This window comes from Perca fluviatilis, chromosome 1 (genome assembly GCF_010015445.1).
Source record: "Perca fluviatilis chromosome 1, GENO_Pfluv_1.0, whole genome shotgun sequence".
In the NCBI taxonomy this organism is placed as follows: domain Eukaryota; kingdom Metazoa; phylum Chordata; class Actinopteri; order Perciformes; family Percidae; genus Perca; species Perca fluviatilis.
In genome coordinates this window covers 26,834,920-26,906,820 of record NC_053112.1, presented here as the reverse complement: position 1 = coordinate 26,906,820, position 71,901 = coordinate 26,834,920, and the positions used below count along the sequence as shown (strand labels likewise).

Below are 71,901 nucleotides of genomic sequence, written 5' to 3'. Positions count from 1 at the left end.
CAGTCTTTTTCCAGCAAAAATGCCAAATATTAGCTTTTTCCAGCTTCTTAAATTTGAGGATTTGCTGCTTTACTTCGTCATATATGACAGTAAACTGAATATCAGTTGGTTTTGGGCTGTTGGTCGGTCAAAACCAGCATTTCAATGACATCATTTATGTCTTTGAAATGCTATAATGGGTATATTTTTCAGAAACAAATGATTAATTAAGAAAACCAATCGATGCTGCAGTCTACAACTAACCAACAAAAGTAACTTCTAAATAAGTGTCTTTCAATGCTAATCTGAACTAGTTTTAGACCTCAGGTTCACCGCTAACATCTCTATCTCTCTTTTTCAGAAATTCAAGAAAGTTATAAACAACACACTAAACAGCAATTCAGTCTGATTATGAAGCTACAATTAGATGCTTTTGATAGAGAAAATCAGCATGCCTGGAGGTACGGAGAACAAGAATCATGGATGGTTACAAGTAGTTTGTGAAGTAGACTCACCTGTGACTGCAACTCGCTCAGTTGACTCTGCAGTTCAGATATCTGGGTCTGCATCTCCTGCTCTCTGTTCTGCCATCTCTGTTCGCTCTCAGCAACGGCGGCATTCATCTCTATCCTGAACTCTGCTCTGAGACGATCCTCACACTCTGCCCTGGAGGCATGCGCCAGAACAAGAAGTGAGGTGGTGAGTTAACCTACATGCAAATGTACTATTCATTTCTTCTTGCTAAACTGTATACTCGTTATACAGTGTAGTGTCTTGTGCTTTTAAGGATTACTTTAAGAGGACGATTATTTTAAGTTTCAGGTATTGTAGATGTGGTAGTAACCTAATTATTTCTCACTTTTCTTAATAACTTTATTTCATAAATGTCCATATAAGTGCAAATGTGTTTTTTTGTGTCATATTATGAGATTTGGAATGCCCTGGTTGTATTTCTGGAGCAGAAACCTGCATATCTCCAGCTAACAGGTGTTATAAATGTGTGCCTTTGCACAGAAAAGACCCCATAACAGGAAAGTCATGTTGAGGGGTACTATTGTTAGAAGAACGCATTATTGTTGTCTATTCAACAATAATAATGTCTTAATTATAGGAGCAGAAACCTGCATGTAAAGTGGTGTTTTAGCGTAGCACTTTAAATAAAATTAATGGCTGTTTTCAGCGATGAAAAAGAAGATATGTACAATCACGATATGAGACAGGACAGGATTAATTGGTTTTTTGAAAACCATTATGGCTAATGATTATTTGGATTGTGATATTGATTTGATTTTCACTGATGTACTGACACTGTTGTTTGTATCACTTTGTATCATTTTTATTGCTGCAGCTAAGTTCTTGTCATGTTCTGTTCTGGTAAAACACATTACCCGTCTATAAAGCTCTTTCAAATTTAACGGATGATTAGAATGTAAGAGAGGAAAAGATGCTGCAGGTTGTTCTGAGCCACAATTTGAATGATCTGCGTTTCAGCTTTGATCTTCTCTAGTGATCTTTTAACAGGATAGCAGGGGGCGATCACAAGCAGAGTGGAGGCTTTGTAATGTAAGCCTAAGCAGTTCTGGCAGGTTGGGTTTTTGTTCTGCTACCTGATCCGGTCCTCAGTGTGCCGCTGGCTCTGGTCTAGAAGACTCCTCTCCGTGTTCAGTCGGCTCTGTTCCAGGACTTTCTCCTCCAGCCGGTGTTTATCAGCTCGCAAGGACGCTATCTCTCTCTGCTGCCTGTCCCGCTGCCTCTCTGCCTCCTCCTGTGTCCGAGCCAGTCGACTCCGAGTCTGATGGAGCTCTTTCTCCAGACGAGAGCCCTGCGGTTCACATGAGGCCGCAGCTTCAGGGGCTACCTTTTCTTTCTTGTCTTGCTGTTGGATTGCCGCCTGCAGCCTACAGATCTGAGAGCACAGGAACTTCTCAATTTCCCTTCACATATTACGATATATTTCATCTGGCGTCTCAAGTGGAGTTTGACCTCTGACCTCATTGGTGGCATCTTTCAGTTGTGTCCTCAGCTCCTCTCTTTCCCTCTCCAGCTGGCTGCGTAGCTCCTCAGCAGTCCTCCTCTCTTCATCCAAACGCGCACACACCTTCCAAGAAAATTCATCCTCGTCAACACCATTATTACATTAACAACTGATCTTCTTTTTAGCACTTTAACCCAACCATACTATTATCTCCTTATTCCTAAGACTAATTAATAATTAGTCACGATGAAGTGCACATTATAAAAAGGCTCAAAGGGCAGGTAATTATGTGATTAAAATCTTATTATGTGTTTTTACATTTAGTAGTTTAAAAATTATTCATGAAACAAGCTCTTTAAGACCAGCACTTCCCAACCAGGGGGTGGGGACCCCGAAAGGAGTCGCGAGATGATTAACGGGAGAGTAGATCAGACAAAAAACATTTATGCTACACAAATTGCTTAGATTTTTTCAGAAATTTTTCTGATCTTCGATTTTTTTAAATTATAAATTACTTCATAATTATACATCTTTAGCCCCTCTAACAAACAAAAACAAAAATCACTTTTTTTTATGCGGTTTTAAGCCTATGACCAGTGACGGAATGTAACTAAGTACATTTACTCAAGTACTGTACTTGTACAAATTAGAGGTACTTGTACTTTACTTGAGTCTTTTCTTTTCTTCTACTCCGCTACATTTCAGAGAGAAATATTGTCCTTTTTACTCCACTACATGAATCTGACAGCTTACGTTACTAGTTACTTTACAAATTAAGATTTTTGCACACAAAACACATGTAGTTAATAACATCTGAAGTTTTATTATAAATTGAACTACCCAACAATATAACTGTCTACAAATCCAGCTGAAAGGATTAGCTGATTAAACATTTAGTTGATTGACAGAACGCTTTTGATCATTTCAAGTTTCTAAAATGGCATTGAGTGATTTTATTTTTAATACTTTAAGTACATTTTCCTGATGTAACTTACATGCTTTTACTGAAGTTATATTTTCAATACAGGACTTACTTTTAATCACTAACGGAGTATTTTTACAGTGTTGTATTAGTACTTTTATTTAAGTAAAGAATCTGAAAACTTCTTTCACCACTGTGGCCGTGCCTATGACATATATATACAAAATATTGGGCTAAGTGACTCCGGAAAAACTATTTCTCACAGTGTTTCGTCCTTGTATCTGAAATAATTAAACCCAAGTCTGACTGATAATATAATTACTAAGCCTATAGGAGCTGGCTGCCACAGCTGAACAGCAGGCTATTTTTTTATTTTTTATTCTGATATAAGTACTGTCAGTCCAAACGCCCTCGTGGTGTGCTGACCTCTTGGTTGGTCTTCCTCTCTGAACTCAGAGCTTCTTGGACGCTGTGAAGTTCGGCCGCATGCCTCCTCATCACCTCCTCTATCGCCTTACGCACCTGCTCCTTCAACCGTTTCCTGTCCTCCTCAGCCTTCTCCACCAATCTTTTCTTCTCCTCTTCCAGCTTGTGCTCCACACTGGCTCTCTCCGCCTCAACCTGTTCAATGTTCTTGTCCAACTGCGAGTGAACGCGAACCCTTTCGACCTCCAGTTCTTTCCTCTGCCGGTCGAGCTCTTCCTCCTTTTCTCTCCTCAGACGTTCTTTCATCCCTTCCACTTCTTCCCTCTCCTCCTCTCTCTCTCTGCGCAGTCTGTTTCTGTCCTTCTCAAACCTTTCCTTTTCTTGTTCTCTTTCCTTCTGTAGGTTTTCTCTCTCTTTTTCTATCTCCTTCTGCAGTTTGTCCCTCTCATCATCTGCATGTTTTTGGATGCGACGCAGCTCCTCTGTCTGGGCTCTTACCATCTCAGAACGCAGACTGGACAGCGCCTCAGCATGCTATGAACACACACAATATATGTTCAATGGCCACTTTATTTGGTACACCTGTACAATCTAATGAAATTTAATAGCTCTTTTTTACCTGGCGTATCTGCCGGGCGTGGTCGCTGTTTCTGCCACTGCTCTGCAGCTCCAGCTCTCTGTTCTTGCTCTGCAGGCGGCTCACCTGGCTCCTCAGTTCCTCCACTTCAGCACAGACACACACCTCGCAGCCTCCGCGGTTCAGCAGCTCCTCTGATACACGCACACACACAGAGAACACATACAGGTTCAAGTAAACACCAACAAACACCCAAGTGAACACAAGCACACACGTGCACGAGCATGTATTGATTGATTATGCATTATAGAAGCAGAATGGATTTGCAATACTAAATGAGGAAGCCCCTGAAACAGAAATCATTCTCGTGCAATGAATAAAATTCAGGGCATTTTTGCTGACTGGGTATGATGACACTTTGATGAAACTGTTTGCCTTTATGGAGGATGAATAATGTGCTTTTGTTGCATTTTCTGTATTATAATGGCGTGAGGTGATAACTTAATTAACGCTGAGTCAGAATGAATAATGGAAATGCACTGAGCTCAGCTGATTTTCGCCGATGTGAGCTTTCTCCGGCAGACAGGTAAGAAGACAGGTGGACACAGACTGCAGACTACCTGCTCTGCTCTGCAGCTCGTCTTCCTGCAGCAGTAGCCTCTCCTTAGCGACCGCAAGCTCCTCCTCTGCCCGTTTAGCCACGCCCTCTGCCTCGGACACACGCCTCCGATCCAGTTCCAGCTCCTCCTCCAGGTCCTGGAGGGAGGCATGAAGGTCCAGGGGAGGGGGGTGGCGATGCAGAGGAATATTTTGGGTTGAGAAAGAGCACATGAGAATAGACAAGAAAAAAAGAAGACAGATAAGGGAGAGAGAGAAGCCGACAGCAACTTTGACACAGATAAGAAGGAAGGGGAGAAAGAACGCAAGTCAGAGAGACGGGAATGGGGGGGGGATAGGGAAAAAAAATGGAGGATGAAATGTGGTGAGTCAGGGAGCTATCTTGCCCAGCTGAGCTTTTAATGGTCTGCTGTGGGGGCTTATGTCAGCTCTGTGCCAGCTCTTGCAGGGCTTCTTAATGCTCATCCATGAGGTGGTAATGGTGGTGGTGCTGCAGCGAATCTATCCTGCTCAAACTACTCATTAGCACATAGTTGGCAGTGGGAATAGCACTCAGGGAGAGCAGCCAGTGGTTAGACAAGCCTACCCCCACACACACACACACACACCTCCTCCCCTCTCTCTCGCTCTCTGCCTCCACCTTGCTCCCTTTCCCAACACAATCATTAGCTGGGTGCATCAGAGACAGGAAGCTGCAACATTTCAATTTCCTTTCACTTCCAATTTCACAACATTCTAGTTTGTGTGTGTGTGTGTGTGTGTGTGTGTGTGTGTGTGTGTGTGTACCTGTATTCGCTCTTGCAGTTTGACTGTGTTTCTCTTGCTCTCAGCCAACCTCTCCAGGTGACTTTCCACCTCCGCTTCAGCCCTCTTCACTCTCTCTCGTAGGGCGCTGTGCAGTCCCTTCTTCTCCTCTTCTTCCCTCTCTTCCCACCTCTGCCGCTCCTCCCTCCATTCTGCCTCCATCTTCTTCCTCGTTTCCTCTTGCTCCTCGTTTAGGCCATTCATCTTTTGCTCCCATTGCTCCCTCTCCTTTTTCACTGCTCGCCTCTTCTCGTCCTCTACTCGATCCACCTCCTCTTTCAGTGCCTTAACCTCCTCCAAGAGTGCTTTCACTCTTTCCGAGTCCTCCCGCTCCTCTGTTTGTCTCTCCTCCTCTTTCTTATTCTCCTCGTCTTCTCTCTGTCTCCGCTCCTCTTTCCTCTGTCTCTCCTCGTCAGCTGCTATCTGTAGCTCCTCACATTTGGCATCCAGCTCCTGGATCTGCTCCTCGGCCTTCTCCAGTTCTTTGCTCAACCGCAGGCTCTCCTCCTTGGCATCACTGATCTGGGCCTTGGCCGCCTGGAGCTCTTCTTCTGCAGCCTGGAGCCTCTCCTCGAACTCTTTTCTCAGCTCCGCCTCAGTTTCACGCTCCCTCTCCTCCGCCTGGATGCGGAAGCACTCAAAGTCTGCCTGCACCTGGAGGCAGGGAGGATAACGTGTTACACACTGCACTTGCATTTAAAGTCACTGACCACCCACTGAGAGGTGCATTCATAGAACTGCCCAAATTAATCAAAGCATTGATTCAAACAAATTATGTTTTTACTCCCAACAACACTCCGGAAACCTTTGAGACACATGATAACAGTTCAGTTATTTTTGTAGTGGCATTTTCACATTGCAAATATGCCGTACGAATACATCTCAAAGGTGCTCTAGGAACCTTTCAGAGCACTGAAGTGAACAGTGTATATACAAAACATTTGAAAAGGGCAAGACTGTGGCCATAAAGGCTAATTAGCTACAGTGTTGTGACATTCAAACAATAATCTCAGTGTGGGGGAAAACATCATTGCCAGCCTGCACTGTTGAGATTGGGCAGGTTAGATTCTAAACCTTTATTCAGGTTGTCACATAACCAGGATTCATTGGTAAATTATAATGTGCAGTTAGGAGTCCTGAAAATACATGATTGTTTAGTAGGAGATGCTTTATTTTGCAGTTCTGTAATCACCTAATAACTTTGTAGGAACTATGTATTAGGTAATTATATGGAAAACATATTACTAACATTTTCTCCAACAAGTCTATTACTTTCTTTATCTGCAGGACTTTGAGTTTATTACTGTGGTTAAACCATGGCCACTTGCTGCAGAATAAAGACTGTATTTAAATGTAATAGTTGCATGTTATGTAATAATATTAATCCAGACAGAATGGTGGTGAAACGGTTCACTGTGTCACGTCATAATCGTTTCTGATGAGCGCGCTGGTCCAAAGAGAAGACTGGAACGGTGCCGGCTACAACAAAGATTGGCCTCTCATCCTTACCTTCAGTCTGACGGACTAGCTTTAGTTTCTGTAATTTCAAATGCATGTCTAAAGCCAAACCCTCTTAAAGCTTCCTAGACATAACATTTACCCAGGGTTGTGGATATGCCATGACAACTGTAACTGTGTTTGATGTTTGTTGATTTATGATTTTAACAGATCTGCTATGAAGAAGCAATACTTTCGGTGAACTCAGCATAAGTCTAATTCCACAGTCTAGTTTTCTTTGGTTATAACATTTGCATCAGTGGCACTATGGCACTTGTCGGCTCCAACTGCATTCCTCCTACTAACAGTGTATAATCTTGTTCACAGCCATTTTCAAGACTGCCCTACACTAGGATTGTGTGTGTACCTCTGGTCATCAAATTCACAAAAACAGAGCCTATAGGATAAAGTTGTGAAATGGTTTTCATGTAGTGCTGATTTGCTGGCAGATGTTTACACTTGTGCAATAACATGCTCCTGAATTGGCAGCAAAAATGTCCAACTAAAACTGGAAAGCAAAAGGAAAGATGACAAATAAACTGTGGCTACACATTTAAAAATAAAGGTTTATGGTCGATGTAGATTTTCTCGCTTAAGCTGCTTACTGTTTCCAAAGAGCTCATAAGAAAATCATGTGCGTATTTATGATTCATGTTGATGTTTTATTGTGGTGCAGAGCATGGGTTCAGCATGTGTTCACAGTAGGAAGTCTTGTGGCTGGGTCAGGTCACAGGTTATCTGAACTTGGTTGATTGTTGTAGGTCACGTAAGAGGCGGGCGGGTTTGATTTGTTGCTCCTGAGAGTTTACAAATTAAATTACAGCAATTCAACGTGCCCTTGAATGAGCTCAGTTTATTTCATGATCAGGAGGGTAAGAGTACACGCACGCACACACACCTGGGCTCCAACTCTCTGCTGCATATCCAGGGAGTCCTGCAGCTCGAGGAGGCGTGTTCTCAGTGGCGCCCCCTCCCCTTCGTGACACGTCTCCACCAGGATGCGGTGCAGCTCTTCGTGGTGGGCGTGGCTCAAGGCCTGCAGGGCCGCCTCCTGCTCCTCATTCTTCATGTTCAGAGAATAAATCACCTGGAAAACGTCAACAACAGGCAAGGAAAGATTTAACGATTGTTGCACATTTCTGCCTTAAATTTTTGTTTTGAACTGTATCTGTTCATCATCTCTTTTAGAGATAGGTCGTGCTTTTTCTTCGCACTGATCACCACCACTCCGCTCCTAGTCTATATCCACGACGTTCCACTTCGGGGATTGTTCAGGTGCCGCCGGAAATTCCGCTGGATTTCGGCCGGATGTCCTTACCTTCTGCTTTCTTTGTGTTGGCATTTTAAACTCCGGTCGACTTATAAGGACTATGGTTAACTGCTTCTCAGATCTCTGCAGGGTAAAACGAGACAGCTAGCTAGATTGTCCAATCTGAGTTTTCTGTGCACAACTAAAACAAACTTTGAACGTACACATGCTCCACCCAACCCAAACACATTATTTTGCAGAGGCGCCGTTGGTCTGTGTGGTGCTTAGCTCCACCCAAGACGGTTGTGATTGGTTTAAATAAATGCTAATAAACCAGAGCATGTTTTTCTCCCATCCCGGAATGCTGTGTGGACTCGCCAGAACCTCCTCCGCAACGCTGTGGAGGAAGGCCTGGCAATGTGAGACTACTCCGCTACTGATGTGCCTTCTACAGTCTATGTAATCTCTATAAACAGATTTCTGCATATGAATGCATAATCTGTAGGCAACAGGACAAGATTTTGGTATCAGAAGCATTCTGGTTGCCATTTGACGTGCATTTGTAGTTGGAGTAGTTTTGACCAATCACGTTTGAGCGGGCTTTGGTTTTATGCAGGTAAACAGTCTGTGTGGAGAGCAAAAGAGGCGGAACGCCATGGCATCTGTGTGGAGATATCCACTGGCCAGACAGGAACCCCAGAAATATTGGCCGTTGCCCCTAGAGGCTAACCCCTCTTCTCATTTCTCAGTTTGTACAACCTTGATTCCTTTCCTCACCTCCTCTCCTTGTGTCTTAGTCCCTCCCACCTGAGATACGAGCGGAGGAGGCGACGAAGAGACACAGCAACAGAGGATTCAAGGCAGGTATTTAACTATAAGGGACATCCGTGTGTCACAGGTGCAAAGGATACACTTGTGCATCCTCGCTCATAGCTCCTCCTGTAAGCCTCCTCTTTCCTCGGGATGCATTTTAAAATATTTCGACATTCCTTCCAAGATGCCACGCAGAGATCGATTTCCGGGTCACAGGCATGAGGACGGAGGAGAGAGGAAACGAGGAGGCACAAAATAGAGAAATGAGAAGATACCGATATCCCATGATTTCCAAGATTGCAGTCTACTGTATGTGTCCCAGAAATTGCAGATCAGATTTTCTATGCTTATTTATTACTCTAGTTTATCATTGTGTTTTGAATTCTTGGTTAATTAGTATAATTTTATAAAGCCATTCTTCATTTTAGGGTTTTCTGTCCCTTAGGTCAAGAAATTGAGGAAAAAGTGCTTTTGTGTAGCATATACTTTCTTTTTGGACTGCAGAATAATTTAAAGCTGAAACAGTTAGTCATTGTTAAGTTAAGGCTGACATTGGAAAATTTATTTGCAGACTGAGTAATATGTTTCCTCTTTGATAGGAAAAGAATCAAATTGGCCTCCTTATTTGATTTGTAAGCACATATTGAGTTCTTTCTTATGGACTAGATTTTAGATTGTATTCGCAGTTTTACTCTCCTTTTTTGTTTTTATGTGACAGGCAGGATTAAATGTATATATTATAATTTGGTGATCATTTTTTAATGTTGCTTTCTTGACCAAATCTTCTTCGGAAAACAATCCACAGTTTAATTTGATCTGGTTAGGGTTTACATCCTCATGGATTTAGATGATTCACTCTGCGGGGTTGTTTCCTCTGTATTCATTTAACGCGAGTGCATTGCAAACAGCAGGAAAACTGACACCAACACTAGTCCACAAACAGACATTATGGAGCCAATATTTTCAGCTGCCAGCTTTATGATAAGAAATATTAAACTGACACGGACTGACATGGAAACACAAAAATCACCAAACACAAATAACAGAAGTTAAATAGCAACACTGACAAACAGTGTGCACTACTGTAACCAAAGTCCTGTGAGTTAAAATAGTCCCAGCACTGCAGCTTCATGCAGTGATTTCCCTGCCTGCCAACATGTGAGGAGTCTCTCCCCCTCCTCCCAATATAGTCTGTGACTAACACCTGAAATATGGCCTGTTTCTCCCCACTATTCACTTTACCCTCTACGCCATGTCTACAGTGTCATCATATGCTCCTGCTGAACCTGATGGCTCACTTACCCACCCACAGAGATGTGTGTGTTTGTGTGTGTGCATGTGCATGTGCATGTGCATGGGTGTGTGCTGGGGACACATAGGCTCATATTTTATCCAGACGCCTCACTGTCTGCAGTACACAGCTGGCACAGCACTGCCGGACATTCCCTGTGTGTTTTGTGTGTGTGTGTGTGTGTGTGTGTGTGTGTGTGTGTGTGTGTGTGTGTGTGTGTGTGTGTGTGTGTGTGTGTGTGTGTGTGTGTGTGTACACACACACTTGTCAATCTCCATTGATCTATGATGTATTTCTAATAATTAAACGACAGATATTGATGATGGATGTGACATCTGCCCAAATCCTAATCACAAACCCGCCTCTCTCTGTCCTGCCAGTCAAACACTGAATTGAGGGCAAGCTCTAAGGGGAGTGTGTGTGTGCTGTTCTTGGCTGTCCTCTTTGGCCAGTTTGAGAGTGAGAGCAAGAAGGGTAAGAGGAAAATATAGCAGGAGAAAGGAAGAGAGAGGACAATTTAGAAAGCATTCCCACACCTGGACATATGTAACATTTCCAAAATAATGTGAACACCCATATGTGATTGTTGAAAATCTACCTCCCGTGTTGTCCTTTCTCAGCGGTGACGTAAAACGCACCACTTGGGCTGCTGTGCACGAATGTCGCCGGACTAAAGCATTTTATAAACATAGCCACACTGAGAAATACAGAAGGGAGTTTTGTGGAACTGATAGGATTAATTATTACTACTTACTTTGTATCAACTAATTTGGCAATGGCTTGAAAAAAGAAAATCTTAAATAGTCACACTTTAATTTAGGTTTTTGGGTATAAATTCTCAAGATGCTTGGCATGGCAGCTCGGTCAGAGAGTGGCAATGAGAGCCTCTTGCTACTGTAAATCCCATATTGATCCTGCCAGTCGATAATGTTTTTCATGTAGCCTCACAAGCCTGTGCCTGTGCTTATTGACAATAACTTCATAGTCAGCAAAGCATGAAATGAGTATTCCGTCTACAGAGTAAAATAGAGCCAGGATGAGGCTTTTTGAAACTGGAGTAAGATGTAGAGTGAATGGTTGGTGCACAGAGGAGAGGTTAGGCAAAGAGACAAGCAAGCATGCACACTCTTACATCAGCCCCCCATTCACCCACACACACACACCTCTACACATATCAAAGAGGGTAACGGGTGTGCTGGATTACAAAGCAGGGAACATTGTGACAGTGTAAGCTAGATAAGTACAGGAAATCACACACAGAATTAGAGCTGCCAAACAAAAGTGTTGGCGAATATGTGCACACAAAGACACACTTTAATATGCTACTGTTCTCTGTGAATCACGTAAAGAGACTACTCTCTTCTGTGTATAAATGGGGGTGTGTGCATGTCTGTTCACACACAAGCTTATGTGAACATTCACAACAGCTGGCCTGACAGGGTCAGCTTTCGCTTTCTTCCCATTGGCTTGTTCTTTCATGTAAACACACTCCGACGTGCTACTGGTTTATCTTTAGCAGCACCCATTCAACCAGGACAGACCACAGAGAGGGAGGAAGGTTGATGTGAGGGAGGGGGGGAAGGGAGCTGTGTAAGTCAAGCATAAGTGTGGATGGGTGAGTGGAGGAGTGAGGGACAGGCCGACGTGAGGAGGTGTGTTAAGTAGCCTACAAGTCCATGACTGAATGCGTGTGTGCCAGCCTCCTCCATTCACACAGAGAGCAGAGGTTAATAAATATATAAGGTTACCACAGCTGACCCATTTCCTGCTTCCTCTCCACTCCACACCCCGCCCCAAAACACTCAAATAAACCATGTGTCACGTGTCCAGCATCCCAAAGCTCAGAGAAAATGCTTACACCAAATATCAAATTGGATGATTCTTATATTTCATCAGCGCTCTGGGTTTCAGATTTATTTCCTGCGGTCATCAAAGACCTAAAGCGGACTGGCAGGGCTTGCATAAAGTTTCAAGAGAGAGAAACAAGTCCAGGCTTCTTTTTCATTGGCATGGAAGGAGCAGAGAGCCAAGAGAGGTTGAAGGACTAGGCTGGCAAATTCCCCTAACAAGCACAGACACAAGTGCTGACCCCTCATCTGTGTCATCTTAGTGTGTGTGTGTGTGTGTGTGTGTGTGTGTGTGTCTGTGCCTCTCAGAAAAAGCTTTCTGAACAACACACGGCAAATAGCTTGTAATGCATTAGCCTACACTCATGTGCTCTGCACACACACACACACACACACACACACACCACACACACACACACACACACACACACACACACACACACACACACACACACACACACACACACACACACACACACACACATACACACACCTTGCAGGCTACACAGAGGTGAACCCATAAGGGAAGATGGGAACTGCACAGTCATCAGTAATTGTCATAGCTCAACAAGCGATGGGTCATGCACTGCTTCTGTAAGCATTATTGTGCACCAGAGAGAGGGAGAATCCTCATATAGCAATGCTTACTGTATGAAAAGCCAATGCATATACTGCTGCTGCAACCCCTGCCTGCACACTGATGTACACATCATGTCTGTGGTAATAAAAAAATGGTTATAATCATGTCACAAAAGGTTATTGATTACTCAATTAATTCATTTTTATTACAAATATTTGGTGGTTCCAGCTTCTTCAATGTTGGGTTTTGCTGTATGTTTAATATCATTGTTAATTGATACATTTGGATACCTTTTTTTATCTGTTGGTCAGACAGAGAAACATAATTTTGGCCTCTGGCATTCATGCACTCTTTGAGATGTTCAATTGTCTTTAAATTGTTTGACATGTAGCCTAACCGTCTAAACTATAAGTGATGCATGGAGAAGATAATCCATAAATTGACTGATAATTGCATCACTCCTTTGCTGCCCTGAAAGGTTTGGCTCTCAAATCGCTAAAGATCTGCAGCATACACCTAAAGCTCTCCGTGATCGCTAATGTCTGATTACTGTGTCAGGCATGAAGACGAATCAACCCTGATCCAAGTTTTCCAATCATTAGCCTATCCCAAGAGATACGGATTTGTAACAGAGCACATCTATAATGATGTTTAAGCCAGAATGAGTAGTGTCTATTACTGTGATATTTTGTTTTACGAAATACTTCTCTTATTGGGCTATTTATTAGCTATTTTAATCTCATTTGGATCAATTTTTAAGCTATTTATAATTCCAATTATATAATAATTTACATTTTTGCTGTGCTATCTTTTGGTGTCCCAATATGTCATAGCCTAGGATAATTGCAGGTCGCCTTCTCAACATGTAGCCTAATTATGTTCGGGTGTGATGGCAGATAGTGAGGCAGCCATCAGATCATCCAATCAGCCTGACAGCGCGTCTGCCGGCGCGCCTCTCTCCTCTCGGTCTCACATGCAGGTTTTACCTTGGTGAGCTGAGCGATCTTCTTGCACATCTTGTTGTGCATCTGGTAGTCGTACAGCTCCTGTTCGATGTTCGGGAACTCTGCCGCAGTCCCGTTAACGGTGGAGCCCGGCCCGGGGGGCTGTGCAGCCTTACCGGCTCCTGAAGCCATAATAAACCCCCCAGGGAACTTCCCAGACCGGTGGATAGTCAGAAATTATCCTGCCGCCTCTCAGATGAAAATTCCCACCTAAATCGTGTCAACTTTTTACTCGTGCATCTCATTCCTCTGTCGGTAGACCACCTCCCGTGAACAGCAGCTCGAGCGATTCGCTGGAAAACATTTGGTTCTAGATCGGCGGGGCTCTCCTCGTGCGTTCCGGTAGTTGCCCCCCTTCTCCCGCTGTCCGCCCGGTGATCGCGGAGGTCACACGCTGGAAGTCCATCGGGGACGCGCTCGCGCCAACCGACCCTTTCCTGCTGTCAACAGATAGGCTTTTTTTTTTTTATTCTAAGAGGGAGCGCTCGAGGATGAAGGCATATCGTCCAACCACCTGTCTCGCGGCAGGGGCGGAGAGGGGCGTGTGTATCCTATGGAACATACCGGAGACAGCTCGAGAGGCGCACTGCTGCAGTGCTGCCCCGCCCCTACCGGCGCTGCTGTATCAATCACCGTGTGGATGGGAGGAGGGGGTCCCCGGGGTCTAGTCGTGTGATTTTACTATTAATCAGATAAACATAGGCTCTAACTGCTGCTTTTTTCTTCTATTTAAAGAAAGGTCATTTTATGCCTAAGGCTAAATCTTGTATTATTAGCCGACTACCACTAGGCTAGTAGCTAGGCTATTGGCTGAACTGCCATATCACAATGAACACATTTGTGAAACTGTAGCCTACCTCTTTATGCATATAGACTATCAATTATTTTTCTCTTGAAATGGCCTACAGATAGCCTAGAGAAAGTCACAAGAACACATTAGGCTATCATACACAAGTTGGCACCATTGACTAACACCCCTCACTTTAATGGGCTCCAGCAAATTAGTTGACCAAAATCGATAAATCTAAAAAACACTTCCCATAATACAACTCATGTAGCATATTTTCATCAGACCCTCATTGCCTATACATTTTCAAAGTCCAAGCCCTCTTTCTGCTGAAGACAAATAGGTTGTCTCTTTCAAAATCAAGCTGAGAATAAAAAAAAAATGTTGTTTTCTTGAACTTGATAAAGATCATTCAGAGCCATTAAAGACTGTCTTCACCAGCTGAGTAACTCCTCATAATGAGTAAACTGACCTGTAAAATCGATGTGGTGCCCTCACAGCCACATGGTTGTATTAACCTGTCATGAGGCCTCTGGGGGAAAATAGCTATGGGTCCCTAGGCTACTGTAAAACCAACCCCATCCACCCACCACCCCTGTAATTGTGTTCCCTCCTCATCAGGTACAGTGTACACTGCAGACTACACTAGAGAACAAGTCCTTCTATGCTACAATAATATGGGCACACATTTTCTGTGTCAATTAGGGTAATTTCAATAAACAACTTTATTCCGAATTATGCCATGTGAGGCATAATAGGGAGTTTTTCCTCCTCACTGTCGCATTGCTTGCTCTCGGGGAATTGTTGGGGCTTTGTAAATTATAGAGTGTGGTCTAGACCTACTCTATCTGTAAAGTGTCTCGAGATTACTCTTGTTATGATTTGATACTATAAATAAAATTGAATTGAAATTGAACTGAATACAACAGTTTGTGGGATACAACAGCTTGTATCCCACAAACTTTTCAAAACCAACAATCTGACAATCATGCCCAAGCAGACATTGGCTCTTAAGCTCTCTTTTTTCGTTCTTTCATCAGTTCATATATCCATCCAAGCCAAGGTCATGAATGCCTTTGAGGAGAGACTGTCCGAAAGTATGTGTTATTAGCATGATTTATTGCATTTGAGAGAAGAAGAAATGCAAAAGACACAGAGTTCTTGAAAAGAGATCGGGGCGGCAGAGGGATGCACTCAGGAGGAGGCTGATGGCAGGGGTTTCACCCCGCCTTTGAGTGTGGCCATTTGCTATAAACAGTTTTATCCTTAGAAGTGGTATGACGGCACATCTTACGACCTGGTTTGTTTAAAACATACTGAGGCCTTGAGACGTGCCACAAAATAATAACACAGCACCAGTTTTAGTGTGTGTTCTTCAGTTGGGCATATCCCCAAACTAATTTGCAATTAATCTAATTATTACAAACCACTTGGCACATATGGTGAACCTGGAGCTGCAGGGGACCCAAGGGGTCTGGGGCCCCTGGGCATTTCGTCTGCTGGGCATTTCGTCTGCTTCGACCAGTTTGTAATCCAGCCTTGGTCACAATGAGATATTGTCCTACATATGTTATATCTGTGTTTAATGGAGCAATTCAGACTATAAATATTGCAAGGTAATGAGAAACGGTATAGCTTGATGATTGAATGTTTAAGCAGTTTTACATAGGGAGTGTATCTCTCTGGAAAGCATTTGGATGTCTTAAGTTCACCCACTGTATGTGCCAGAGATTTACAGAAGCGCTAGAAGCTGTTTTTTCACATCTTTTTGGCTCATGACATAGCATGTGTATGGACTACTGGAGAGACTTCTGGCCCCTGCATCCACCAGCATAAATATTTAATATAATAATACACCTCTCAGATAATCCTACGCCCACATGCACGCAGGTCTAAAGCAGAAGCCTGACAGAGTAGGCTACCATCTATATTAAATTGATTTCCAGAGATAGATGGCTATCCCTATCTGCCTGTGGAGATGCCCTTCCCACGGGTGATCTGTTTGCTGTGCCCCCTCCACAGCTGTCCGGCAGCTGCAGCCTTGGACATCATAACAGTAACAGAGGGGTTGCAGACTAATATGGCTCAAATATGGGATATTAAATAGCCTACTAGCAGATTAGTGATTGCTGATTTCTTTCATCCAACAAAAATTCAGCCACATGATTATCTGGTTCCGTGTATGTTTTTAAATGCTAAATTACAACAATCCAACAAAACCCAGTATATCTAATGTAAGTGTTGTAAACTAATTGTGGTCACACAATTCTGTGTCCCTTCTGTTGGAGTGCACAGCTGGGTTTTTGTATAGGCTACATCTGCAACCAACATTTTTTTTTTTTTAAAAAAATTTTTTTTTAAAATTTTTTTTTTTTAAACTCCATAAAAAAAAAAATAAAAAAAAAAAATAGGGCTTTAAAAATAACATGACTGTCATTTATTATCTCAATTAATCAAATAATTATTTAATATGTAAAATGTCAGAAAAGGGGCGCCTTTACAGGTGCGGCCCTTTGCTGTATGTCATTCCCCCTCTCTCACCCCTTTCATCTCTTCAGCTGTCCTGTCAATAAAGGCCTAAAAATGCCCATTTTTTTGGCATGTTTTCTGATTTTGTGCGACATTGTCCAAAACCCCTAAGATAGCAAATATTCACAATTGGTTGCTGTTACAAGGGAATGTTTTCCATTTTTGCTTTAAAAAAAAATACTAAAACGATTCATCAATTATCAAAAAAGTTGCTGATTAATCAATTAATTGGTGTGTTTTACGTCTGCTACTTTTGTAGTTCCTGCCAGGCTAAATTCTGGGCAAATTAATCAAGGCTTTTAACGTCATTACGTGATAATCAATCTCAGTTCTCGCGAGAACACACAACTGTTTGAAAACAGGCGGCAGTGTTGCGAGAAGAAAACGGAAGAGAAGGTACATTTCTAAAAGTCACGATAAGTTTAATTATTCAGTAAAATATAATGTCTGCTTTGATGTGCTAATAAAGGATGATGTAAAGTGTCTCTAGGGAATTGTATCCCATACGACGTAGCTATGGTATGTTGTTTTTCTGCTGGAGTTGGATCGAGGAGGGGCTTTTAGCTAATGAGACACCAGAGACAAACAGGCTGCTGCCGTTAGCATTCAGTTAAAACGTTATTGGAGGTGTTAGTTACTGTGAGGAAAGCTCTTGCGGCTGATTGACTGATTCTGTCTTTTAATTTGGTTTTCTGTTAAGGAAAGATGACTGCAGACAATGAAATAGAGATTAAAGAGGCGTTTCAGCGCGCTCAGAAGGGTCACAATAACAAGGCAAAGCTGGTGGCAAGCCTGAACAGCCGCTACAACAAGGTAAGTGCTGTGTGTTATGTGAAGCTATTATTATATGTAGGCTACTCTCGTCTCTACTCTGTTTTAGACACACCACATGTTCTATGTTTTTTTTTTTTTTTTTTTTTTTTTTTCTCTCTGCGCGTAAAGAGATTTGTATAAATAGCCCCAAATGCAACTTGAAAAGGTAGTGGCAAACAAAAGGCAAAGAAAAGTTTAAATCCACTACTTAAAAGTATTTAAGTTGGAGCAGACCTTAAGTTTTCTAAAGGTTTGTTCTAAATATGTGGTACAAAGAAACTGTGTTTTGTTTTGACCCTGGGGACAGTAAGCTAGCCTGTCCACCTGAGAGGTCCGGAATGTATGTATTCTGTTGTGAATGAATATTGCCAAAACTCATGACTTGGTTTCACATATTGCTCATTTCCACTATATATATATATATATATATATATATATATATATATATATATATATATATATATATATATATTTAAACTATTGTTTCTCCTGGTTTGCATCCTCTGTCACCTGGGATTGATGACATCCTCCCATTTCCTCAACCAGCTTGAGGACAAGACACTGTTCCATGAGGAGTTTGTCCACTACCTGAAGTACGCCATGATTGTCTACAAGCGTGAACCTGCAGTTGAAAATGTCATAGAGTTTGTTGTGAGGTTTGCCACGAGTTTCCAGTCTCCACCTAAAACAGAGGAGGAGGAGGAAGCGGAGGAGGAAGAAGAAGATGCTGAGGATGATCATCCATTTTTGAGTTTCATCTTCAATTTCCTGTTGGAGGTATGAACATTATTGCACAAGTGTATGTTTGTTCTATGTATACTAAATGATTACAAGAGATCAACTTTGATATATACATGTTTATCATTTGCAGCAAACTTTAAAAATATATCTAATCCCCAATACTTTTCCTACAATGATAACAAAACCTCTCTGACTTTGTTTTAAGAATTTGCTGTACAGTGAAGCCCTGGTGTGATTGATGTGTCTGCTGCCTCTTAATCTGATTTTTGTCCTGTCCCATCTGTCTCCTCTCTCTTCCTGTTGGACTCCATCCGTTTCTCACTCCTACACTTTCCTTTGGTATGCAACCCCTTTTTCTCTGTCCCGCTTGTCCTTTTTCCTTTGATCCATGTCCACTCTTGTCGGCCTGTTTCTCCCCAATCCTGTCTTGCTCCTCTTTTTTTCCACTTCTTCTCCCAAACTGTTTGGACTGCCTTCCTTTCTTCTCAGTCTCATAAAGCCAATAGCCATGCGGTGCGTTTTCGTGTGTGCCAGCTGATCAACAAGTTGCTAGGCAGTATGGCAGAAAATGCCCAGATAGACGACGACCTCTTTGATCGCATCCACCAAGCCATGCTAGTCCGTGTCACTGACAAGTTCCCCAATGTAAGGATTCAGGCTGCTTTGGCCATGACACGTTTACAACAGCCAAAGGATCCTGACTGTCCAACCATCAACGGTTTGTGTTTGTTTTTCTATCCCTGCCTACACTGTTTTTCATTTGACAGAACACACTTGAGCAAATGCAGAAAAATATTATGCTTTCGTCTTTTTAGAATGATATGTTTATCATTGTTCAACTTTAAAATATGCAGCTTATAGTGCATTTCTTCAATGACCAAATTTGAGACATCATTGTTCAAACCTATCTGTTGTACTAAAATTACAAGTCCATGAAGAGAGTGGAAACTCCCATTCCCACTGGTCAAGTGTCACTTTTAATCTTAGTATAGTCTTTAATCCCCACTCTTTGGAGTAGCCTTTTTGTGTGTGATTTGTATATGTACAGTATGTTTTTATATCTTTGACCCTCTAATTGACCCTCTAATTGTCTAATGCTCTTATTTTTTTCCCCCCCACTGTTCAGCGTACATGTTGATTCTGGATAATGATTCTAATGCTGAAGTGCGACGTGCCGTTCTTTCCTGCATTGCGATGTCCCCTCGGACCCTCCCGAAAGTACTTGCACGCACCCGGGACATCAAAGAGAACGTCCGCAAGCTAGCTTACCAGGTAGCTACAAATGCAGTCAAATGTTCCGATATAAATTCATGCACACATAAGTACATCAATAACATAATAAAGTTGTTGTCTTGATCTGACTGAACACTCGTTGCAAACTTTCTATCTTTTGTTATCTGTTTTAAGGTTCTGGCTGACAAAGTTCACATTAAAGCTTTGACCATCGCACAGAGAGTTAGTCTACTGCAGCAGGGTCTCCATGACACCTCAGGTAATAATGATTTCCTTTTGCCTGTGTGCATGCAACATTACATTTACAGACACGTTCAATTATGTACTTGCACTTTCAGTAAGCAGAAAATCCATTAAAGCTGCAAGAAACAAACATTTTTTATTAGCAGTTAATCTGTTCACTTATTGTCAAAATTGTTTAGTTTATGAATTTAAAAAAAGAAAAAATGTCCACTATTTTTCCCCGCCTGAGGTGTGGTCTTTAAAGCGCCCATATTATGCTCATTTTCAGGTTCATAACTGTATTTTAAGATTGTACCAGAATAGGTTTACATGGTTTAATTTTCTAAAAACACCATATTTTTGTTGTACTGTACAGCTCTCTCTCACTGCTGCAGATCCTCTTTTCACCTGGTTTCTGTTTTAGCTACAGAGTGAGACCTCTTTTCATCTTCTTCTTCACTACTATCTTTGATTGCACTCGCACATGCTCAGTAGCTCAGATGTAGAGCATGTCAGCTAGCTAACTAGAGACAGTAAAAGAAAGCCTGTTTCTCCAACTTTGGTCAGTTACAAGGCAGGATTAGCTGGGAGACTTCTAAATGAGGGCACACATGTAAGTAGTTCTTTTGTAGTTTATGGTGAACTTGTGTGTGTTGTAGCAGTGCTTTGCTATTGAGAACGACGTAGCATGCTAGCGTTAGCATTAGCGTTAGCATGCTAACGAGCTAACGGTTGTGGTTAGCCAGCTCATTTCGGACTGTGACGTCACAGCATCACTAGGAGACTGAAGGCAGGACACATTCAGAAACCGTATCTCACTCAAAACAGCATGGATGGATTTTTGTCAAAGTTTGTATGTGTGTGGAAGCACCAGAGACACAAAAGAACACCCCAAATCCCAGAAAAAATGATTTCTTCATAATATGGGCACTTTAAATGTTTTGACCAGCAGTGTAAAACAGCAGAAAGTGCACGTTCTTACATTGGAGTTGCTGCAACCAGTGATTTATAAAAAGAGAGAGAAAAAAAACAGTTATGGCTGGCTAAACAACTACATATTTTTGAGTAATTTTCTGTTGATCATCACAATTGATTGTTTCAGCTCTAAATTCCATTGTGGCTATTTAATATGTCTGATTGTCTGTGTGTGTTGTAGAAGCGGTGCGGGAGGTGGTTTGTTCTCGCGTACTGCCGTCCTGGATGCTTCGGCTGGATGGTAACGTCATAGAGCTGCTCCACAGGCTGGATGTAGAGAACTGTGCCCAAACAGCTCTGGACACACTGAAAGCCATCTTCAAAGGCACACCTACTGAAGAACTGCTGCAGAACAGAGCGCAGCTCGACAACAGGTATACTTCAAACTCTGTCTCTCTGGCTCTCGCATGTTGTCACATAATTAAGAAATCGTCTGAAGTTAGAGATTATGTGTGTTTTCAACAGGAAGCTGATCCCAGTAGAGACTCTGTCCTGTGAGAATGTGCTTTACTGGAGAGCTCTGTACGAGTTCATCAAGGCTAAAGGAGAAGATGGTGATGAAATACTGGAGCAAGTGTTACCAGACGCTGCCACTTACGCAGACTACCTCTATGGGTAAGAGAAGAGACAGTTCACTGGATTACATTGATAGTTTTCTTGTTGTCTGCTGTATATTTTAGCCCTACTGCAGAGTAAATTCTGGACCAGAGAATTGATTAGTAGCAACAGGCTCTACAGTGATTTATTCTTGTAGTTAAAGGATGGTTTCACAATTTTAAAACAAGTAGGTCTTAAAAGTCAGGTGCCCATATGAACACTGAAACGGTTTGGTCTTGCTGTAAACATTCCTCCTGTTCATATTTGAGACTAACATCCAGTTCTTCCGTGCAAAAACACATGCAAAACTTTATCCAAAGTTAATGTTTCTTTAGTAGACACAAATCAAGTAGGTATCTTTTTAAAGTTTTAACTTTTTTTGTTCCTTCACTGCAGCTCAGAATGTAAACAGTATGGGACACTTTAAAGAGGGAATTCTCTACTAAAAAGGATTTAACTTTGGAATGTATTTACCTTTTTGTTTAATGGTACGTGTCCAGATAGGCGTTTTCACAGAAGATATCGGCCTGCTTCCCAGTATTGCACGCTAGTGGGCTTTCCACCAGCACTGATCAGTTTCTCTACACTGACCACAGACAAGCAAAGAAAACAGGCTACAGCCTCATACAACAAGCCTGATGGCTGTGCCTGATTGGGCGAAAGCGTCATGTGGGGGCTGTCTGCTCTCAGCTTTCAAAACGGACCATAATGTCTCGTTTGGAATTCAATCTCTTATTTTACAAAAATAGTTCACCGAAATGTGTATCTGAAAAAGAATTAAGCGAGAAATAGGCTATACAGCTGCTGCATGTGTCTTCATTTCAGGTCGACAACAGTCAGTTAAAAAGATTTTCGTCAGCTTTTGAGAGGCGCTGAGCTGGAAACTCCTCATTTGCATGAAGTTGCCTGGATTCAACTTCATGCAAATGAGGAGCGGGCGACTCGACGCACCGCTTCTCCAAAGTTCCCGTGATGCTAGCTGCTTCCATAGAAATTAATGTGAATCATGGAAATGACACTGACAATGGACACACACCATAACTCAGTCTGCTGAAGCCTTATATTTACGTCAGATAAAGTTTTGAATATTTTTTGCAAAGAATGAGGACTGAATTTTGTCCCCCATCACTTATATTGAAAGCACTTTAGAAAGGGATCTTTTAATGTCCCACGTGAACAGGAGGAAAGACTACCAAAACATTTTCATGTTGTTCATATGGGCCCGACTACTCTTTTAGGGTGGATCGGATATCGGGCCGAGACTGACTCATATATCGGATCGGGTATCCTTGACAATGGGTCCGATCTCTTCAATTCTTTATTATTATTATTATTATTATTATTATTATTATTATTATTATTATTATTATTATTATTTCTTATTTTAATAATAAATAACAGTTCATTATATTTATAACTATGTATTAATTTGTTACATTTCATTTTACAAAGTTAGAAAAGCAGCATTTAAGTCGAGCCTGATGTTGTGTTACACATAATTAAATGATCCCAGTCATTTCCACACAGTGAGACATAGAGCTTATTATCTAAACACTGGTATCAGATCGGAACTCGTTATCGGTCGGTGCCCAAATCCCAGGTATGATATCGGGACTGATTTTTATTTAACAAAAAATTGTAAACCTAACCCATTTTAAAATGGTATTATGTAGTTAATTTGTAATACTCAGAACAGAACACCTGACCCAGTAGCCATAATGCTCATGTTGTTACTCAGGTATCTGAATGCAGCTCCGCTGTTCTCAGAGGAGCTCTTTCTGTGTGTAACGGTGTGGCTAACGCATTGCTTATGTTCCATTTAACATGGCTAGTTATTTTAAAGTGTAGCATTCATATAAAAAAGACAATCCGAGAAAGAAATTTTTTTTTTTTTCTTCAATTTACGTGATCAAAGCCAGATACTTGAAAAACAGCTGTGATCAAGTTAACATGCCTCAGGGACCCAACAGATAATGTACTATAACTACTTTGATATGTAGCTGCAGACCGGCACTTAATATACTAGACAGCTCCTAGAACACAGTAACACCTCTGAATTTGCGGTTTCTTTGCGCCAATAATGTTTTATTCTTATAGATCTAGTTTTGCTTTTGATGGCTAGACCACAGCATTCATCTGGAGACATTGTGATTTAGATTAAGAAACTTCTACAAAGCCTTCTTTCATCTTCAAGTTAGCTTTAACCAAACTGCATAAAGCACACTGAATATACTCTGAATTGGTTGCTTATAATCTTATATTGACATAAATCACAGAATGCCTTCTTCCACACTCATCATATCATCAATGTAGGAGCATTCTGCTGTTTTACCACCTGCCTAATGCATGTGATGCTGTAGTGTGAAATGCTCCTTAGTGGCTCTGTTAACATTTATCTAATCTGAGCGTGCTGTTGTAATCCCTGAGTTGTATGACTCTTGACTAGGGGGGTAAGAAAAAATCAATACACTTGAGTATCGCAATGTTTTATTTTGCAATACTGTATCGATTCTCCAAAAAGTCAATATCGATTTCTTATTATTATTATTATTATTATTATTATTATTATTATTATTATTATTATTAAAAAAAATATATATATATATATATTTTTTTTTTATCGTTCAAAAATATTCATATAAGACAGTGGTTCACGTTTATGTTGTCTTTAACGCCCTACCGCTAGATGGTTATGCTGAGACACACCACTAGTGTCCTTGCCTAACGGTGCCTGACTTTCAGCTAGAAGCTAACAATGTAGCTATGGCTGAACTTTGGCCTACTTTAGCATATCAACATTAGCTCACTAAGAACCTGTGAACCACAATCCCAAACTGGCAGTTTTTCTGTGTACTGAATAGTTTACCTAAAGTAAACTTCTTTGACTTTTATGAACATCATGTCTTTTAAATATTAGTTTTTCTAAAATTATACTTATAATTAAGTATACTATAAATCCCAATATGGCACCTTATGCACAGTATTGCAATATATTGAATCGTGACCCATGTATCATATCGCCAGATTCTTGCCAATACACAGCCCTACTCTTGACCCTTGCAGGTATCTGAAGGCAGTGCCTTTGCTGTCAGAGGAACAGAGGGCTGACTTTACCCAGCTGGAGCTCGTCATGACCAAGGAGTTCATCGCCCAACAGCTCATCCATCTCATCGGATGTCTGGACACCAATGAGGAGGGCGGCAGGTAAGATAAGGAAAAAAGTTGTGTTGTTAAGATGAGGAACAGATGTTGTGTGAGGTAACAAACGTGGAATGGGCAAAGAGTGGGATAGTACTGAGGGAGAGGGAAGGAGGGATCATATACAACAGCTTTAAATGAGGGAAGGAGAGATATTTTAGTAGTATCTGTTTATTCAGCTACTAAGAGCAGGAGGTCAGACTTGAAAGAGGCATGGATGGGACGATAAGAGGTTTTGAGGAAAGGACTGGTATGAAGGCGAGTGGGGAGAACAAGTGCTTCTTTTTTTTGTTTTTTGGACACAATTTTCTGAGGGTGAAAGTTGAAAGCGAAGGAAAGGGGCTTAAAAGGAAGGACTAGAAACTAAGATTTAGTTATTCTGTTTTAGGGCTGAACAAGAACAATTATTATTATTGACTTGATAAGAATAAATGTAATGCTACACTGTTTCTTAGATATGTCAATGCAATTAGTTTCCTTAATCGTGTTGACCTCATTTTTATCCTGATTGTTTATAATATGACCAGTGTAGGAGTTAGACCAGTCTAGTTAAACTTATGGACTGGATTATTTTTGGGGCTTTTTGACCTTTTTATTGGATAGGACAGCTGAAGACAGGAATGTGGCAAGGGCTGAACCATGGTACACGGTACATTTGAAATTCCGACAATATATTGAAATCTGCAATATGTGTACATTTAGTTGGGTAAGAAATCTATAGTGTCAGTAATGTTTGTTTTGCCTGGCAAAATCCTTAATTTTGTTCAATTTGCCAAATATTTTCATCAGCTTGTTGAGGTGTTTATAGTCAGACTTGTCATGTTGTAATGCTTTTGTAGGAAGCGCGTGTTGGCTGTCCTGCAGGAGATGTTGGCTCTTCCACAGACTCCCTCCTCCCTGGTCTCCCTTCTCATGGAAAAACTCCTCACCCTCGTTCCTGATGACCACAGACGCATACAGACTGTAAGTTACATTTTACACTTACATGTGCCCTTCATAGATTTAGTTGACAGACCAATTAGGCAAAAATTACAATGCAAAAGCTGAAATTATTTATCAATGTTTCCAGATGTTGAATGCGTGAATTAAACGGTCCTATGCCACTAAAGTTTTGAGATGTCACATAATTAAACAGATTTTCTATTCAGTGGGGGTATTGTTACCACGGAGATTGACGTCTAAATGAGCTGGCTTTGTGTGCCACAGGTGGCAGAACTCATCTCCGATCTGAGGGAGCCCATCAACGAGGCCAGTCAGCCAGTGGATGAGAACATGAGCCGCCGGCAGCAGGTCCAGGTGGGCAACACTCTGCCAACTGAAAGCACCCAGAAGCAATTAGATTCAGTAATCCCATCCAAATACCCATCCAAATACCCTACTGTTTTTTCTTTTTTTTTGGATGGATGAAAACACCACATATTGGCACACTGCTAACTTGTATTTGGTAAAAAAGTTACAATCATTACAAAGCTACAGAAAGATTGAATCCTACAAACGGATATTCAGGTTTCCTTTGTTATGAATGAACCCAATAACTAAATATATGAAAGGTTTATGCATTTTAAAATTGAGATAACAAACAAACTATCTTTCCTAAGTCTTGTCTGTTCTGTGCTCTATTTACATTCCGTCTGTTTCTATTTGTCCATCCCTCTGTACCTCCAGCTAGCAGATGGTTTGTATTTTGAGGCAAAGCATGTTTTCAGTGAGGTGGAAGGTGCATATCATGCCAATCTGGTCCTTGCCTGGTTTATTCAGGTCCAGTAGTTTTCCCTTTTTTAATATTGAAACATGTTTTCCCTTCTTTAACCTCGGTGAGAGTCAGTGGTTACACAGCAGGAACACAATAAGGCACAGAGAGGGATTGCTCACAACTTTGTCAATACTCACTTCCCCATCTTTCAACAGACACTAAAAGTATTTAATATTGTGGAGGCCCAACAGCTGCTGAGGAAGTTAATCCTTGCCCAGGTGTATGACTTCCATCCCCTCTGTGCACCTGCTCGCTCGCCAGCTCTATCTTTGTTCAGTCCGTAAAGGCAAAGTAGGCCCTGGAGGTTTGTCACCTGGGCCAGAGCCCCGGGTGGTGGTGGTGGTGGTATTTTTCCTGTAAATAGAGGCGTAGTTGCCCGTCTCAACAGTCAAGAATCCTCTGGAGTGTATTTCAGCTGTTTATTTCCCCTCCAGCTAGCAGAGGTGAAGGTGAGTATCTTGGAGGCTAAACAAACCCTGGAGGACTGTATCACTACCCAGGACTTCAGCCGTGCTGCAGATCTGAAGGACTCCATCACTGAGCTGGAGAACCGCAGGAACCAGATCATCCAGGACATCGCAGAGAGTAGCCAGCCGGCCGACAAGGAGACCCGCACCGAGAAGGTACGTAGCCACGCAGGAAGCACCGCCTCATTTAATAATTTACCCTATATAGTGAAGAGATTTTCCTCCTGGAATAAAAACGAAGAAAGGTCTTAACACCTGTTTTGGTTTTCTTTTTTTTCCAGAATGACCCGGAGACTCTTCTAAGGTGTCTAACAATGTGTGCAGAACTGCTGAAGCAAATGAGCATCAAGACACGAATTGGTCCAACTATAAGTGCCTTAATGTCCTCACTGGTAAATCCACACTGCACATATGATCATATTTTTCACTTCAATGTTCCTGTAGATGTACAGATAACGAGCTCCAACTGGATCTGGAAATCATTTTAGTTGGAGTATCAGAACCAAATTATCTGCCATAGTTTTGGTTAGTAGGTATTAATGCAGATTATAACAAAGTCAACTGCATATTTCTTCCCCTGTATGTGTAAAAGGATCCAATGTTGTTGTTGCTCTTGCATTTCTAACTTTGTACCGCCTTGTCTCTCAGGCTGAGACCTTTTCTACAAAGTTACTGGTTTAAAAGAAAAAAAAAGAAACCTCTAATATTAACGATGGCTCTTAGCTTTTTAACGCGTTACAATTATAGTAATATCTTTCACTGACGTCCAAAGTCTTACCATTTGATGAAACCTTTGAATCATCTGTGATTATTTGCTATTGTTTGCTCTGTTTGTTTTTATCATCTTATGTTGTCAAACATTTGTAGTAAAGTCAGGAAAAGTTGGTGGATGTCACTATTTTCTCCATCTCTGTCAGGTCCTGCCCAGTATAGCAAATGCTCACCCTGCTGTCCGTAACATGGCCGTGCTGTGTCTGGGAACATGCACCCTGCACAGCAAGGAGCTGGCCAGAACCCACATGGTCCTGCTGCTGCAGGTAATGTAATACACGTGTGTTTTATCCACCAAACACTCAAATACATTTATAAATATTGTACATGTTAAACAGTCACCCAAATTATAACAAAATAAGATCCTTAACCCCTAGTTACTCCAGAGGAGTGCGACCTCTGACATATATAGCAATTGTAAGTTGCTTTGGAGGAAAAAAAAAAGCGTCAGCTAAATAACATGTAATGGTGTGTGTGTGTGTGTGTGTGTGTGTGTGTTCGTTCGTTCAGATTGCCCAGCTGGATGAGGTAAAGATCCGCATCAGTGCTCTGCGGGCCATCATCGACCTGCTGCTGCTGTTTGGCTTCCAGCTGCTCTCTGATCCAGCTGCTACTCCGACAGTCCTGCACTCCCAGTCACCAGACAGACAGGAGGAGGACGCACCCGTGGCCGAGGAGAACACTGCACAGAGTATACTTGTGATGCTTTCAGAGTTCCTGGACAGTGAGGTGAGGTTGAGGGTGAAATATTTACTCAACGAACTGAAGTATGCATCAAGTTCACCTGGGTGTAAAGTACCCAGAGACAGTTTTATTGTATCAATCTGTGTTCAACACTTTCAGCTGTCTGACCTGCGTACAGAGACCGCGGAGGGCCTGGCCAAATTAATGTACAACGGCCGTATCTCCAGCGCCAAGATGTTCTCCCGTCTGGTGCTGCTGTGGTACAATCCTGTCACCGAGGGCGACACCCGGCTACGCCACTGCCTCGGCGTCTTCTTCCAGCTCTACGCCCGCGAGAGCAGGTCACACATGCACGCATACGCAGGCAAACCATGCGCTATGTGGTTATTTGATTTCTTACACCTGTGCTTTTCCCATCCTCTTATTAGTTTGATTACTGGCCTGGGTGAAGTTATTGGTTATGTGGTATAAACTAATATGGAGAGTGTCTTTGTGTTTTATTAGGGTCCACCAGGAGGTGGTGGAGGAGGGCTTCCTGCCGACTGTTCGAACTCTGATGAATGCTCCAGCCACCTCTCCGCTAGCCGAGGTGGATATTAACAATGTGGTCGAGCTACTTGTCGAGCTGACTCGTCCGAGTGCTCTTATTAAGGCCTCCGCTAACACAGAGGTAAGAAAAATACCCAGAACTACTGTGAACTCCCAAAACCCTCAGTGATCAATCTGGGTTGTTCCTTATTAGTAGAGCTGGGCAATATATTGATATAATATCGATATCGTGATATGAGACTAGATATCGTCTTAGATTTTGGATATCGTAATATGACATAAGTGTTGTCTTTTCCTGGTTTTGAACGCTGCATTACAGTAAAGTGATGTCATTTTCTGAACTTACCAGACTGTTGTAGCTGTTCTATTATTTGCCTTTACCCACTTAGTCATTATATCCACATTACTGATGATTATTTATCAAAAATCTCATTGTGTAAATATTTTGTGAAAGCACCAATAGTCAACACTACACTATCGTTGCGGTATCGATATCGAGGTATTTGGTCAAAAATATTGTGATATTTGATTTTCTCCATATCGTCCAACCCTACTTATTAGCGTTTGTTTTTATTGGTGCTCTGTGGGTAGAAAGCAATATAATGAAAAGCTCAAATGTATAACCATTTCTTCATCCCAGATGGACGCAAATTGTTCTCTTGAATGCTTCAGTTCACTTTAGAACATGCAGAGCTTTCACAACTATTTTTTTTTTAAAGGCTTAATATGATAACATCTCAATAAGGCAAAAACAAATTGAATTTATGGAGTTAATATATCTTTTAGGAGGTGTGTGTCCATGACTACTTGGCGGTGCGTATGTGTGGGGAGATGTTGAAGGACCCCACAGCCCCTGAGGTGCGTCTCTATGCCAAGACTCTAAGCAACCTGGAGCTCAGCAGAGATGAGACTGTCAGGAAAGACCTGCAGATGCTGCTGCAGCAGCTTGTACAGGTACAGACAACACTAAAGAGTCTAGTCATGCTAGCAACTCTGTGAGGCTGTATCAAGGGGGTAAGCCAGCCTCCACAAAGCGTAGCTATGGAGCCATTTTGATGCTAACAAGCCATCACCTCCCATTAGCATCCCATTGACTGCAGTTCATTTTTGTGTCACTTTGATAGCGAATAACTTTACATCAGAAGCGTTTAAAGACTCTATTTGTCCATTGTTTATTTCTAAAGAAACACAGCAATGTATAAAAGGCTCCATTACCTTGTATCTCACGTTATGGCTCCGTAGCAGGCGTTTTTGTAACAATAGGCTAACGATTGTGTCATAACCACGCGACTTACTGTCGCATAGTAGAGGAATTATTAGTACAGGAGAAGCTCGCAGGCAGTTTTGACTTACATTTGCTGTTTAAGTTTAATTACTAATGTTAACTAGCATTTTAGTTAGCAATAATTAGCCTGTGCCCATGTTATCTCCTTACATAGACCTACGCTCTCCGTCTCTGTAAGATTGGTAATGATTGAGATTTCTCTTGGCACAGCTACCAGAAGACTTACAACTTTCAGACACGTTGTTCACGTCACATTTACGTCTTTGAGCTCAGTTGGAGGCTGCGCAGTAGCTCAGTCCTCACCGGAAAAGTGCTTCTAATATCCTTCACTGGTCTCCGTCGGTCCATTTCTTTTACTGTCTATGTGCGGTACTTGGGCACAGCGATGCCCTAAGCTAAACGCTTACGAACACAATGCTAACATGCTGCTGTTAAGTACATTTAATGTTTACAATGTTAACCGTTAATTCCGCGTGTTTGCATGCTAATTAGCACCAAACACAAAGAACAGCTGAGGCTAGTGGGACTATAATTAGTTTAATTTAATCATAAAACAAAGCATTGCACACATTGGAATTTTGATCCATCGAACCAATGTTGAGATACGTCAGTCTGGACCAAAAGAACGACATACGTTGCCGTCCCTAGTACCACGTCCATCCCAAGAACACGCAGCCTCTCATGCTATTTGATGTATTTATATATCTGCCTCTTGAAAGGCCTGATGTTTAATTTCTCCTCTTTCCGTCCTTTTCTTCAGGTGGTGAAGGATCGTGTCTGTCTTCGTGCTCTGGAGAAAATGATTCATCAGCTAGTGGACTCCAAAGAACAGGCTGAGCTCCTCAGCGCTAGCGCACTACAACCAGTGGATGTCAATGCAGATGGTACACATGCAAACACTGACAGTCTAAGACAGCCTGACATCTCACCGCGCATCCGTAACAAATGTTGCTTTCTCGGTGTCTAACTAGATTTACACCCCACACGTTTGTGTCAACTCTTCCTGTAAAAGGATTATGTCTGATTACCAGGATTTTTGCTAAGTGGATTGAAAATGCCTCTACATCGCATTCGGTGTCTGCCAGGACGGGAATACAGCTAGCACAGAGAGGAACTGCAAAAATGTCTGTCTTTATCTCTCCACAGAGGTGGCAACAGACGATCCATCTAAATCTGCCAAGAGAGCCAAAAGAGGTAATGCAGGTTCTGTATACTCATCTAAAACCGCAGTTGTTCATAGGGCCACTATATTTTTAGAGCTGTTCTTGTCTACTGGAGTCTAGGAGTTGACTCAGCACTGCAAGGTAACCCGAGTGTTTGTGTGCACAGGTCAGAGGAAAGTCTGCACAGCCAAAGGGGGCAAAAAGTCGAGCAGGAGGGCAGAGTCATCAGAGGAGAGGTGCGTGTTTTCAGTTAACTCTTGATAGCACACAAGGAAACTAATGTCCTCCCTTTTAGAAATATGTATACCTATGATGAATTAACAATAGGATACCATCACTTTTATATTCACATTCTCATATTCATCTGCTCCCCTTTTTGTTTTGGCCAGTGATGGAGAAAATGTTCCAGAGTCAGTTCCTGTGGTGCGTCCCTCACGGAGGGCCAAGACTGCAGCTCTAGAGAAGACGAAGCTGGACCTCAACACCCTCATCAACCAGGAGGCCAATGTGTCGTAGGAGTCAGGTTATTAATAGTTCACGCAAAAAATGGAAATTTGTTACTTTTTAATTGATGTGGAGCTATTCACTTACTCTTTTATAGTAAAAATTGACAAATTAACCAAACCTTCTCTGACTGCAAGCCCTTACCATGGGGTCACCTCTTTATAAGGTGTCATATTTCCCTTTTTATTTCTGTATGCTTCAGTTTCAGATTGTCATTTTAATCATTAAAGTGAAATATGTCAATAAAGCATGTCCTCTTTTCATTTTCACAATACCAGATCAGTGGTCCCCAACCTTCATTAGTTGTGAGCAGTTCTCCAGAAGTGAGCGTTTCTTCTCAGACAAATTTTTTTTTTTGTAAGATTTTTTTGGGGGGCTTTTTTCACTTTATTTCAGAGTGACGGTGGATAGACAGGAAAGGTGGGAGAGAGACGGGGGATGACACGCAGCAAAGGTCGCCCCTCTTCTCAGACATTTAATTGTTGGATTGACAGTGGTGAAAATCACACACACACACAATCACAAACCGGAGATGAGACGTACACAATGACCTAAATTGAGGACAGCTACGCTCGTTATTGTAAGTGCAATGATAAGTTAAAGTCCAATAAGCACTTTATTGAACCGTAGGAATTTGTGTCCCAGGCCAGGATAGGAAATTATCTAACAATTTAAAGATCAACAAGCCACTGACACATATGTTCAAATTTGATTAATTCAATAAATTATGTTTTGTCTTAAATCCACCAGCCATTTTCATATTATACCAACATTTGCAGCATCCTGAGCCTTTTTGGTAAGGTTACTCGGAAAACTCAGCCTAGAGTCGTTGTATTCTCCCCGAAACAAGTTTCCATTTTTATTTTTAAATAACTACGGTATACACAAAAAAAAACTTGCAACTTTCAATGTCTCCCGCAACTTCATTGCAACAAATACATTGCAACTTTTATTGCAAATTGTTTTTTTTACAAAAGCTCCTACAAAATCAGGCATTTTGGGCCGCAACAATCTTAAAAAAAAAAAAAAAAAAAGCTGAAATCCTGGACTGCTTAGCTAATAATTTGTTTCTAACCAGGTAAGATTAATTTTGTCCACCTTCAGGTTGGTAACCTGGCAGTTGTAGCTTTTTGCCAAAGAGAACAAAGTAAAATGCAAAGTCATCAGATAATCCTGAATGTCATCTTTTTCAGTACAGCAGGATTTTACTATACATTAGAAATCATGTTTTTTTTTTTTATGGTCTATATTGCTCGCTGGTTATTTCAAGACTCTTTATCCCGGTAATTAGACACCTTTTTGCATCATGTTTTATTTTTTACCCTCTATAAATCATATTGCTCGCTGGTTATTTCAAAAGACTCTTTATTGTTTCAATTACAGACACCTCTTCTTGCATCTGTAATGGACAGTATAAAAACATGATAAAGAAAAAGAAATATACAACAGGTCGGTTTAGCACCAGGTTTTTCAACAGAGCGCTGATCACAAGACTGGGCCACCCCACAACACTCGTATTAAAACGACAACCATAGTGACATACATACAAGGGTAGTCGGACACATAATACACACTACAGGTTTAGGTTTTGACCTACAGCCAGACATCTTGGATCTACCTGCCCCTTTTAACATGATACTGATCCAAGGTTAGTGTTAACCAATCACCTCTGTCCTTATCTATCACACGCCTGATAAGCCAAAGAGCAGTAGGCCTAGCTGAGCCCCCGTGGAGGTAGGCGTCTCTTGCTGCAAAAAAAATAAAATAAGAAACTTAACAGCAACACATTTCCCACCTGCATTTCAATTGCAAATAATGCTAGTACATTTGTGGAAAAAAAACTATTTAATGCTATCATAACTAGGATCTGTTTCTTCTGCTTCACTGAGGGAAACGAAGCAGGTTAGGGGAAAAAAAAAAAAAAAAAAGTTTCTATTACGATATCGTTTAAAATCACTTTACATGGCTACGGAAACAACTTCCCAGGCCATTGGTACTTGTGTACATCCATTCGTCTGTCAGCAATAAAATATTTACTACATACTGATAAATCATCTGGGTTTGTATTGCACCAAATAGATTCTCTAGTTTTACAGTAAGGGTTGGTAGTGGGACACAGAATGTGCAAAAGATGGGGGGAGGAATCTGTGTAGTGGGAATAATAATCTCAGATGGGATAGTGCAAGAAGTAGATCCAACACCAACAGAGTATCTGTTTTGGGTGAAGAAGAAAAAAAAAAAAAAATCTAAGATAAGTGAATTAAAACCAGACAGAGCCCACAAACCAACAAATGAATCAGAATCTACTTTCTATAACTGCATAATGTCATTTTCTTCATCACTTCACACATACTCATTTAGAACATGTGGGTTAATTGCAGTTTAGTGCCAAGACTCGCAGATATCGTTAATACTTTGAAAGAAATAATGACAAACTATTTGGTTTAAGTACAGGCGGATGGCCAATTACTGTAGTTCAATACACAATTTTATAGGTGGGGCCCATACACAGATAGTGTTCAGGGTACAAATGGGACTCAGTTGATATTTAAGAGTCCTTCCTTCATTCACACCATGTTTTTGGCTACTGGCTTGCAATACAACAGTGACTAAAGCATCAAAGAAAAATATTGCAAAGAAGGCTCGGATTTAGAGAATGTCATTCAATTTCAATATACTTTTGTCAAAACTAAAAAAAACAAAAAAAACTTAAATTAGCAATTTGGAATTTAAACAGTGCCAAAGTAAGGGTGACTATACATTTAAATTAATTTGGGGGGATTTTAGGGCTGTACATTCTTGTGGTTTCAGGTTAAGATTTACAATAAAAGGTCATTGTCTGAAATAAGTGGTGGCCTTGATAATGAGGTATGTTAAGGGGAGATGGCACTGTCTGTATAGAGTCACACTTTGCCTTTCCTTCCAATACAGCCACACTGACAGGGCTCACTGTATAAGTACTTATCCTGATAAAACTTTGTTTAATGTAATGATTTGATCTACTTACGCGTTCAGAAAGACAAAGGCAATTAAAAAAACAAAACAAAAAAAAACATTTCTGTACATACATATCCATGGATAAAAATAGTGCAACATCAAGCTTTTGTTAAGTTAGACTGCTACATAATTGCTGAGTGTAAGACTGAACCATAGTGAGATGGTCAGTCCACGTGGTCAGCTCAATGTCCAAAGGCACCACGTTAAACCACAGTCCCTTTCCCAGGTAGGAGGAGGCTTCATGCTTCATTTAGTTTTCTGAAAGAAAAAGAACGAGAGCGCGAATTAATTTTGTGGCGATTTGAAATTGAACTTTAATAAAAGTTGATATTCACTAAAAGAAGCGAGGTAGTTACCTAACACAAAGTCGCACCATCTTGGCCCGGTTAGGCCCCTCATTCGCGATTGTCTCAACATCTTTGCTGGTGGTGGTTGTGGTGGTTCAGTAGACACAACCCCAGGACTTTTATATTTGCCTTTCTGCCTCCCCACTGACATCTCATCCTGCTCCTGGACTGATTTAGGTGCAGAACTTGCTAGCTCTCTTGAGGTTGTGCTCATTTTTCTTTCAGTTTTCACAGCTTTAACAACTCCTACCAGTTCTCTCTCCCTTCCTGCAAAGAGGTATGCAGAAGGTGACCCATCATCCAGTGTCACAGTACAGGAGTCCCACTCTTCCTCAGTTGATTCATTGTCCGGAGAGTTGATCTTTCTCAGAAACACCCGACATTCCTTCAGTGTCTCAGGACTCCAGGCTTTACAGTAGAGGTTCTGCTCTGTTTGTACATCCACAGGCTCCTGAGTTTGGTCAACAGAACTGGTGGCAGAACTGTTCTCCATACGGTCAGATAACAGATCTTTTGCTGATCTGCGTAATGCTTTACGTTTTGGTTGCAGTCCAGTCACTACATGTTCCTTTGAACAACGTGTAGCTACTTTTATGTTTTTCTTATTCCTCTGCCTCTTTCGCAAACTCTCCCTTTCTTTCCAGGTTAGGAACCTTGTCCTTGCTCTAAATAGAGTGGTCCGGTATTTGTCAAATGCTCTGCTTCGCCACCATTGGGCTCCTTGATTGAGTCTGCTTGCTGCAAACCTGGGAGTGAAAAGTTGACGCCTAATCTTATGTATCGATAAAAGTGCCTCATTTTTCTTCCTCAACCTTCTTTGAGCCCGTTGATGTTGCAGAGGACTTTTTGGCACCGTTTTGGCAAATTTCTTGATGTGTTTGCGGAGTCGCTCTGCCTGAGGACTGTGGCAAACCCTTGTTTTAATGGCAGAACGAGGGAAGTGCATAACTTCGTAAGGATTACGGGAGCTTGCCTTCTTGACAATAGCCAGAGACTGTGTCTCTGTGGTCTGCATAAACCAGGAGCAGAGCTGTGGCATGCTACAGGACCTTGGTTTGTTAAGAGGACAGTCGAACAGCGTCCGTACCACAGAGGAATGTTTTGAATTCCTGGTAAATGAACTGTTGCCGTCAGTGCCTGTCTTTGAATTGAAGGCAGTTTCTTTTTCTTGGTTCTCCACAGTGTTTGAGACCCAAGTGTCAGAGATAAGTCGTATTCGCCTGGCAAGCTCCTGGTTCATAGTATTTTCCTCAGCTGATGCTGCCCACCACCTTAGCGTCTCTTTTGGGGTAAATATTGAGTCTATAGACACCTCTGCCACTCTGCTCAGGTCCTGAGAGATGTTCTTACTCTCTTGCCCACGGAGCAGTCTTTTCTCCCTTGAAGTCTCTAAACTACTCTTTTGCTCCCCCTGTCTCCTTTCATTGCTAGCCTTGTTCAGCAGAAGTTGTTTGGAGCGCCGTAGCAGGGCATTACTGTGGCTGTATGATCTAGAGGTGGAGGTGGCAACAGCGTGCAGTAAGTGGATCGATGGCTTTCTCACTCTCATTGAGTGACGCACTGCTACAGGCTGGTTTGGCAGTTTGCCTTTACTTTCACCCTCTGTTTCTATGCCTTCTTCTGTTTGACTGCTTTTGCTTGTTGACTGACGACTGATTGTCCAGGGCTCTTTGGCAGATTTGAATTCCGGTAGGACTACTTTCTTATGAATTAGTGTTTCAGGAGACCGTCTAATATCCTTATTTATCTGAATTTTACGCTGCCTAGGTGACACTGTGGTTACTGTGACTGAGATTCCAGAGATTTTAACTTTTGCAGGTCTACCTGGTTTCCTTGAGGGTGCAGAATCATCCCTCTTCTGACATTTGATGTTACTGCTAGATTGAGGGGCAGACTCTTTTACAGGACTGACAAAATGTAATTCTTCAGACAATTCTGTTGAGGCTGTTTTGATACTACCTGAGCTGGTCTTAGGGTTGTGCATTAAAATGCCCAAGTCACTTTTAAGGCCTACTGCTTGACAAGCATCATGGAACTCCGTTTGCAGCTGGTCAAAGCCCTCAGACACCATTCGTTTGTTTCTCCTAGAACGGCCATACACTACGGTTATTTTAAGGTTCCTGTTTACATTATCCTTAACCTCAGATGCTATAACAGATTTTCCATTTACAGTTTTTGCCCCCATTACTGAATCCAAAGCCTTCTCCTTGCGTGGTCGACCAATTGGCCTCTTTGCCTTTTGCTCAAGCTGTGGTCCCAGCTTCTTCGGCCGGCCCGGACGCCTTTTTGGAGTGGTTTCTTGGTAAGATACTGAGTCACCTAATGATTTCTGGCTCTCAGCTCCACGCTTAGTTGGAGTACCTTCACCTGATCTTCTGGAACCTATTTTAGGTGATGATGAAGCTGACTTGGCTGGGGAAGAGGCTGACTTGGCTGGGGAAGAGGCTGACTTGGGTGATGACGAAGGAGACTTGGTTGGTGAAGAAGCAGACTTGGCTGATGAAAAGGCAGACTTGGGTGATGACGAAGCAGACTTGGTTGGTGAAAAGGCTGACTTGGGTGATGACGAAGCAGACTTGGGTGATGACGAAGCAGACTTGGGTGATGACGAAGCAGACTTGGTTGGTGACGAAGCAGACTTGGTTGGTGACGAAGCAGACTTGGTTGGTGACGAAGCAGACTTGGTTGGTGAAAAGGCTGACTTGGGTGATGACGAAGCAGACTTGGGTGATGACGAAGCAGACTTGGGTGGTGAAGAAGCAGATCTTGCAGGTGAGGTAGCAGACTTTAGTGGTGAGGAAAAAGATTTTAATTGTGAAGTAGCAGACTTAGTTCTCTGGCTTTTGGGTTTCTTAAGTGTCCCTGACCATGAAGACTCTACACACGGGTCAAAGGGTTCCTGTGCACTCGAACCAGAAGATGCTGATTTGAGACTATATCTGACCCCTTCCTTATCCTTTACTGGTGATACAAACATGAGCTTTATTGGACTAATGTACTGGACTTGGGAGTTGGGAGGGCTCTCAACACAGGTAGCAGACTTCATGGTGACATCCATTTTTGATGGGTTTTGGGGATTTCTTGAAGCTGTCTTTGAGTCCAGTAGTCTTTTTGGAGATGACCGTAGCCTTCCAAAAGGCTTGGCAGCACAGTCGCTGACATCTGTCCTATTGTCAGGGCTCTGTTTTGTAGGACTCTTCTCTTTATCAGCCAAAGTTTGCGGAAAGACCTTGTTTGTAGAAAGACCTTTTGACTCTGTGTAGGATGGTCCAGATTGTTCTTTATGTGTTGATTCAAAGGAAAACTTCAATGTGTGCTCAGGTGAGGACCTTGATTCAAGCTTGGTGTCCTCAGCATCTGGATCTTTGGATAAGGCATCTAGGGTGCTAGATGTCAAAACCTTGTGCTTTTGTGTTCCCCGGATGCTTTCAGAGAAACATTCAACGTAGAACCTGGGCTCTGTCACATAGGAGGAGAACCACTGTGGCGGTACTATACTTCTCCGGGATCTCCTTGCATCCTTAGAGTGGTGTGATTGACATTTCTTCCTATCTCTAATAGGACTACAGCAATATTTACCTTTACCTGGTCTATTGTCAGAGCTTTGACCCGATGGGGCTTCTTCCAGGTTCCTATCACTTCCAGCACAACTACCATCTTCTTTACGGGGACTGCTACACCGTTTTGTTGAGGTTGCAGTCACTGTCATCACCTGTGTTTGTACACTGTCACCCTTTGAGCCTTGTTTGCCATACTTGCTCTGCAGCTCAGGGGTCGGTATTTGAGTGCTTGCAAGGGTAAGATCCTTTTCCTCACTGGATATTTCCCTTTCCTTCTCCTCTGCTTTAATGATCTGAACTTCTTCTGTTACTACAACTGTCTGTATCTCCTCTTTTACCTCATCCCTGTTACTTTCTGCAGTGAGAATGTTCAGTGGTCCCTCCCTAACTCTATGATTCTCTACAGAGTCAACACCTACCTCCATTTCTCTTTTAGACTCCCCTTTAACTAGGTTTGAATCTGATGAAGTGGGTGATGTAGAAACAGTAACATTTCCATCTTTCAATCTTGCCCTCTTCGCTAGTGGTACCTTTCTTCTACTGTAGGACTGGTCAAACATGGCAAGCTCCCGTTTAATTTGTAAGGTTTGCCTTCTGGTTGAAGCATCATCAGCAGGTGTTGCTATAGCAGTAAGGACTTCTTGGCGACGTCGGGAGCGGGTATTAGGTGACTTGGGCTCTTTGCTATCATGGCGATTGAACAGCTCACTGAGATTGTAGTCACTAGCACTGCCTGTGTGAAGCACTGTGGTGATGATTTCAGTCAAATGGGCATCAACCTGAAACTGCAGGTTCTGACTGGTTGAGGGACACTGTGGCTGCTCCTTTTCAGAGACATTAACAGCTGTGGAAACCAGAGGTGGGTCCTTCTCTATAGGTCTAATTGTCTCCAGTTTCTCGCTGAAGCGATTCACAACTTCTTGCAATGAAGTCCCACTTGGGTTCCGCTCAGCCGGACTACTTTTTGGGGTCCTACATTCTCGCTCCACTTCTGTAGTTGTATCCACATCTGCTTCCTGGTGGCTTGCATTCACAAGACCATCTTTAACCATTCGGTCAGCTTCCTCCTCTTGTCTATGGTGAAGGAGGGAGGGTGGCTTTTCATCAGTTTTCTTATTGATGTCTGAGGGTATAGGGGACAGAGGAGGAGGAGAGGGGCTCTGCTCTCTAGTTAGTACAGGACAAGGAGGATCCCCATCTCCAACCCCGCTTTCTTTTGTATTCCTGACCTGTGTCAGACAGGCATGGTTTAGATAACAGGGACAAGAGTGGGGGTTGTGTTGGTTATGGCAGATCGATGAGGAAGGGCATAAACTAGAGGAGGGAGTGCATCGTGAAAGGGATTTGGATAATGAAGTAGAGGATTCAAATGAACACACACTGTTGTTGATATGACCTACAGCCAGGCTTTGGCAGGAAATGCAGTGCAGCCTCTTGGGACACATAACAGTGTAGGTTTCCATCCTGCACCTCTGCACACAGCAGTAGCTTGAGCCCAGAGGAGCATCACTTTTACAGTCTGTTAAAGGATAGTGATGGATGCTACAATTGGATTTGGGGTCTCCTGGATGATACGTTGTGCTGCCATGACCTTGATGATCACAATTGATTAAAGGGTAGTATGGGCTGCTGTTATTGGCTTTACATTCACTAAATGAGACTGCATTAGGGGTAACGATATCCTGTGGGTTTACGCCACAATGACAGCAGTGAGATTCAGTTTGATCTACAGGTCTGTGATTTAGGAACAGCAGCAATTTTTCCTGCCGTGCCAGCTTCAGAATCTGGTAGAGTAAGGAATGGTGTGCTGAGCAGAGCGAGCTGAGAACAGCACCCAATGCAGAACTCTGGCGACACTTAGTCCCTCGCTGTCCGAGATCCCCCGATTCTTCCATAAATGACAGCAGCAGGGAGCTAGAGGCAAAAATAAAGATTGGAGTTTTACTCATAGCTGAGCACATCTTAAAATACGTACACACACAAACTGAGTGTGAGGTCTGATTAGATTTTAAGCAACACTATTATGAACATTATATTGTATTACTACAGTCATAGTACGGTATATGATTTCCACCTTATCCACATGTAAATATTCTGTAAACCGCCGGCCTGTTTAATCAGGCAATCATTTTTGGATTTTAGCAGCAGAGCCAAAAAATTTTTTCCAGGCAAGTCATTAAGAACAGGTTCTTATTAACAATGGCGGTCTGACAAAAAGACACCATTGGAGGCCGGCTATTCTCAGCACGCAAATTTGTTCATTTACGCAAGTAAACAATTGTTACCCTTCCATTAATTAATTTTCCAGTTTTTTTATTATTGCTGTATTATAAGAGTTGTTTGTAGCCAACTGCAGCCCAATGCGTTGTCTGGATTTGCTAACATCTTTAGAATAACATCTTAATTAAAAATCCACGTTTGACAAAATACGAGATAAACATTTTGAAACCCACACATTGGGATTGCCTTTTACTGCATACACAGCCACTTTTATAAGTGTGATTCAAACTAGATTAGAAAGTTTTGGGGTGAGTTGATTACCATTTTATCACGCTGGCATTGCCAAGTCAGCTTTTGTCAAATCAGCATGAAAAAGCAGTTCACTGAAAACAGTAACAATAATAAAAAAAAAATGGTCCTAGTAAACTGTTAATCTAAAAGACCCTGAAACTAACCATTATGTTAGTAATTATGACAGGCAAATGATTAGAGAACTGTTTTATTGATGAGTTGCTGAAGGCAAACGATAACATTCTGCTAAAAGCAGAAGGAACGATTGTAGAACGCTTAAACCAAAATGTTTTTTTTAAACAGCACTTCCAACAAACAAATGTTATTGTTCAAATCAACGAACAGTCATGTGAGTGATTTATTTCACTATTAAAACAGGTAATTGATTTTAATATCATTACATTTGTTTAAGTGTTTTGATAATGGATAGTATTTCCAGCCCTTGTCAGGGTTCAACTGGACTCAATGCAGTATAAGTGTTACATTCTGTAGCGTTGTGTGTAGTGTGTCGAGTTTGTTTAAACCAAATTTTTGTTTTAATCACTTAAATAATTTCATCTTAACGTAAGCACTAAACAACCACAATAGTCAAGGGTGTCATTGTAGGAATAAATCAATTATATGGGCTAACATTTAAAAGCATTCATGCAGCAATACACATTTCACATTGCATCAAAGTGCTCGATTACAAATTAAGAACTACAACCACCAAACTAGTAAAATTCTGAAGCATTATCAATAAATAAGTATGCAGCAACAACAAACTGTTTCTACAATTAAAAAAGCTTCTTATAAATTATAGTGCAATAATTAATTTATGCATAAATAGCAGATTTCTGTTAAGTCATTTCAAAGATTTGCCAGCAGTTCACAAACAAAGGCCTTAAGCTTGAAGTATTCTAGAATATACTGCAATTCAACTTATGCAATGAAATAATTTTTCTATTTCTCAAGAGGTGTTTAGGCATGTTTACAAACTGGTTCTTTGATATAAATAGCAGATAATTCCCAGAGTAGAGACATCATGCTGCACTATGCTGTGGCCCCAGACACAGGCACTGTGTACTGATAAGAGTGGAGACATTCAGGAGCGGAGACATCCGTAAATTTGTATAATTTCCAAAGTTACGAAGGTTAAAATGCCGAACAATCTGACCAAACAAGGCTTTAAATTTTCTTTTTACAATTAGCCTTAAAATTACAAATAACAGAGAAAAATAACCAACAAGGACAAATACTTACACCAAGAATCTCTTCTGGTGCAAGCTAAGAACATGGCAGATATTCTGAAAAGAAATCTTTCACAACTCAACGGCTAACTGACTGTATAATAACTTACTAAAATAAGTTTAAGTGTTGTTGATGGCAATACATTTACACCTATGTGTTCCTTGAGAGACAAACAGCTCACAAGTGTTCATTAGCTAATACCCCAGCAGATTCAGTATCATAACAGAGGCCTTGATGTGAAACCCAACACTATAGGCAGATAAAGTTCAGAGGTATATGTGGCAACAAGGTTGGTGAGAGAGAGAGAGAGAGAGAGAGAGAGAGAGAGAGAGAGAGAGAGAGAGAGAGAGAGAGAGAACTGGCTGACATCACAGCAAAACAAATTGAAGCAGCTTTGTGTGGGTAACCCTGAACTGCTGCTTTGGTAGTAGCACAGTTAATGGAAATAGGCCCATCTCAGAGGCAGACACAACATTTAGCATTTCCCCAGACACAAACAAAGAAGCCTGTAAGCCTTGCACTGAATCAAGTCAAACCAAAAACTACTGTAACATCCAGTAGCCTACACAATCAACCATCAATAACATTTAACCCCATCCATGCACTAAATCCTAACCTGTCATGTAGGCTTCAGACATTACAATTCATGTCATCTTGGACTTAGTTGAAATAGGCTTCTTTGTTGTAGCTACGCCTCTTTGTGCCAGGGAAAAGTAAAGATTTAAGCAGCAGTCATGTATGAGGTTTACAGTAATACAGCTACAGTAGCAGAATTAGTAAATATCTGTGATAATAAAAGAACACATTTTACAAACAGTACACATACGAAATAACGTTTCCTAAGCTTATCAGTGCACACTTTAAAACATGCTGCAGAGATGCATTCCAACTACACTCAATACAATGTTCAGACTAGCTTGCACAAATAGAGAGGAGAACTATGTGGACACAAAATCGCTTTCTTAAGCTAATCTCTTCAACAAAAACTCATAGTAAAGATGTAGCCACCACAGCAGTTTATACTGTACAATCTCCCTGTTTGTAGAGGTGTCTAAATAGCAATGAGTTTTAAATCCGTTAAAATGGCTCTAAGTCACTTCAGTAGCCTAGGTAAAATACCCAGAGAGAGATAGAAAACTGCAAATGACAATCATCAACGTTCCTTTAAGAAGGAGCTTTATGAACTGAATCAAACCTGAATAACCTAACAGCTAGCAAACATGAGAGTCACACTTTATGTCTTAGTTTTAAGAGGTCTCATACTTAATCCTGGGCATCTAGTGGGTACCAATCAAAGTCAGGTTTTCTCTTTGAAGAAACCAAAATCATATAGACATGAAAACAAAGTTAAGAACTTCCTGAAGGTTATTTTTGTATCTGGTTATTACCAACAAATCCCCTTAAGAGACCAAAACCAACAACTGATTTATCCTTACAAGTATGTTCGTTGTAGCCACAGATTGATAGAGCGTATACCTCTGTGCCATAGAACTCCATTGTCATCCAAAGATAACTGTATGTACAATCTATTGCACATGTGCAAAGCAGAGGCAAAAGAATACTTTCAATTTAAAAAGTAGTGGACAAAAAGCAGTTTAAGTCATACCTGATAAAAGTTTAAGACAAAAACAACACTTTGTTAAGACATTTTGTGCAGATAATGTGCACATCTGTAACTTGGGGAAGAAAAAAAAAAAAACAGGTTAAAAAACACATGGCCCCTGAGAATTTCAATATATCAGGCTTTGGCCACACAGACAATACATGTTAGTAGGATAAAATGTTATTGTTTTAGTCTTTCTGTGGGATTTGTTGAAAACCCTAAACAGACAATATGCCACAAGACATTTCCTTTAAGATCTTTTAGGTTTAGTGATAACAAATTAAGCTATGAGGTGTTTGTTGAGTTTCGCAGTTTTGCCACTGTGAACAAAAGCTGCAATGAGCACCACTGCCTCCTGAAAAAATGCTGTACCCTTTAGCTGCTTTAAGGAAGCCCAGGAATAAGCTCGAGAAATACAGATAAAAGTATGACTATCACATTACAGACCTGAATATCAATATCCATACATTTTGTAAAGGCATGTGTTGTGTTTAAACAAGTGTCTCCAGAAAACATGTATCTTGTCAGAGGTGATGAGTTCAAGTTTTGAGGAGTTCTAGAGGCGTTTTGTTGTCTAGAACATCTTTGCGTCAGCAGCTGAGGCAAGAGTCCCTGAGTTAGTGGAACCGGTCATGGTACCAGAACAAGACGAGTTGGAATTGGATGAACAAAAGTTGGCAGATTTCTTCTTGGGTGGGTTCTTCAGTGTTCCAGTACGCTCTTTGACTTTGTATTCCAGTGTGCTGTGGGGCACCCCATAAATCCCCTGGGCCTTGGACACACTCATGCGCCCTGCCATCACCATAGTGATGGCCTCCTCCAACAGGTCGTGGTCATACTGGCGGTATCGCCCACGTTTCTTTCTTGGTTGCTTGTCTTTATCCCGGCCACCGTCTTCTGAATCATCCAGTGAGGAACTGCGTGGTCCCAGGCGATGAGGTGACTGGTTGGCACTGCCTGGACAGCCATGTTGTAAGAAAGGAGGTCTGAGTTTGAAGAGAGACGAAGGTCTCCCAGTAGCTGTCGATGAACTGGCGGCACCCTCCATTGATGAGGTACGTTGAAGTAGGTTTTCAGCCATGCTGCCATTCTCAGCTGGGATTGACCTGTTATGATCAGACATGGAACGGACCTGAGGAATACGCAGGGACGCGAGTGGCTCCAGACTGGACGTGGGGCTTGGTGGGGACTGGAGAGCATCCCTGAGCTGGAAAAAAGAGTGGGGGAGGGATTTCTGTAGACCACCCGGCTGATAAATGGTAGGAGAGCTTGAACTCAAGTCTCCATTCTCGTCTGCAGCTCCTCCAATTTCTGCCCTCTCTGCCCACGCCGCCACCTTCTGCAGAACAAGACGGGCTTCACCGCCCAACATCGATGACATCACATTGTATGACGTCACTTCATCCCTGATTCCTGGTGCAAGTTGATGCAGCATCTCCTGCCTTCCCTCAGCCCAGCCGTCCAGACCTTGTTGCAGGGTGTGAATGGGAATTCCATAAAGCAATGCGGCCCGCTGCTGCTGCAGCCTCCCTGAACGTATATCCTTCAAGGCCTTGGACAGCAACCCCTCAGACAGCTCCAAGCTCCTCTCAATGTACTCCTCCTTCTGCCTGCGCTGCCTCCTAGGGATGGGAGGACCAAACAGCAGGGTCAGGATGGAGGGTGTTTGATTTTGGCATAGGGGACAGGGGAGGTGGGGTAGGGGGAGGTGGGGGGGGCAGAGCGAGGGGTCCACTCCTTTATGCCTTGTGTTGGTAACATCACTGCGACTGTTATGTTTCATGTCTGTCTGTTCTCACACACTGCTGCTGTGTCTCTCTCACACACACACATTCTTTGTGTGTGTGGCAAAGCCTCTTCACGTCCAGGTGGGACAGTCTGTGAATGGCTGGGGTTACTTTGGCGCTCACACACAACCCTTGTAGTTTTGTGATATCCTTCAGTGAGAGTCCTACATGCTTGAAGGTTGAATAATCAAACTCATAACTGGATCAGTACAAAAGGAGGTAAATCGTTATGAGGTACTGCAATGTTCTCCTCACTGTACAATCCTGAGCTGCTGGCAAATGTTATAATACGGTGCCATTGCTGTGACGTTACCGCTCAAGAGATAAAAGAGTCAACCCCAAAGAACCAAAACACCAAACACAAGCTAGCTCCTCATAATGACTAACAATAAACTGACTTGACGCACTGCCAAACAAAGAAGTGTGCATATCATTTAGGCCAAAGGTGTTAATTAGCAGACTTAAATTAAGCAGCGCTGGTAAAAACAACAGTAATACAACACAGTATTGATGCTAACCTTCCAATCTTAGCCATCCTATACACCTAAAAGAAAATGCAGTAGACTGCTGAACTCAGAATTAAGGATTTACTCACATGCAAAGTAATGTTTTAGACAAACTGAGTTTGGACAAAAAGGCCTATGTCATGTTATTGTATTATTGTATTGAAGAAAAAACCCTCAGTTTTAACTAATTGTAATGATGGGGCTAATCTTGTGCATTTTGCCACAAGGCGGAATACCACTAACATTTATAGCCAGAGGTAATCCAAGAAAAAAAAAAAACTCTTACCCTGAGGCCTTGTGATTAGATGATGTTGATGAAGTTGCTAAGCAGGCAGAGTTCCTGTTGGAGAGGTCGAGCACGGCATCTGTTACAAGAAGAATTCATTTAAACTGGTTAGGGTTTGAGTTACAGTGGTTTGGTACCTTCAGTGGGCATCAATGTTACAGTCTTAAAACTTTTGGAAGCTGGAAACATTTATTTATTGACTTAAAATTCAGTTTGATGCCCTCCCTACCTGGGTCACTTCCACTCTCTTTTTCCTCCCCAGTTCGGCTCACTGTGAGGTCCAGAGGGGCATCGGATGTTTCTGACAACGGTGATGAGGTCCCATTTGTACTAGTGTAGAGGAGGCACTTGGACGCGTACTCCAAGGCAAACTGATGTATCATCTTCTTCATTAGCTCCTGGGCAACCCGAGGGATGTTGGAATCACAGCCTGGGGACACATCTAACGGAGATGGCACAGGTGCAATAGAAGTTAGAAAACGACTGGATTCGACTTAACAAGCAGGATTTCCAATTTTATGCTATGCTATAATGAGTTACTTGCAATAAATTGTCCCATGAGGAATAGGACATTGCGTGTGAAAAGATAAATCAAAAGTAACGTTTACACAAATTAAATTCAATTCACCACCATGATATTAGTGTGGCAGGAGCAACATCAGAGAAGGATATCTCAAACCTCATCACATAAAACTGAAACTATCTACATAGCAAATACTACGCTATGTGCGAAAATGGGATTTAACATTTTGGTGACAGCACACAAAAGAGCTAGTGTCAAGTAGGGATGTTACAGACAACTAATTTGCCTGAAGTTTAAACAGAAGTTTAAATTAAGACTAGTCCACTGGTCTAAAAGTAGTCTCGCATTGCCAGACCTTCCTCCACAGCGCTGCGGGGGAAGGTTTGGCTAGTCCACACAGCATTTCAGGATAGGAGAAAAGGTGCTCTGGTTTATTGGCATTTCTTAAAACCAATCACAATCATCATGGAGCAACGGTGCCTCTGCAAAATAGCCTCAGGAAGGAAAATGTTTTGGTGGAACATTCAGAGGTTGTTTGTAGATGCGCAAGAGAAAACTCAGACAGATAGTCTAGCTAGTTGTCTGGATTTACCCTGCAGAGAACTGAGGAGCAGTTAACCATAGTCCTAATAAATTGACCGGAGTTTAGAATGCCAACACAAAGAAAGCGGAAGGTGATGGACATCCGGCCGAAAACGGGGACATCCGGCGGAACCTCTGGCGGAACCTCTGGCAGCACGTTGTCAATATGAGACGTTGTCAATATAGACTAGTCTAAAGGTAATAACACTCAGAGAACAGTCTTAATTAGAGCACAATTTTATCTTTAAGGTTAAACATTGTTCAAACTAATTTTGTGATTGTTATAAGAGCCATTTTGAAATGTTAATGCGTATACTGATAAAATAATGATACGTTTAACTAGGCCTGGGCGATAAAACGATAACGATATGTATCGCGATAGACACGTAATCAATATCAATAGAAAATGCGGTCGATAAAACGTTCGATAACTTGTTTTTCTTCTTCGGAAGAAACCAGAAGTTGCAAAGCAAGTTTGGTTGCATGAACAAAGGCACTCACTCTCTGGTAACCTAGCAACATAGGGAGTGACACTCTAACAGCCAATCATGTAACAGTATCATGTTTGGTTGCGCCACATTGCTGTCTCGTGTTGGATTCTACAATAACAGAACCGGCGGCGTGGAGCGATAAGTGGAAAGTGAGTGCCGCAACGGCGAAATTGTTGATAAAACAGGAAAAGTCAGTATGGCAGTTTTGGGATTTTATAAGTCTGACCGTCGTCCCCACCAACACTACCGCAAACTTGTTTTACCACCTTAGCCGCGCTCACACTTTGGAGCACAGCCGTATTCGCCAGCAACGTCCAACAACATCTGCAGCTGCTACACCGCACAAGCAGCAGACCGCCATGGAGAGGTACTCTGCATCAGCGCCTTACTAAACACTACAAGCAGCAGACCGCCATGGAGAGGTACTCTGCATCAGCGCCTTACTAAACGCTACAAAGAAATAACGGAGGCAGACGTGCTGAGCGCTGTCCAGAAGCCAGGTTACCAACCTAGCACTAAACCTGCAGAAAATAGTTCTTCTCAGGTTTCAGGTTTCTCTATGTTTATATTTAACACTTTGCACCATTTTATTACACCTTATTAAGCAGTTCTTACTTATTCTTTCTTCACTGTGATTTTAGACTTTTTACATTTTTTAAAAACGTCTTTTTACAGACGTTTACATTTTAATTATTTGAGTGATTTCCATGGTTGTGTTGATATTTCTGCTTTTATAACTGAGGGGATTATAATCAGAGGAAGGTTAAGTTTAAAATAAAAATGTTTAAATTTAATATATTTTTCTCCTGGTCCTTATTTTAAATAGGTCATAAAAAATATCAATAATTATCGATATCGACCGATATGAAACACTTATATCGTGATACAGTTTTCAGCCATATCGCCCAGCCCTACGTTTAACAGACTGGTATTTCTGGGGCTGACTAGCAAGGGTAGCAACGTTTAATCAACTAGTCACGCACATCTCAAGTAGCAAGTCCTTATGCCAGAATACCAAAGCAATCTGGGCCTTTCAAAGCAGACAAGTCAAAGGGTTTCCAATCACACTGATTTTGAGTTTTGTTATTGTTCCTGCTAATTCTTCTATTTAGATAGCAACTGAATAACTACAAGGCAAATGCTTTGACAGGAGCTCTAGTTAGGCCTGCGCAATTAATCGAATTTTAATCGCGATTTTGATTCACAATAAAAATGTAATCGGGAAACGATTTTGCAAGTAAAGTTATTTTAAACTCGTGTTCTGAATGAAAAGAAAAAAAGTTCAACAGGAAAAGTATTACGGGTAGTTTCACAGTTCACTGTGTTTTCACTGTTGATTTGTTTAACTGTTCCTAAATTAACAAAAAAATGCAACATCTTTTCAAAAGTCAGTGAGTAATCGTGATTCCAATATTGACCAAAATAATCGTGATTATGATTATTTTCCCATAATAGAGCAGCCCTAGCTCTAGTGTATCGTAAGTTGACACATTTGAGCCATGCTCCACAAGGCCGAAAGACACCTGACTCACCTTTCTTGTTAAACACAGCTTGGAGGAACCTGTGTGCTGATTGGCTGCTCTCAGAGAGGGTTGGAGCCTGACAGGGAGAGTAGTCAGAGGGGGAGGAGAGGGGCGACGTGGCTGCAGGTACTTGCTCCTACAAGAAAAAACAGAAGTTACTTTACTGACTTTTTTTTTATTACCATCAGTATAGTATATCTTATGATATTGTATATCTTGTATCAAACAATATAGTTATTACAGCTGTAAACGGCTAAGGATAACTTAAATGTGCTTGTTTAAAGGCAAAATACAAACACTATTTGTTGATTATCTTGACTAGAACAATCCTTACACTGCTGAGTTTGTCCAGGGGAAGGTTGCAGAACGAACATTGAGAGCAACTTGTTTCTTGAGACCAGTCATCCACCTCTTCAGGTTCACAGTCTGAGAGGCACAATAACACATAACCAGGCATTAATAAACACCGGTACATTAAGTGTAACAGTAGTGGTTTCCAAACGTTATCATACCAATTTTATGCCAAGAGAACACTTTACATACTGCTGGCAAAATTCTATCATCTTATGGTCTGACTCTATATTGCCATATCATCCAACCCTAATATGACAATATGTACTGCAAAACAACAGACACGCTTCAGGCAAGATTTTGCTGTACGATTTACAGCAGGTAACACTTACTACAAAGCTCTTACACTCAAGAAAATCCTATAGACAGATGTATCGGATCATGAACTCTGAGGTGAGAGAACCAAAGTGTGCTGGATTTTTTGGTTCTTTTACTACATGACTAATACTAATGTCAACTATTCTTATTATCTCTGGTTGTAGTCGATGATTGAGGCAATGTTGCAAATCAAAGAGCAGAACTACGTTATGAAAATATTGGATTGGTGGGAGGGGTTATAATATCTATAAATAGTTTCTCAATTAAATTTCCATAAATGTATTATGATAGTATATACATATATTGATTGAAATATAAAAATACGTAAACAATGATAAATAAATATTTTATCTATATTGCCCACGCCTAGCTGCCATCAATAAATGCTATTACAATCACACGAGGGAAACTTTGGCCAATATTTATAAAACATGACTAGATCAGTATTCTGAAAATTCGACAAGTGGAAAATAAACAGGCAAATAAATAAATGTCACTCAAACATTGTGTTATTGTGTTTGATTTTCCATCAGGCAATTCATCATGGCTGCCAGGTCTTGATTACACATTTATCGGATTATGTTCCTGTCTAGCCTCACTCAAACTCCAGATGGCACTGCTGACTGCATCGAGACAACAGACCGTGTCAAGCAAGCTTTGTCTTTTGGCTGCTAGTGCTACTGACCTGTGATAGCAAGCTGCAAGCTAATGGAGATAGGAGATCTAAAGAGTATTGAATATTTAAGGTGTATATCCCTGTCAGATGTAACGGACAAAGTTAAAATGAACAGATACACTAAATTTCAAAGCAGACTTGATAGGAATCAAATTAGCTGTGATTCGATTTGCAATTAATTTCAGATTTTATATTACAATTAATTTACATTATCTGTATCTACTATGTATTTTGACTGAGTGCCTAATAAAAGAGAGTAGACAAAATCAGATTTTCGTTATAGCTATAAATAGTAACAAGAAATATTATTATGACAACTATTAAGGACCAAATCACCCCAAATAATGTTAATGCCACACAATGGGCAATCACATACAGGGCAACATATTGGGCTGTCCCACACAGATGCGTTTGTCACTATGGTCAGTTGCATCCATCTAAATTAATCAAATTCATCAATTCTATGTAGGCTTGTGCCCTTACAAATAAAAAAAATGAAAATAAAAAAAAGAGTTTAATTTATAATCTTTAACCAGGAGCAATCCAGGACCAGTGTGCAATGTACTGGCAGTGTTGTTGTTTTTTTGCTTTGGTTTAATTTTAATACCATGCTGTCTTCTTAAATGAGAAGAGATTGGGGGTGCCCCTGGTATTTTTTATTTAAAACTGAACTTTTTGTATACTGTGAATGTTTTATAAATATTTCCTTTGTTGTCGTTTAACTTTTGAGTCCGAAGTGCTTCCAAAGTTTGGACATCAGGTTGGCTAGCAACACTGTACAGAGTGGAGGATGACAAGTGGGTGACGTGAAGTTGGTATGTGATTACAGGACTTAGCAGGTGAGTAGTGGGTCGCACAGAGACACATGCACGGGAGACATATCTAAATTTCTATTTCTATTTCTATTTCTTCTTCTTTCTATCTATTTGTTTTTTACTCTGAGAGGCACACAAGGGATGGAAGTATGAGTATATATCATATATTTATAGACTTTATAGATTCAAGATTAAATGAATCACTAGGTACAGATCACCATTCTATAGTTGTGAGTCAACTTCAAAAAGAAGGGTAATAATAAATACCTGTTAAACTAAAAACCTGAATGTCACACACACAATACTATATAGATATTTCCACTGACTCAATCCCACACTGCCTTAGTGCCATAAATACTCACTAGGGAACCATATGTGTATCAATCCATGTCTGAAAATATTCCGCAACAAACACACAATTTCCTCCTGTCTGAATAATATTAGCTAAAAACTATAGTGCCCAGCTGTTTGGGGAAAATTAATTAACCTTTAAAAATAAATATCTATGACACATTTTGGGGAGAAAATGTGCTTAGGTCTGAGTGCTACAGAGGATTGAGAAGTCAGAAGGTATTAAGAGACAGACTAATGCATTGTTGGTTTTGGTCAGTTCAAATTTTTTGTTGAAAACAACTACAAAATACGCCTCTGGTTACACAAAGTGATCACAACTTGTACACACAAAAACCCACCATCAAATAAATTGAGGTCCCTCAGCAGCAGCGGGCCATAGATTCCCTCCAGAATGCTTTCAAACCCTGCAAGACAAAATAAACAGAAACGATCCTTCAGTGCTAATTTGAACAAGACATGCATATTTGAAGTAATGATACTTGACATTTGGGTGATGTAGGGTCTACCCATTTTGTATGCTTGTTACCAAACTACAACACAGATTCTGTGTCAACACAGATTCTGACAGCAAAGTGCACTGCTATAGCCAGCCGTCACCAACACCTGCAAGGTTTAATACAGGGTCCATATATTGGAAAACAACACAAGTAATAAATAGGATTCGTGAAAAGCAGTTACATGAATACTTTAATTAGTTTATTTGCATTCTGAGTTTAATGTCTGTGTAACGTCAGCTACTTAAAAACTACAAATCAGAGGAAACACAGCTAGCTTCAAGTGAGCTAACGTTAGCCTAAGTTTCCCGGCTTCTGTGGCATAAAAACTGTGTTCAAAATAGCATCGGTGCGAGGAAAACCGTTACCTGAGACCTCTTAACTCTATGCTTTTCTCATATTGCACTGACATTAGCAGCCCAAACGTAGCAACAATCCCCTCCCCCAAAAAACATCAACAGCGTTATGTTAGCATAGCATGTTAGCAGGGCACTAGCATAGCCAACATAGCTAGCTATATGTCAATAAACAAATTTAGCAAACGTTGCAATCAGTTACCCACTAAATATATGATACGCATTAATGCTACATGAACAATATCGTCTCAGTCCTATAACACAATCTGATAGAGCTAGCACCGGCGAGTAGCAAGCTAGCTCAGAGGGACAAAGAAAATGAGCCAACTCGAAGGGCTAGCCAGCTGGTAAATATTAGCCTGCCAGCTTAACTTAACCGCTAACACTGGCCACCTATGGTTCCAGGCTACTAGCTAGCTAGCTAGCTAGCTAGCTAGCTCACATAGCTAGAGGGAGCGATCCCTCAGCTACCGGGCGAAATCACTTTGAAGCTCGTTGATTTTCTTTTACAAAATATGAGGCTGCAAGTCGTATCATACCAACGCAGTGTATCAGTTTGTATCGCCAAGAATCAAGTTCCCGCCGAAACCCTTTCCTTTCGGCCGTGCAATTGGGGCACTGCACGGTCGCCATTGTGCGTCCTTCCCCCCTCTCTCTCCCTCTGTCTGAACGACAGGAAGAAGCGGCTGAACGGTTCACCGCTGCAGCACTGAGCTGTCACACTCTCTGCCCACCGCTAGAGGGACAGGTTTTAGATTATGGAACATTTGTGCCCTGAATTTGGTCTCACGGATAAAACTGATTCGTTAAAATCCTCCCAAATACATTTGTGGGCTATATATATAGAGACAGATAATAGTCTTATAAGAGTCCCATAGCCTAATGTCAATGACCTTATAATGATGATGTGGATGACCATCTCTCCTGCTGGTCACCCATGGGACCTGCATATGCCTATATGGTCACGTCACGTGTCAACACCCCATTGGCTGCTATCTGTGTGTGTGTGTGTGTGTGTGTGTATTTGTGTGTGTTTGTTTGTGTGTGTATGTGTGTGTAGGCGACACACACACACACACACACACACACACACACACACACACACACACACTCTACCGGTCAAAAGTTTGGGGTCACTTAGAAATTTCCATTCCACTCCATTACAGACAGAATACCAGCTGAGATCAGTTGCATTGTTTTTTTAATCAGGGCAGCAGTTTTGAGATTACATTATGTGCTTACATAATTGCAAAAGGGTTCTCGACTGTTGTAAAAAGAAGTGGCTGATCTTTAATGCAATATTTCATTTGCCCATTATCAGCAACCATTCATCCAATGTTCCAAAGGCACATTCTGTTTAGGCTACTAATCTGATATAATTTTAAAAGGCTAACTGAGAAAACATTGGAAAACCATTTTGCAATTATGTAAGCACATAATGTAATCTGAAAACTGCTGCCCTGGTTAAAAAAAACAATGCAACTGATCTCAGCTGGTATTTCTAAGTGACCCCAAACTTTTGACCGGTAGTAAGTAGTGTAGTTAAAGGGAAACAGATGGACAGAATCATAGTTCAGTGAACTGCCTCAACTTGTTTGATTTATTTATCTTGTGGGTGAAGTCATTACATAAACCCAAACCAAAGTTTGGGGAATTTAAAATACCACAGCTTGGTGCATACTCTGTTAAGTTTGCTGAATACTAAGAAATTATACTGTATAATACAGTGCCGTTACGTGGTGTTGTCCCTGTGAGTGTTAAATGTTACACTGGTGAGCTGAAGGACACATTAGACCAGGGGTCACCAACCTTTTTGAAACTGAGAGCTACTTCATGGGTATTGAGTCATATGAAGGGCTACCAGTTTGATACACTCTTCTGAAATTACAAATTTGCTCAGTTTGCCTTTAGTTATATATGATTATTAATGATTAATGACGCTCATCTATGTGAAGACACTGATCATGTTATAATTATCATTTATCAATCAATCAATAATTATCAACAATGACTTAACAAGGTGGGAAACAGATAATATCAATATTCAATTTTCATTTTTAGAACAGGCCTGAGGGCTACTCATGTGGTCCTTGGGGGCTACCTGGTGCCCGTGGGCACTGTGACTCCTGCATAAGACTATAAATAATGCATAAGGTTTACTAGACCCCATATATCCCTGGGCTGTACAGAATTAACGTTTTTTATATAGATTTAGCGACCCCATGATAAACAGTTTATTAAAATCATCTGGGGCACTGATGTAGAATAAAACAAAACTTGACTGTTATCACTCTGTCTACCTAAATCTAAATAATTTCTAAGCAGATACTGACATTTTTTGTACTTCCAGCTCCTCCTCAGTGCAACCACATGAGGGCAGCAGAGAACTTTACATGTGTCAGACTACAGCTTCATCTAGGTGTGCACTATAAGATGTTAGCATGAACACAGGGTCAAACGGAAAGTAACTTGATGATACGGTCTTCAGATTCATTCATTCCATTCTCCAAAACCTTATGAATATAGTTTCTTTGTTTACATCCAGTCAACAGGGCAGCCAAGCCCCAGACCTTTATGGGCCCCACATGCTCTGGTTTAATTGTGTGCCAATATGTCTGTAACAATTGTAATTAATTGCAGATTTAACAGGATTATGCACCACCAAATCACATTGTCAATTTAGATAAGGGGTAACACTATAGCTTTATAAAGACCAGATATTTTTTATTTATTTATTGTTTATTATTTCAGTTGACAGTATGTTTAAATTGCAAATTAAGTTGTGTTTGATGAAATTACACAAATTGACACACAGCAAACCTGGGGCCTGATCCACCGAATAGGAGTACTCGTTGGTTTCTGGGCCTATAGGCAAAAATATAATTAAAATATGTGTATTCTTCTGTCTGCACTGTACTTTGTGGGTAGCCTACTTGTGTACACTAATGCACAGAGAGTGGGCAGAACAGGGTTTCAACAGGGGGTCCCAGGTCGTTGCTACCCCAGGGCTCTCTGACAGGTCAATCTGGCTATCCATCCCTTAATGCAAAACATCAGAATATATGAGAGGTATGAGAACAACCAACAGAAAAGGGGTTCATGAAGAGTGTGTGAGTGATTGAGTGAGGGACGGAGGCCGATTAAACAACACAGGACATTAAGTGATGAAGAGCTATGGAGTGCTGTAGAACAGATAGGGAGATGTGATTGAAAGTTGAGCTTGGAGGAGGCAAGTGTCACAGGCCCAGGTGGAATTCATTTTCATGGTGACTTAGAGCGTGGTTGCCGTGAGGATGGTGATGGAATACAGGGGCCTGGTAAACAGCACTTCTGGGGCAGAGCGTGACCAACAGCATACAGCCCAATGTGCCCCGGGGACAGAGATGATTACGAGCAGGGTCACCACGTGTGTGTGTGCACATTGTGTTTATGCGCATATGGTTCTAAGTATGTGCGTGTGTGTGTGTTTGAATGCACGTATGTTTAAGTAGTGTTACAATGCAGTCTACCTCCAGTGCGACGACATACTGTATGTATTGAGTGATCAGAAAATGACCGCTGCTATACATTGAATGCAGATTGTTGTTTTTTCAGAATAAGGTGCACAGTAGCTACACATTTTGATTTCCCTCAGTTTCACTGCCTCAAGAAGTCCAAACACAACAGCCAGAAATAGACCGTTGACAAACTACCAGCTATTTAATATAGCCACAGGATGAAGAAATCAAGAGAACTCATTACACAAGTTTAAATCATGTCCTCAAAATAACCAAGGCACGATGAGGACCAACTCATCCATATGATTTTAATCTAACTCATTCCTCCTTTACACTTTTCTTCACCTCTATCGCATCACATGTCATCTCTTCAGTTTCCCTCTGTTCCCTGAAGAGGGCAGTGTCGACGATGCTTGTTAAGAGGCTTTCAGTCAATTAAATTTACAGGTGCATTCCATAGACCCAAAGTTGTTTTTTAAGATGATTAGAACCAGTTCTCCATATGCCATAAAAGAAACACCTCACATATTTAATATAAACAGGATTTAGCTGGTATTAGTACGGTTTTATTGTTCACACTAACAATTAAAGTGGCTCGGCGTGCTGGCTCAGTATGAACTCACTCTCCTCGCCCTGTGTGCCCTCGAACTGACTGTGACGCATATTCCCCGTTGTTTTTTTCTGGTTTCATCTCATCCTAAATTAAAGACGTCTTGCTGAGTTTACTGCCCTGTAAGTGAAGGTAGAAGGTAGAAGGTAGAAACGTCAGTCTTTTGCACACTTGTGTATGTGGCGTTTAATTCCTCCCCCCAAAGTCTCAGATAGATTTTACTTAACTGCCCTGTGGTGTGCACAAACCAGTAGGGATCATGTTTAATTTGATGGGGCTTTATAAATTAGAAAAAGACTCCAACAAGGCTTAATGTCTAAAAGCTAGGCTTACATCCGTGGGCCGGGCTCTTTTTAAGGTGGTGATTTGTGACCGTTGATGGATTGAGTATGTTATTTGTGCTAATACTTGGATCCAAGATGTTTAATCAATTGTACATCGAATGAATCAAAATGAGCCTTTTACTGGGGTGAAACTACAGTCACACCAGATTGGGAGAGTCCAGGGTCTCATTGAGTTTTTGGCAGCAACTTCCCGTATAATCCCTGACATGGCATAGATGCCTACCACACTTTGAGTGGGGCCCTTCAAATGGGATTTCCAAAAATCACTTATTTAACCCACTTTCAGAGGCTTGGCATTGTTTTAATGAAAACATACTGTTTGAAGGGGAGAGGAATATGAATGCAAAAAAAATAAATATGGAAATGATTACCTGGGTGATTTTTGAGCGTGTGTGCTTGAGTGTCTGCTCATGTACAGTAGATTTGCATGTGTGTGTGTGAGGTTAGAGTCCTGGGGATCAGTATTATGGTTGGACTGTGGCCATTGTGATTACTACAGAGGTGCAGTATATTCGTCCCTACAGAATCCAGTGTGAACCCTCACTTCAGCTTCCCATGTCCAAGCACACGGCTACACTCACTGTTGTGCAAGCAAATGCATGAAGAAATCTGTTTAGAATTCCTGGCTTTAAATGAAAGATAATTATCTGATAATAACAGCTATATCCTACATTTTTTAAGCTGTGCTCCACATTATGTGATAAGCTGCAAAATTGGAGGAAGAGATGGGGAAGGTAAATAGAAAAGAGAAAGGAAGCGCAGTAAAGTGAGAAAAAAGTAGTGTTTAATCTGAGCAGGAGTGTGTGTGGACATGCATGCAGAGACCTGGAAAGCTGCACTGCTGTGCAGGGAGACACCAAGCCGCTGCCGATTTGAACAAGTCTTTCATTACTTCTGTTTTGTCCAGCTGGTTCCAACTGACCCCCTCACTCTCCCTGTCTATCTGAGCTGTCTGTCTTAGCTGCATCTGGGCAGGTCTTTAGGACAGGGCTCAGTGAGACGTGTGTTGTTGTGGAGGTAAAAGGGTCTCTAAGGGCTTATGCAGCACAGGAGCAATAAGGAGGATTATCATTAATTCTGCACAAAATAATGCACTTTGATTTTGACACACACACACACACACACACACACACACACACACACACACACACACACACACACACACACACACACAAGCACACGCCATTTGGGGAGGGTGACGGTACACTGTGGAGGGGGGCTGGAAGGTGGTGGGTCATTTTAAGTGGAGGTGCACGGACCAGACCTCGCCCCAGGGATGATGAGGGGAGGGAGAGGAAATAGCCAAACTAAAAACACATGCAAGGTCAAGTGTACTCCTTCATCTAGCATATAATGGAGGAAAAAGCCAAGAAAGAACTATGTTGCTGTGAGACTTATCAGTCTGGATGTTTCTGTCTGCTTCTACTTTTATGTATTATTTTTGTTTATCTAACTGTCTGTCTTACTGTTTTTTTTTGTGGCCCAGACAGCTTTGTCCTAAAAGGTGAAGGGAAGCTTTTATTGTCGATTAGTGGTAACCTCAGAGATTTATTCCCATTAGAAGAATATTGTCAAACTCAGGCACATTGTTTCTCAAACCCAAGATGTTGACATTTATCCATGCAAGGATTTTGTCCCATTTGGATCACTGTAACTTGTTTTTAAATTGCCTTAGCAAGACACCTACTGCTTTTGAAAGGTCCTGTAAACATGCTCTCTTACCAACCATCTTGATTTCTTCCCCACCAAAGTGCACTTTACAATCCTTGTGATAAAAGAGCTCTGTTTGGTCCAGCACCATCTATAGTGATTTGTACAGCCATATTTCTCAGGATGCACACCTGATTCCAAACCAAACTAACATGATAAATGTAATTTTGACCTGATGAAGATCAAACTGGGATTGCAACATTGTCTATTTAAATATAGTAGATGTGAAAGGGATCGCTAGTAGTAATAAACCTATCAGCTGAATCATAACTTGGTGATTTCAATGTTGTGTTTCCAAATTGTTGCAGGCATTACTCTTTTCATCAATGCTGATTTCCAATATACGTTCACCTACAATATGCAATATTCATTTTATAGTATCAAATCATAACAAGAGTTATATATACTGTATATAGTCATGGAGTAGGTCTAGACCACACTCTATAATTTACAAAGACCCAAAAATTCCAGTAATTCCCCTTTAAGGCAGAAACCTCGGATAGACCCAAGCTCTTGGTAGGGGGTGTCTGACGGTGTCGGTTGGGGGTGTGATGAACAGTGGAACCATGCAAACATGATTTAGGTGCCACCCTAATCCAAGGAAAACTGCAAGGTGAGAAAACACAAGGGCTCCGGAGAATAAGCTTCCCAGAGCTAAGTTAGTGCAAGCATTTCTGGGACATGAATGCACACAGATAGAAACAGAGAGGAGCTCAGTGTGTCAAAGGATATGCATATGCTCCTTCTAATCGAAAATGGCAGGACTCAGTTCCTTTGGACTTAGGATCTGTAGACACCTTGAAGAAACAGCTAACTTCGAATTTATTATACTGTGCCTCTTGTTGTTTGTTATTATTAATTATTGTTAAGCACTTTGTGATGTCAACTCTGGAATGGAGTTATATACTGTAAATAAACTTTCCATATTAGACAAAATGTGCGAGAGCCTCCTTACTTTATTTAGTTGGTCTCCCTTTCCCTATCTCTGTCTGTTTCGCTCTCACACACACACACACACACACACACACACACACACACACACACACACACACACACACACACACACACACACACACACACACACACACACAAAAAAACACACACAACTTCTCCTGTACTATACGGGAATTCCTCTACTATGCGACAGTAAGTCGCGTGGTTATGACACAATCGCTAGCCTATTTTTACAAAAAGGTCTACTACGGAGCCATAACGTGAGATACAAGGTAATGGAGCCTTTTATACATTGTCGTGTTTCTTTAGAAATAAAGAATGGACAAATAAAGTCTTTAAACGCTTCTGATGTAAAGTTATTCGCTGTCAAAGTGACGTCAAAATGAATGGCAGTCAATGGAATGCTAAAGGGAGGTGATGGCTTGGTAGCATCAAAATGGCGCCATAGGAGCTACGCGTTCTGGGGAGAGGCTTACCCCCTTGGAGGATACAGACGGAACAAGTTTGGCTAACGAAGTTAGCAGACAGTTAGCAATGGGCTCCAAAGGAATATATTACACGTACGGACTAGAAGAATATAAATAAGCCAGGAATGGACCCAGATTCAGCATTTGGACCGGGACAGGGAATTGTCATGATCTTAACGATTAAATTGCGAATAATAACCGATCTAACAATGTGTAGCATGTCCATATTGACACAAGTTTTGAACTTTTGTGTTTTAATGCTTACTACCATGTCTACCATAAGTCGCCGGCGACCTGGTTTGTTGAATGAAGTGTCAAGCGAATGGGTGCCACCAGTGATATACAGCAGTTTAACAGTTGTCTTCATAGATCATCTACCATTCTGATAACTCTTTGCAGCTCACACACACTTTTACACACACAAACACTAGCAGTAAATATAACTGTGTGATAAATACCTGCATTTGTATTCGCGCGCTAATATGTGCGTATGTGAAAGTGAGCATTATGCATGTATGTGTGTCTGTACAGTATGTTTGTTAATGCTCTGTCTCTGAGGTGTTGTCCTTTTAAAACAAAGAGGTGAGTTTCCACTGCTGCACTTTCATTGATGCCCGTCTGTCTCTGGTGTCTTTAGTGGAAACTTACCCTTGCTCCTGTCTCTCAATTATGTTCCTTTCTGCTAAATATATCAGAAAGGACCCCCACCCCCTCTCTGTCTCTCTGTCTAGGTAATAGAACAAGGTTTATAAGGCTCGGCAGGCCTGGCTAATCTAACCCACATGCCAATAGCGCTGTGCCCATTCTCTCCCCTGCTCTAATGAAGCCAACACAGACTCTGAAATCTACGCTAGTGAGTGTGTGTGGGAACACCAGACCTGGCAAAAGAACCTCACTCTGGGCCAACAATGAGACGTAGGAAAATAGAGTTTCTCTCTTTAAATCAGTTATGATTTACACACACACACACACACACATATATATATATATATACACACACACACACACACACACACACACACACACACACACACACACACACACAAATCAATATAAGCTCATCCAACACAGATGTTTCAGCTAATTGATTGCGAGTGTGCGGTGCGTAGACCCATTGCGAGTGATTGGCTTTTAGTGTGTGGTGTGTTTCTGGCTGACACTTAACAGACCACACAGCAGTGCTTCCCTCCTTCCCCACCCACACAGACATAATTTAATCAAGAACTGAATCTAATACAACTGTGGTGCACTGCTTTATATGGTTATATGAAAAATCCTTTTTATTTGTGTGTGTGTGTGTGTGTGTGTGTGTGTGTGGTGTGCATACAGTACATACTGCCATACGATTGTGGAGATAATAGTAATCAAACAAGACAGATCAATTCATATTGGGTAGCATCATGTTTTTAAGAGGCCATCTGCTACACATATGACTCAGCTTTTGTGTGTGTGTGTGTGTGTGTGTGTGTGTGTGTGTGTGTGAGAAACTGTGTGCCTACAATACACCAGAGAACACATGCCGTGGTTAGGTATAATGCTGGAAATGTCTGTCAGTGACTGTGCAGATGAGTGTGGTGACTGATGGAGTGTGTGTTAGAGTGACTAATGTTGGACATGTCATCTCACACATTTACGATACTCAGCTCGCCACCATGACATCCAGGAAGGACGGCAGGAAACTAGGATGGGATGTCTTTGTGAAGATGAATTTAAGACAGAGCATTTTATAAATTTGACTGGAGGAACTGGAGGAGATTATTTGTGTGTGTGTATGTGTGTGTGTGTGTGTGTGTGTGTGTGTGTGTGTGTGTGTGTGTGTGACAACTGCTGCATGTGTTCTTACCACACAGTTGGTGAGACATCCTGTAGGGCTTGGCAAAACAGCAGGAGGCAGCGTAACCTTTTGACTCCACTGCATGTGTTTGTGTGAGTATATATCTGTGTGTGTGCACATGTGTGTGCTGACAGGATTTACTATTCGTCAGTCCATCCTGTCATCGCCTCATAACTCCCGGACGGGCTGCGATTCTGAAAAGATAAAATTATAGTCTTATGTTCAGTACCACAAGTGCATATTTGCTTCATACTATTAAGGTGAGCCATCAAAATCCTACATCTTATCATGTCTGGAGGAAATAATCCTCCTGACTAAATGGCATACATGAACTATTAGTATCTAGGGCTGTCAATCGATTAAAATATGTAATCATGATTAATCACAAATTAATTTTTTATCTGTTCTAAATATACTTTAAAAGGTTTTTAATGCTCTTATCATGGCCTGCCTTTGGCGAGGGGGAGGAGGGTTGTCTGCATCAGCTGTATGCCTGGCCAGCAAGTGGTATTTGAGACTTTGGTGGTAACTCAATTCACATTGGCAGTACATGCAAATAACTTTAGTCTTGTCGAGAGAACGATCTAGAAGGGCTTTGAAACTGAACTTGCCATTCAAAAGTGCGTGCGTTAATTGTGTGTCCAAAAAAAAGGAATTTGCGGTAACTCGTTATTATTGCGGTAATTTTAACAGCCCTAGTCATTTCTCATTAGGTAATTCAGAAGTTGAGATTGAAAGTTCATTTCTGACCTTGGAAATAATCTCATACTGCATTCATGCAATATCGGAATAATGGGAAGAATAGGAAACCTCCTGTATTCCACACATTGTTGCCCCTGGCCTTGTTGCCACACCATTTATATACCCTAAATAGCTACTTTTATGTATTTGGACAGGTTTGGTTAACAGTTATAACCAGATACAGGCAATCAATGTATAATTCTATTTGAATTAGCTGAATTAATTGTATTTGTGTTACATTGAAATGTATAATATTGGATTTTATTTTGATGTAACTGCTTTGCAGCAATGTTGCAACTGTTTTGTTGAAGCTTCTGCAGTTCTTTTCAAGAAGTGGGAGCTATCATAGCTGTCTGGGGGCTGACGTGAATATTTTTCTTTACTTGTGTGCTCATAATTATGGTCTAAATGATATGATGTGAACATGGCATCACCACAGGGTTAATTACTAGCTGTTCTGGAGCTTTCAATCATATTACACAATGTTTCTCAGCAGATGGATTTGGCCCTGCAGATGGAATTTTCAAAAGTTTTCTAGACACTTTAAGGACTTACTGTATGTTTCATGTTGGCTTAAAAGTTAATGTTGAAAGTTCATTCTTGACGTTGGAAATGGCAACCATAATTACGAAGTTTAAAGGTTGAAAGAATAGCTCAACTCTGTTCTTGTCGCCAGTCAAAGCTCCATGAAAAGTGTAACAGACTGACCAACCCATTCTCTCTCCCAAACAAGTGAGGTACACAGCTGTGGTTGTTTAGAGTAGGCCTATCAACAAAAAGGCAGAAAACTACCATTACAATTGTCTAAACAACTTGTGCAGCATTATCCAAGAGTCTTGAAGCCAAATTATTCCAATGCGAGTCCAACTGGCCAAAGTTACTCCAGAGGCAGGTGGGGGAGGTTGTGGAGAGTTTCTAACATCTAAGTGAGTATATAGACTTGACAGCTAGTAGATCATGAATTCTCATTTCATCTGTTCTTTTAAGATATTTGATACAAAATTATTTTTATTTTTTTTAGAAATCTTTTAGCTGGCGTGACTTTTCTCTTGCTAAATATATTAGATGCAGGGATAAGAGGGTGATCACGATATGTGCATACATTGTGTCCCCATACATTGTTTTATTTGGAGAGCTGGCGCTGTTAAAGAGACGTTCTCTCCAGATTACATGTAAATCACGCTCTCCCCCCCCCCCATACTTTTGAATGCAGACAACAAATCTATGCAGTGTTGAACACATTCAGTATGAATATGTTGGTATGTTGGAAGTCTTTGGCTTGTAGGGAGCCTTTTCTTTAAACGTAGTGTAACCTACAAATGTCAGTCGTGAAGGGGAGTGATTTGGTTGTTTGGTTTGGTTAGGATTATTGTATTGTTGAGTGTATTTGCCTGTATGCATGCTTGTGAACTTTTATGAGTGCAGGCTTTACCGATCAGAATGACTTTCCCATCTCCTTCTCTGTCTGTTCACGCAGCCATGATGTGAATACGGCATCAGGCTGACAATGGAGAGAGACAGAGTGAGGGAGAGACAGGAGTGTCTAGGGCCTGTCAGTCAGATGGATGGATGGACCGACTGACAGATGAGTCAGAGGCATCAGGGGCTGTGATTGGCCGGTTCCCCCAGAGAGATGATGTGGTATTCTGTGGTCATTTTTGGCCTAAGTTGCAGTTGATCCACTGAATGTCACCTACTGAATACATTACACAAGGACAGAATTTTAGCTATTTTTCATTTACATATTTATTACTTTACTGTGAATTTGCTCTATTTAAAGCAGCTGTAATAGATATTTTTACAGGAACAATGAATCACATGACTACTTATATGTAAAAGGGGTCGATCATAGTGATGGAAAATAATCATAGATGCAGTTCTACTCAGTTTAGCATCTTTCAGCTCATAATGTTTGGTTTTCAAGCCCAAAACTTTACTGTTTTGGTTTACTCATTTTCAGATACAGAAGGCAGCTGTTTTATGAAAAGAAAGCTCTAAAAATGTAACTGTATGCATCCTGCTCCTCATCAAACAGCAGACGAACAAAGCAGCTTTTTGCGTGTCATTTCATGTCTGCAACCTCAAGTGTTTACATCAAAGATACCCAATTGAAATCTTCACTTCTTATGTGTATATGTGCATGCATACGTGGGTGTGTATGTGTATGCCTTTGTGTATTTAAGTGCTGGCAGAGGGGTTATTGATACATTGACTACTTAACTTAGGTGACTTAAATAACGTAACAAATGTACTTATTTTAACACAAACCATGATCTTATTCTTTTCTTAAGTAGTTTTTCCTGCCTTAACATAACCAAGTGGTTTTATTTGAATTCACAACATTAACCACGTGTTTAAAACTGACGAGCTGGGAATGACAACAGGGTGAAAAGCATAAAATGTGTTGACATGACAAGCAGAATGTCCTTTTAAAGTGGCATGCTATTTATATGCATTCCCATGAGATTACGTTGGACAAAGCTATTGACTTACTGGTGAACGTAGTGGATTGTTTAGCAGCTAAAGAGACAGATATTTCCCTTAGAAATTATTAATAATATAGTTAATTAAATAATAGGGAATATTGAACTTACATTTAACAGGTGGCCACAAAGCAAATGTGGCTCTGCATCTCCTGGATGTGTAAACAGACAACTGTTTGCTAACAAGTTTACCATTTTAACTTTAAAGGTTCCATGTTGTCTCCACTGCCCTCTGGTGGCCAAGAAATCTGCTAATGCAGCTTTAAGATGATTTTCATGGCCTTTGGTGTTGTTGGAAAGAGATGGTAAAGAGAGACAGAAAAAGTAGTCGTTCATTGCTAATTCGATTTTTTTGTTTACTCATTCTTTATTTGGTATATTGTAAGTTTTGTGCGTATACAGAGCCAAAAACATTTCACACAGCAGAATAAGAACTGATGTAAAGCTATCATAGACCCAGAAGATTATTTCCAGTCTTTCCTATCACTCATCATCCCATTTCATCTCATCCCTTCTCTCCCTCACAACACCGAGATCAAATGCCCTCCAGAGGCTCAGAGATGGAGGGTTCTTTGTCCTACAGGGGAAGCGATAACTGGAGAACCTGAATATGTTCTGATGGTGGAATCGATAGAGCTTGGAGGGCTGATTCGAACACATGGTTCTACTAACGTCCATCTGGAACTCATCAGAGATTCTGAGACTGAAAAACTGGAAGGTGAAAAAAATGAATCCAAACTGTTGACATTCTGGGTTGATATGTTTCGAAATCATGTCTGCAACCTCAGGTGTTTACATCGAAGATTCCCCATTGAAATCTTCCACAGTTTCTGTGTATGTGTGTATGCATACAGGGATGTCCATATAGATGACATATGTGTATGTCTTTGCGTATGTAAAGTGCTGGCAGAGGGGTTATTGATTTGCAAGGGTGAATGTGTGTTGAAATTCAAGGTGGGCTTTCTGTCTTGTCCGTTCCTCTTGGCTGACAGAGCTCCCTGTAGATCTGCATGCACTCTACACACTCTCAGTTCACTAATTCATTAGTTTCACTCTCATACAACTATCAGCGCCATCATCTGGCATGGAAGTAGCTGCTGAAGCAAGTCTGCAATTTCACCTTTGGGGAGGAAATGCACAATACAGCATACTAAATGCCATACAGATGTAGAAAGGATAGAGCTTCCAGTTTTTTCCTCTGTTGAACTGCAAAATAACAGTATAGTTGTTCATGTATTGGATTGTATTTTACAACTTCATTTATTTTAGTCATGTTTTATTTGGACTAAGTAAGTGGTATAAGTGATTTAAAATGAATCACAAAAAACGTCTAGTGAGTTTTAAGTTGTGCAGTAGAATGGAAAGAGTCTGAATATATGGCATTGTATTTTAAGGAGTTACACGGATTAATGGAGGGGAGGGCTGTTAGCTACCAAAGATCAGAGGCAACCTGCCACAAACTAACTAAGTTATAGTATAATTTTGTAAAAGCAAAACATTGTTTAAGCAGAATATCGGAGAAACTTTCATAATAAACCTGTCAGTTTCTGAGCTATTTTTCTTCCGACCTTGCCATCCACCTATCACTCTCTGCAAGCTACCTGACTGACTGACCAGTGCACTGAGGTCTTCTTCTTTGGTGGATGGCACCCAGTGTTGAGGTGCATTACCGCCACCTAGACTGAGGTCGCTGATCTGCTAAGCAGCTTTTAAGGAAACCCACTGACAGAAAAAAAGGAAGCCCTGTTCTTCTCATTTCCATTGCCTCATTTAGGACTACAGTATGTTCTCTACAGCTTGTTTGAATTATTAAGACTGAGAAAAGAATAAAATAAATTGTTGAAGATGTGTTAAGTTAAGCGTCCCATGATGATAAGACGAGGTAGGTGTATGTGATGGGGCTGAGCCTCGACAGCCCACCCTGTTTTGTACCTGGTTATTACACATAATTGGTTCATCTGTGTAGTTGTTTTTGAAAAGTCCTTCAGTCTCTCTTGAAAATATTGTCTTATAATACCTAAATGGGCTGAGTCAAGGGGAGCATTGGCTCTAAAACTCTCTCTCTCGCTTTCTCTCTCTCAGCGTAGGAACGGTAGCATCACCACCAATATAGTGTTAAAAGTGACCTTTTGAATGCTGACCTCTTTTTGAACGGTGACCTCCGGCCAGGTTCAAGAGTCACCACAGCAGCATAGCAGGCCTGTCCTCTCATCCCCAGGGTTTGCCTGGTTAACCACTGCCCAACAAGCAGGATGTGTGTGTGTGTGTCTGTGTGTGTGCTTGTTCAAAGTGTATGTCTGTAACAGAAGAGCTTTCTAAGTGTGACCCACATAAAAGGTCTCCATGAGCCTCAAGACAGCCAACTTACATGCCACGCACACACACACACACACACACACACACACACACACACACACACACACACACACACACACACACACACACACACAATGGCTGATGGTTCCCATGGTGACTGTGTTCCAGTGAGTGGGATTTTCCAGGCGGCGTCCGGAACAGTGGACACTCCAGAGTTTGTCCTGGAAGTGTGCTTTGATCTAAGTGGATAGACCAGCCAAGGGAGCACAGGGAACTGAACCGCCGTCGCACGGACACACACACACACACACACACACACACACACACACACACACACACACACACACACACACACACACACACACACATTTGTATTTCTACACTTGTGAGGTTGATCGTTTAGATTAGATTTAGATTTTTTTTTGGTCACTTGGGGGCAGCAGCTGTAAACTGAATACTGGCACAGTGTAAGCAAAAAGTCGCCTATTCCCACATCCAGCAGACACAACATTTTAATTAATTTGGAGTTGTTGTTTCTGTCAACCTGATGAATATAAGTCCAATACTTACTCACTGCCTGATGCTATCAAGTAAGAGGAGTGAGACTGAACCAAAACAGTAAAGTTGCAGGCCACAAAAAAAAAAGAAAAAGAAAATGTTATATGTATATATATATATATATAAATATATATATATATATATATATATATATATATGAATTAGTGCAGCTTTATCCCAAAAGCCAGCACAAAGCAGCTGTTTGAAGAAGGAAAGACCAGACAAAATGTCCCCAGTCTACATAAATGTCCTGTCCTTCAAGGTCAAAAACTCCAATTGGTCCGTACAAATAGCATTCACAAACACAAAGCAGTGTTGATTGAGTTGTCTTTATGATATCTGTGGAGAAAGGGAGGACTAGACACCAGTTATAAACCGTCTGTCTCTCAGGCTGACTCAGACAACAGATTTTATAGTACTGGCACTGCTTTGTGTGCATGCGTGTGCATGTGTGTGTGTGTGCGTGCGTGCGAGAGACTGACTGCAGAAAGTTAGTATGTTTCTACCTCGTCCTACTGACACATTTATTGTCTATCTGAAAAAAACTCAGACACGCAAGTCCGGCTGAAGTTCTCACCACACAAAGATTTGAAAATGGGAGGAGGAATAGTAGAGTGCACTCACACACACCAGATATAAAAAAAAAGAGTCTCAGCCGTGACCGCATGACCACTGAGCAAATCCACCTGTTAATGAATTCATTAAAATAAAATAAAATAAAATAAATTAAAATTCAAACAGCTTAATTACCCCATTAATAATGTATTTTTGTGTATGTTATATTTTAAGGTTCTGGCTATCATGCACAACATTTTCATTATAATTAATAATGTTTTACTGCACTCCACCCAGATAGAACCTCATTATTCAAACCCTGTGACTTTTCCAATGTTTTTTGGGATCCTGGACATTTTCATCGTTTCGGGGTTAACACCAGTTGAGTCCTGTGTAGCTTTAGGCAACAAAAGTACTTTGGCTGATGTTCGGGAAAGATTGAGATTTCTGTTAAATGTTAATAAAGGAAACATGACCCGTCTATGGCTTCAAGTCACTGTTGACTTTTTCAATATTAAAGAAAGAACACAATCTTTACCTAACCTTAAACAATTGCTTTGTCTGCCTAAACACAATCATACAATAACGTTAATTATGCTTTAGTTGCTACGAGTGGATATGGTGGATATGGTAGGGAAATACACTACATTTATTTCAAAACTTATTTACTGTTGCAAATCAGCATTATTTCGAGGTATTTTTTGTTATTTCCGTTTTCCAATTTTTATTTTTAAATAATTGAATTAAATTATTAAATATTTAGTTGTACTTACAGGAAAGCTGATGATCAAGTGATCTGGGTAGGGCAAATTACTTCATGTTCCTGTCTGGAGCTACACTGTGAGTTTCATATGGAGTTACAACATATCTGCACACATGAAATCAGAATAATGAAAACTATTATTATTATTATCATGACTATTATAATTATTTGGGGATAGTTGCAAGCATTTTGTCAGTCTGATAATCTCGTTTCCTGTTTCCTTTTATCAACATAACTTAATAAATACATTAATGCTTACCCAACTTCCACTTACTTTATATCATAATTCATCTGTCATCTGCCAGCTGTAAAAATGAAACAGACTTTTTATTTGTGATTGGCTAGAGAAGGGGTGCGTTTAAATTACAGTATTGCACTGGCACTGATCTCGTGTGTGTCATAACCTCACTTTCTGTGCGAGGGGAAATTTCCTGTAACATTATCCTGAAATACACGCTTCTCTGGGAAATGTTTTCAGAATGTCACAATTTTGGCTTTCTTCAACAGATTTAAAGCTATAGTGCGTGGTTTCTGTCACCCCCATGAGCAATTCTAAATAATGACAACAAAACTGTCAGCGTGTCCACATGATACGAACCTTACGTGACCGAGGAGGACACGGAGGATTAAAAAAACATGATGGACTCTTCAGATGAGGTAATTATCTTCACTCGAGTTTCTGCGCAGGAAAGTCACCGGACGCCACAATCTTCTGAACATAGCCATACTGAGAAATACAGAGAGAGTTGTGTGGAGCTGATAGTCTTAATTAGCTTTGTAGCAACTCATTTTGCAACGGCTTGAATGTAATGGACATTCAGAAATATCAAAAAGTTACGCACTAAAGCTTTAACATCCAAAAACAAAAATGTTAACTGATCAAAATGAAAGGGCTGAAAATATGTCTATATTTGTCTGTCTGCCTTGACCTCTTTTTCTATATCTGTCTCGAAGAGACCACAGATTCCTTTCATTCCCCAAGTGGTAATTTCCTCTCTATTGATTGACGTGTCCTGTTAAACTTATGACAAAAGAGCCTGTTAACACACACTCACCTGGGGGGGATTGGGTGACACACACACATACCCACACTAAGGTCAGTGCAGAGTTTATGGAGAGCTTCCCCGTGTATGTTAGAAAGTAGAACCTAGAAGAGTACGTATTAGAGGATAAGAGAGATTTGATTTCAACAACTGCCCTAAGGACACTCAGATGGGTTCAGTTTAACTGTCTGATATGATAAAATATTTAAATAAGTTATATGTAAAATGATACACATATGCTCGGGACAGTCACCTATCATACCCCAGTGAAGCCGTGACATTACGGAACTTGCTTGAGTGGGCTTTGCTAATCTAAAAAAATGCTGTGTACATGTATGCATGTTAGCACATGAGCAACTATTAATTCATTAATTCATAATTCATTAATTGGGATATTATTTCTTTTAAGGCACTGTCGGGTTTTGCTTGAACAGAACTAGTCCGTGCAACATGTTGTCCGGTTACTTCAGAAATCAAGAGTGTTTAAAATTTTAATAATAGTTGTGTAAAGCACTTTGAATTGCCTTGTTGCTGAAATGTTGGACTGTTATTTTCAGAGGGGGGGTTCAGAAACTTTTTGACATCACATCGTATTGTGTTGTCCATTTTTCCTCCTGTTAATTTGTGTTTCCAGTTACATTTAGTCTTCCAAGTTTGTAGCGGTTGATAAAACGTGTGAAAATAGCCGGAAGACAGGCAAACATGAGCATGTTTTTCCATTTAATTAGGCTACAAATTGTTGCTCAACTTTTCCATGCATTTTTAAAAACAAAGTGCTGCCTCAACTGGTGAGCTGATCCTCTCCGTAGAGAGCTGGGCAAATGACCAAAGTCTCTACTTTGATATTGTTATCTTTGCTGTCA

At 41.1% G+C, this 71,901-nt stretch overlaps 3 protein-coding genes across 8 annotated transcripts in view; 1 reads left to right on the top strand and 2 right to left on the bottom strand.

The window, feature by feature from the left end:
• Nucleotides 1–14,145, bottom strand: part of fam184b (family with sequence similarity 184 member B) — a 19,557-nt gene extending 5,412 nt beyond the window's left edge. For 2 of the 3 annotated variants that reach the window (XM_039808113.1, XM_039808194.1), the window contains exons 1-9: nt 13,565–14,144; nt 7,697–7,885; nt 5,284–5,955; nt 4,500–4,635; nt 3,922–4,073; nt 3,303–3,836; nt 1,970–2,077; nt 1,587–1,885; nt 495–645 (exon numbers count right to left, since the gene is read on the bottom strand). In XM_039808113.1, coding sequence (XP_039664047.1) covers nt 495–645; nt 1,587–1,885; nt 1,970–2,077; nt 3,303–3,836; nt 3,922–4,073; nt 4,500–4,635; nt 5,284–5,955; nt 7,697–7,885; nt 13,565–13,714 — 2,391 coding nt within the window. In that variant the 5' untranslated portion in view covers nt 13,715–14,144. Of the gene's footprint in view, nt 1–494; nt 646–1,586; nt 1,886–1,969; nt 2,078–3,302; nt 3,837–3,921; nt 4,074–4,499; nt 4,636–5,283; nt 5,956–7,696; nt 7,886–13,564 lie in introns of all 3 variants that reach the window. The other variant, XM_039808266.1, reaches the window with a different exon arrangement.
• Nucleotides 14,146–17,215: 3,070 nt separating this feature from the next.
• On the top strand, nt 17,216–32,108 carry ncapg (non-SMC condensin I complex, subunit G). Of its 3 annotated transcripts, none has more exons than XM_039816225.1 (22): nt 17,216–17,294; nt 17,599–17,711; nt 18,258–18,488; nt 18,942–19,170; nt 19,579–19,724; nt 19,860–19,944; nt 21,064–21,256; nt 21,348–21,497; nt 24,543–24,683; nt 25,517–25,640; nt 25,884–25,973; nt 26,865–27,053; nt 27,179–27,289; nt 27,815–27,934; nt 28,179–28,397; nt 28,512–28,693; nt 28,857–29,022; nt 29,688–29,855; nt 30,947–31,070; nt 31,333–31,380; nt 31,516–31,585; nt 31,739–32,108. In XM_039816225.1, exons 2-22 carry the CDS (start codon nt 17,604–17,606, stop codon nt 31,863–31,865), a joined length of 3,021 nt encoding a protein of 1,006 aa, XP_039672159.1. In that variant the 5' UTR covers nt 17,216–17,294; nt 17,599–17,603; the 3' UTR covers nt 31,866–32,108. The 3 variants fall into 3 exon arrangements, with proteins under 3 accessions (XP_039672159.1, XP_039672174.1, XP_039672164.1); XM_039816240.1 differs by having other exon boundaries at nt 17,229–17,294; nt 17,604–17,711; XM_039816230.1 differs by lacking the exon at nt 17,216–17,294 and adding an exon at nt 17,312–17,417.
• A 1,093-nt stretch (nt 32,109–33,201) lies between these two features.
• On the bottom strand, nt 33,202–53,823 carry lcorl (ligand dependent nuclear receptor corepressor-like). Of its 2 annotated transcripts, XM_039797593.1 has the most exons (8): nt 53,703–53,823; nt 52,652–52,717; nt 50,134–50,225; nt 49,809–49,935; nt 46,910–47,122; nt 46,681–46,759; nt 35,207–40,671; nt 33,202–35,108 (listed from the first exon to the last, which is right to left on the bottom strand). In XM_039797593.1, exons 1-8 carry the CDS (start codon nt 53,794–53,796, stop codon nt 35,101–35,103), a joined length of 6,144 nt encoding a protein of 2,047 aa, XP_039653527.1. In that variant the 5' UTR covers nt 53,797–53,823; the 3' UTR covers nt 33,202–35,100. The 2 variants fall into 2 exon arrangements, with proteins under 2 accessions (XP_039653527.1, XP_039653535.1); XM_039797601.1 differs by lacking the exons at nt 33,202–35,108; nt 35,207–40,671 and adding an exon at nt 41,461–45,723.
• Between the last annotated feature and the right edge of the window lie 18,078 nt (nt 53,824–71,901).

Excerpts from the sequence above, each read along its gene's own strand:
- lcorl (XM_039797593.1), bottom strand. The coding sequence starts at position 53,796 with ATGGCGACCGTGCAGTGCCCCAATTGCACGGCCGAAAGGAAAGGGTTT. Across the intron at positions 52,718-53,702 it reads CAAACTGATACACTGCGTTG|GGTTTGAAAGCATTCTGGAG; the intron begins GTATGATACGAC and ends TTTGTCTTGCAG. Across the intron at positions 40,672-46,680 it reads TCTAATCACAAGGCCTCAGG|CTCCCTGCTGCTGTCATTTA; the intron begins GTAAGAGTTTTT and ends TTTTGCCTCTAG.
- ncapg (XM_039816225.1), top strand. The coding sequence starts at position 17,604 with ATGACTGCAGACAATGAAATAGAGATTAAAGAGGCGTTTCAGCGCGCT. Across the intron at positions 21,257-21,347 it reads AGAGCGCAGCTCGACAACAG|GAAGCTGATCCCAGTAGAGA; the intron begins GTATACTTCAAA and ends TGTTTTCAACAG. Across the intron at positions 25,641-25,883 it reads ACCACAGACGCATACAGACT|GTGGCAGAACTCATCTCCGA; the intron begins GTAAGTTACATT and ends TGTGTGCCACAG.